Below are 72,089 nucleotides of genomic sequence, written 5' to 3' on the forward strand. Positions count from 1 at the left end.
AGCGATTGTTAGTTTTGAATGCATTAGCACGCTGTAGGGAGAGGGATGAAGAAGTGAGAGAACATGTGTATAGACTTTTTGAGCTCAAAGGTTAATTAGATAATGACTATGCCGAAATGTTTACTGCACCTGGGTACAGGAGTAGAGATATCGGGAGAAATAGGAAGGAAACTGTAAAGCCATATATACAACGACAAATTTCGATGTCGTCAGTACAAAGGGGCGACAAGTTAAAAGTATGTATGCGAGAATCGCTTAGATGGATGTCAGTCAGATCCTAGTATTCCCACAGTGGAGATACACGAGATATTTGATGAATATTCCATGCCTATGAAAGGAAAAGCGCTACAATCGATGGTTGAACATTTATTAGATAAAGATATAAAAAACGATAAGGCCAGCCTTATCTACAGGAGTAGAGATATCGGGAGAAATAGGAAGGAAACTGTAAAGCCATATATACAACGACAAATTTCGATGTCGTCAGTACAAAGGGGCGACAAGTTAAAAGTATGTATGCGAGAATCGCTTAGATGGATGTCAGTCAGATACTAGTATTCCCACAGTGGAGATACACGAGATATTTGATGAATATTCCATGCCTATGAAAGGAAAAGCGCTACAATCGATGGTTGAACATTTATTAGATAAAGATATAAAAAACGATAAGGCCAGCCTTATCTACAGGAGTAGAGATATCGGGAGAAATAGGAAGGAAACTGTAAAGCCATATATACAACGACAAATTTCGATGTCGTCAGTACAAAGGGGCGACAAGTTAAAAGTATGTATGCGAGAATCGCTTAGATGGATGTCAGTCAGATCCTAGTATTCCCACAGTGGAGATACACGAGATATTTGATGAATATTCCATGCCTATGAAAGGAAAAGCGCTACAATCGATGGTTGAACATTTATTAGATAAAGATATAAAAAACGATAAGGCCAGCCCGCCCGAAATAATGGCAGTATATAGAAGAGCACTAGAGCGAGGGACAGGAGAAACAACCCTATCATTGGATCTGGGAATATTGTTACATCTAAGAGAAGGGGGAGGGATGGTAAGTGGGGCATTTCCTATGAGAGAGGTCCCACCTACATTTGTGCCCAAAATGGAGGTTCCCACAGTGGGCGGTGCAGCTGCGCAGGTGACACCAGCCCATTACACCGCCCAATATGTGCATGTCCCCTTTTCCAGACAGGAGGTGAACAACATAAAGCAGACGATTCCTGATATAAGAAAGAATCCTGCAGGGTTTTACAAGGAAGTAGAGTCCTGCCTACAATCATCTGTGCTTACCATGGGTGATATAGACCTAATATTCCCGGTGATCCTGCCAGCAGACATATGGACGAAAATAAGGAAGGTAAATGACACAACGGCCTTTGGCGCCACATGGCCGGACTTGATAATAGAAGATAGAAATAAAGCGGTTGGAGGGACACCAGGAGCGAACCTGGCGGCGTTACCAGCATGTATAGTACAGAAGTTGAAAACAATTGCTCCAGAGAAAAGAATCCAATGGGACAAATTGACTGCATGTGTACAAGGCAAAGATGAGTTGGCTACAGATTATTTTAATAGATTTGAAGAAGTATTCACAGACTTCAGCGGGCAGGATGTGGGTTCAGAAGCAGGAAAGAGGTTATTTGTTGACAAATATGTGAGGGGGTTAAAACTTCCAATTCAGGATCTAATAATGACATCAGAGAGTGCATGGCAAGCAAAAACGTTGGGTGAAGTATTGCATATGGCCCAATATTATGAGCGCAGAGTGACTGCAGGAAAAGAAAAAGAAGAGAGGGATAGGGTAAATCTAAAGACACGAGTATTAATGCAGCAAGTAGTAGGACATAATAGAGGGCGAGGGAATGCACAAGGAAGGAGTAGTTCAAATATGCATGGGGGAACAGTGGGGCCGAATCAGTGTGCATATTGTAAAGAGGAAGGACATTGGCGAGCGCAATGCCCGCATCTACAGAATAGAAATGGGTCTGGTGAGAGGAGACAGCATAGAGGACACCCAGGAGCGAATGGACCAAATAGGAATAGTATGTAGCAGCATCATAATAACGGAGGTAATCAAAACCAAGGCCAAAACCAAAATGCCCCAAATCAGAATCAGGGACAGCAAAATCAACAATATGGAAATCAGAGTGGGGAAAATAGAGGGAAGAGTGGAAATGTTTTTGATACACAGCCAAACATGTATTACAGTAATAGTAGTGATTACACATCGGACGATGTGTTATTTCCCCAATAGGACAGCCCAGGACAGGGGTCGGAACCAGTGTCTGTTCCCGTGAATCAGAGAGGACCCTACGTAGAAATGAGAGTCGGGAATGAGGAGCACCGCTTTCTTGTAGATACAGGAGCACCAAAGTTTTCAATAGACCATCACTTGGTTCCGAATATACCACTGTCAGGGCAAAAGAATATTTCCGTAGGGTTCGTAGGTACACCAGTCATAAACCCAGTGTCCAAACCAGTCCCAGTTACCATAGGACCATTTACCGAACATTGTCCTTTCCTTCTAAAAGAAAATTGTGGAGAAAATTTGTTGGGATTAAATTTGTTGAAAAAACTAGGTTATGTTATACATTGCACGGCAGACGATGTCCCTGTGTCAGAATTCATGTCCGAAGCGTTACCAGGGGAACTAAGTAAAGTACCAACCTGTATATGGGCAATGCATGACAACGATGTGGGATGTTTAAAGATAGAGCCAGTAATAATTATTTTAAAAGAAGGTGTTACCCTACCACGAATACCCCAATACAAAATTTCGGTTGAAGGTGAGAAAGGATTGAAGAGTATTGTGACCGATTTGGTGAAATTAGGGGTAATAGAGGAAATCACAGGCAGTACATGCAACAGCCCGATTCTTCCGGTTTATAAAAAAGGAGGTAATGAGGTACCATACCGTTTCATAATTGATCTATGCGCATTGAATAAGGTAGTAGATCCGCAATTTCCTCTAGTGCCAGACGTCACTACAATATTGACAATGATACCTGTTTCAGCAGAATATTTTAGTGTAATAGATTTGAAAAACGCATTCTTTAGTATTCCAGTGGACAAGGACAGTAGATATTTGTTCGCGTTCACATTATGAGGACGATCATTTACATTTATGCGGATTCGTAAAGATTTGTAAAGAAAGCACTGTATTACTACTGTCACACCTAGCGGCACATGGCCATAAAGCTAGTTTGAAGAAATTTCAGTATAATCGAAAGGAGGTGGCTTATTTGGGCTACCTACTTTCGAAAGGAGGGAGAAGACTAACGCCAGAATGCATAGAAAGTATTTCTTGTATGCCTATTCCAAAGACACAAAAAGGAGTTAGAGCCATAATAGGCATATGGCTTCATATTGCCGACAATGGATTGGTAATTTTGCTTTAATTGTGAAACCATTAGTGAATTTAACTAGAAGAGATGCGGTTATGCCTTTGCAGTGGGATGAGGAATGTCAGAGAGCATTTGATGGATTGAAAATTGCATTATGCTCGCCTCCATTTTTAGGTACGCCGAACTATGAGAAAATGTATAGACTATTTGTGTGTGAAGGTGAAGGATGTGCATTGGTGGTTTTGACACAGGAACAAGGTGGAAGAAATAGGCCGTGCAGCTATTTTTCTTCTGCGCTGGACCCTATAGTGCGCGTACTACCACGATGTTTGCGATCTGTCGCGGCGGCTGCTGCATCAGTGAAACAAACGGAGGGGATGGTATTGGGGCACACTTTAATTCTGATGGTGCCACATGCCATAGACGTTCTATTAAATAGGACACAGACGCAACACCTCACCTCTGCTAGATTGACAAGATATGAGATTATCTTGTTCGCGCCCCATATCAAAATTATGAGGTGTAGCGCTTTGAATCCTGCAGAATTACTGCCACTAACCATAAAAGAAATTGGGAAGAATGAATCACCCCCACACGATTGCTTAATGGTCACTGAGGAAGAAACCAATGGAAGAGTTGATTTAAGTGATATTCCACAGAAAGAGCCAGATGGAGAGTTATTTTGTGACGGCTCATGTTTTAAATTATGCAGTAGCACGACAACTGCAGCATACGCTATCACTACCCTAGAGAGTTTTGTAGAAAGTAAAAGAATCCCCTATAATTCAGCACAAGCCGCGGAAATAATGTCATTAACCAGAGCCTGCGAGATTTCTGAAAATTTGAATGTGAATATATATACTGATAGTCAGTATGCTTTGGAGTGGTTCATAACTTTGGTCGACTCTGGGCTGAGAGAGGGTTTTTGACATCACATGGTCCCAGAATTCAACATGGCCCTTTGATTGTACGATTGCTGTCTGCACTCACGTTTCCAAAGCGCCTAGCAATAGTGAAATGCGAGGCACATAAAAAAGTAACATGCAAAATAGGAGAGGGAAACACGTTTGCAGACAGAATTGCGAAACAAACTGCCACTGATTTGAATACCAAGATGATGACGGTTCAGACAGAGGAAGTACCCTGTATGATAGAAGATGGAGTTGCGACTGTCAAAGAAATGCAGGCCTAGGCTACGGCCGATGAAATACAGGGATGGGCAGAGGGATCTGCTGAGTTGGATTTGGAGGGTTGTTGGGTGGACAAGGGAAGTAGAAACTGGATGTTGCCAAATTCGTAGGTGACTGCAATGTTCACAATGGCCCACAGCCCTACGCGCATCTGTGCCAAGAAAATGATACAGCACCTTTCTACAGTATGGCAGAATGTAAACATAAAAAAGAATGTAGAGAGGTTGGTGCAGAACTGTATCACGTGTTTACAACACAATGTAGGAAAGGGAACAGTGACTCCAGCAGGCAGTTTTGGCCTGCCCTCCATGCCGTTTGAGGTAGTTCATTTTGATTTCATAGAGATGGAGAGGTGCCAAAACTTAAAATACGTCTTGGTGGTAATCTGTGCATTCAGTAAGTGGCTGGAGGCATATCCTTTGAAATATTGCACAGCAATGAGTATGGCAAAAGTAATGTTGAAGGAGTATTTTTCCAGATTTGGCTTGCCCCGGGTCTATGGTCTGATAATGGACCGCATTTTGTGGGTGCAGTGGTATTACAGATATGTACTGGTCTCCAGATTGATAAGAGATTCCATACTTCAAGGCATCCGAGATCTGCCGGTGGAGAGGCACAACAGGATTCTTAAATCAAAGATTAGCAAGATTTGTGCGGGAAGCAAGTTGAGTTGGGTGGATGCATTACCAATAGCACTATTATGCATGCGTACGTCTGTACAGGGTAAAACTGGGCTCTCCCCGTACGAAATCGGAATGGAGAGACCGGCAAATGTTTGGTGCGCACCTCAGCCAAAACGACTTAGTGAGATAGAACATCCTGTGCTTAGTACTTATTGTGACCTTTTAATGCAGAAATTGCATTTGATTCATCAGCAGGTGCAGGAGGCGTTACCAGTAAGGTACACCGGTCCGGGGCACGCGCTGGAGCCAGGAGACTGGGTGCTGCTAAAAAACTTTGAAAGAAAGTCATCATTAGCACCCAGGTGGTGCGGGCCCCATCAAGTACTTTTGGCGACGCAGACGGCAATACGGGTGGATGGATGGAAGTCGTGGATCCATGCCACCCATGCCAAAAAGATTCCAACTGCACTCAGAGTCTTGCCTGACACTGATGACTGGAAAGAGACAGCGGTCCGAGAAACGAAAGAAACTGTTGCTAGTGAGCAGCCACCTAATCTGCCAAAACAAGAAGTGAAACTCGAAACAAAGCCTGAGACAATTGCCAAAAAGGGGGAAGGGCAAAGAGTGCCCCAACGTTGCCCAGCAGAATCGACATCACTGCTGACCGACGTGAAATCTGCCTTGCAGATACCAGCAAAACCAAATCGTATACCCCTTTGGCACCCACCAGCACTTGCCAGCACGCCAAAAAACTGATCTGCATCATTGGCGCGGCGCACACCAGCACCTGCAGTAGCGCCACAGGCTGACTTCAAGCCTGAATCTGAAAGTGCACCGGCACTGTTCACGGATCATACGATACCAGGAGCAAGGCGATACAACCTGCGGCCTCGGAAGACAAAGTGATCCGCATTCTTTGGTGTTTATGTCAACCTCTGGTTCAGCTCATGGACGGAGAAGGAACCAGGGGTGTAGAGGAGAGAAGCGTGAGAATTGTGCAAATCGGACAATTCAAGACTCGCGGCTCCTCAGTGCGATCATAAAAAGTACATGTGTCCGGAACCAGAGCGGACAAGCTGGGCGCACATGGTACTATGGCAAGTGAGATAATTAATTAACATTACATGTGTCCGGAACCAGAGTGGACAAGCTGGGCGCACATGATACTGAGGCGATAACTGATCAAAGGTCCTCTGAACAGTATAAGAAGGGACAAGTGATCTCGCCTAAAAACGAATAATCGAATCCAGGCTAAAAAGGACAGGCAAAACTGAACTGTGAGAATTCCATTGAACTTATAGACATCAGAGCAAGCGCGACGAAGAGAGATATCCACAACGAACTGTGATAAGGAAGGATGACGAGAAACATGCCGGGACCGGTTCCAGCCTCCTCCTGCACCACCACCGCTGAGAATGAGTCAGTTATAAAGACTATGGGCCTCATTACGAGTCAGGCGTTAAGGGTTTTACGGCGCCGTAAACGGCGCCGACCCTTAACGCCTGATTACAAGGTCCCTTTGCGGATGGTGATTTTAACGCCTGCTTTTTGCAGGCGTTACAAACCATGCCGCAAAGGGACCTTGGTGCTAAGTACGGTGCCGCAATTTGCGGCACCGTACTTAGCGCCTTCCCCATTCCCATTATGCCCTATGGGGCAAAAATGGGAATGGGGAAGGGCCATGGCGGAAGGGGGAATTACCACTCCGCCAACCTCGGAATGGGGTGGTAATTCCCCATTCCGCCATGGCGGAGTCGTAGAGTTACCGGCATGGACCATGGTGCTATTAGCACCATGGTCCATCCGCCAGGGTCGTAATGAGGCCCTATAAGTTTAAGAAAAACGCATGGTAAAACAAATTGCATGCTGGCACTAACGATAATAATGTGCTTTATGAGCGTGGTAGCACCAATATCGACAGCCCTAATATTATGGTGGGTAGAAACAATACACCCATTAGAAATGTTTTTACCAATAATTAATATATTCCCCCACGATCTTTGAAGCAATAAAGAAAATGCCCGTTCTAGGTTCTGAACTCTCCACGGGAGAAGGGAGCTGGGGAATAGGATCTTGGTTTTGGGGAATACTACGATCTTGGGGATGGAAGTTGATCTCAATATTAGTAGTGGTGTTCGGAATATTCCTAATGTGCTGTTGTTGTATACATTGTTTACCCATAGTTTGCGCAGAGGTAACTGAGGGATGTACGGAAGGATGCATGCATATGATAACAAAGAAAAAACAACCTCATGATCGAGCTAGCCCAGACCTTAATGAGATGAGAGCAGTGAAAGAGTTGATGGCAATAGATATTGATGAAGACAATGATGTCCACGTTAGCATGCAAGACTCAGACATAAGTACTTCAGATTCATCATCACTAGAGGAGGTTTCAATAAATAGATGAGATGTTTGGCATACGGCCAAAGGAGGGTTCGTCAGTCTAGAAATACGGATACCTCTACTTTGAGACCGCAAACGCATTTTGGTGGCCGTGGACCAACCATCTCATGCACGATACGACAGAATATAGGTTTTCGAGTTTGCCAATGAACGGCCATTTTGATATAGCAAGAATCGCCATTTTGTTTTCTAACCATTGCTCATTGCTTTCTGTTCCTATTGCTTCGCAGTATATTTTCCGCTTACACTGCTCGAGTGTGGAACATTGTTGTCTGTATGTGAAAAGGACAAGGCTGCAGGGCCGTGAGGATAACAAGGGTTTGCTGAAGCACAAACGTAGGCAGCGCCATGAAGAATGCCCGGCTCCCTCCCGAATGTAGCCTTGAAGCAGAGCTGCAGAGCATTTAATCATTTCACAGCTGCCAGCCAGTCTCGTTATATGGTAGAATATGTTAGAATAATACCGCTAAAGGCTTGAATTATACTGTTCTAACGGCCCCCCTTTGCTGAGCCCGCTAGAGCATGTCGGCTCCCAGGACGCGAATAGCAGCTGATAGATAGCAAGGTCCGGAATGCAACTCCCCCCGTATGTAGTTCAACTCCAAGAACAGAAGCGCCGTGTTCTATTCAATAACCAAAAGATACCTTCGCACTCACAAATTGCAAATTGTAACTAGAATAGATGTTTGAAGGTGTCATAGTGGTCGGAGATGTCCATCATCACACCAAGTTCAAAGAAACCCAATAAAGGGGGGGATGTTAAACATGTCATAGCTGATTGTTTGATATGCATTTTGTATATATGAACTGATGTACGTAATTCACTCTCTTGCGTCCCTCGAGGTCTAGAGATACACGTCGCAGGGCGTGAGACCGAGTTGGCCAACTGAGATTTTTGCTTTGTAATAAAACCCTAGATTTGGGAATACAACCTCGTGTCTGGCGTCTCTATCGTGTGTGGTGACCCGCCTTGTTTCCATAGACGTCAGGGTCCCCTAGGGGCCCCTTTCATGGTGGCTTATAAATCAATAGCACACCCATGGAATGACACATTTTAACGGTAGCATACACTCAATTTGCACCAAGGACTGTAGGCCCTGCACACACCTACCAGATAGATATTCGATTGTATGTGTGTGATGTGTGAATGTGATATGCTACGGTGGTTGTGGACAGGGCCTATAGTCTTGGGTGTATGGCCTACGGCCTATGTCCTGCAGCCATGCAACCAAAACTCTATGTCCTGCCCACAACCACCGCACTATATAAAACCCATGGTTCCTTATAACTGCAGTGCTTATAACCTGGTCAGAGCCTAGAGTCTTGGGTGTAAGGCCATAGATTCGAATACGATTCGATGCTTTTATATAAAACCCATGGTGGGTTATAACTCCAGTACTTATAACTTTGCATTATATAAAACCCATGGTGGCTTATAACTCTAGTACTTATAACTTTCTTCTTTCAGTGCTTATAACCTGGCCAGAGCCTAGAGTCTTGGGTGTAAGACCATAGATACGAATATGATGCAATGCTTTTATATAAAACCCATGGTGGCTTATAACTCCAGTACTTATAACTTTGCATTATATAAAACCCATGGTGGCTTATAACTCTAGTACTTATAACTTTCTTCTTGGGTACATGGCCTTGGGCCATGCACCCAAGACTCTAGGTGCTGGCCACAACCACCACAGCATATCACACCCATTGTGGCTTGTAACTTCACTACGTAGGCCTTTGGCCATTCACCCAAGACTCTAGGCACTCCCCACAACCAACTGATTGATGTTTGATACTACGGGTGTATCTATAGCTGTGATATGCTGCAGTGCTTGTGGCCAGGGCCTAGAGTTTTGGGTGTAAGCCATAGATATTTGAATGTATGGGCGTGCAGTATATAAAACCCATGGTGGCTTATAACTCCAGTGCTTATAACTTTGTTCTTGGGTGCATGTCCTTCGGCCGTGCACCCAAGACTCTAGGTGCTGGCCACAACCACCAGAGCATATCAAACCCATTGTGGCTTGTAACTTCACTACATATAAATTTGGTCTTGGGTGCATGGCCTTTGAGCCATGCACCCAAGAATCTAGGTCCTCCCCACAACCACCTGATCGATGTTTGAAACTACAGGTGTATCTATAGCTGTGATATGCTGCAGTGGTTCTGGCCAGAGCCTAGAGTCTTGGGTGTAAGGCCATAGATATTGGAATGTATGGGTGTGCAGTACATAAAACCCATAGTGGCTTATAACTCCAGTGCTTATAATTTTCTTCTTGGGTGCATGGCCTTCGTTTGTAGACCCTACCCACAACCATCTGATGGATAAGCGCTACTACAGGTGTATCCATGGCTGTAATATGTTGCGGTGGTTGTGGCCAGGGCCTAGAGTCTTGGGAGTATGGCGTACGGCCATGCACCCAAGACTCTAGGCCCTGGCCACAAGCACCTCAGTATATTACACCCATGGGCCCATATAAATCATTAGCACATCCATAGAATGAAACATTTTAACTGTAGCATATACTCAGTTTGCACCCAGGACTCTAGGCGCGCGCACACCTACCAGAGCATATCGGACCGATTGAGGATTATAACTTCTCTATGTATAAATTTGATTTAGGGCCTCCCCACAACCACCTGATTGATAAGCAATACTACGGATGTATCTATAGCTGTGATATGCTGCGGTGGTTGTGGCCAGGGCCTAGAGTCTTGGAAGTATGGCCTACAGCCTACGGCTTATGGCCATGCACCCAAGACTCTAGGGCCTGGCCACAACCACTGCAGCATATGACGCCCATGGCGGCGTATAAATCAGGAGCACACCCATAGAAAGAAAAATGTTAACTACGGCATGTACTCATTTTTAGTATTCGCTAACACCACGCCTGTCCTTAGAACAAACAAGTTGCCTGCGCACAGCACGGACAGAAGTACTATCCTTATGAGTCCCCTTTTTTACAGTACTTACAAACATCCCGGACAGGGCGGGCATAGGGAATACATCATTAGCACCTGCCGCCTAAACAAATACAGCATTTCACCCATCTCTCACTCTCTTAGTCCCCATTCTGTCAGACCGGACCCGGGTTTGGAGGCAGCCAAGGCGCTAATAGCACCACGGCTGCCTCCAAACTCGTAATGATCCCCTTTGTCTCTCTCTCTCACTTTTCCCCTCTCTATCGCTCACCCTCTTTCTCTCACACGTTCTCACTCTCAAATAGATAGTTTGTACCTTGTATGCTACAGGGATCAGGGAATTGGCTGATGAGTGAAGGAGACTAAGAGCTAATATATCATGGATACTCAGCTTTCAGTGTTCACTAAAAAGGGCGTATGGCCGGCCCCTCTAGCTTTCCTGAACCAGATAGCGGTTTTTTCCCGTTCATTGTCCTCTTTCTATGTCTGGGATACATTGATCTGAAATGGTGTGTGCCACTTTTAGGGGCTTTAAATGCTTAACACATTTAAGAGGCTATCTGGTCTGCCATGTGCTGCGAAGTGCTGTTTTGTAGCAGACAAGTAAAAGCCGTTTGATATCTCTCAGGCAGCCCGCTTGTCTACTGTTCCAATCCCGCTGACTCTACCTATCCAATAGGGTGGAATTTACATAATCTCTTTAACAGATTCAAGCTCCGCCAAGTGCTTCCATGTCCAGTTTTACAGCAGGTGAGTACAACCTTCAGAAAACTGACATAACCAATCCTGCTAGTCTCCTGTGCTGACGCCCCTGATGCCGCTTTCCACTTGGGTGGAATTTTCATAATCCCCTTGATAGCACAATGTGTAGTGTTGCAGCAGGGGAGTACAAACCTTCAAAAGCCTTTCTCAGCAGCCCCTGCTTGTCTCGAGGGCTGATAACACTGATGTTGCCTATCCACTAGTGAGGAATTTTCATAATCCCATGAACAGCATTAAGGACGAGAAGTGCCTCCAAGTGCAGTTTTGCAGCAGTTGAGTACAAGCATTCAGAAGCCTTCCTCAGCTGGCCCAGCTTGTTTCCTGCACTGATCCTGCTAACTCTGCCTATCCACCTGCAAGGAATTTATATAGTCCTCTTAATAACGCAAAATACCAAAAAGTGCAGCCAAGTGCAGTTTTCCAGCGGTGAAATACAAACCTTCTGAAGCCATACTCAGCACGCCCTGTCTGTCACCTGTGTTGGCACTGCTAATACTGCCTATTCACCTGGGAGAAGTTACATAATACCCTTAGCCGTTTGAAGTATTGGGAGGTTCTGCCAAGTGAAGGTTTGTACCAGGGTAGTACAAGCGTTCAGACGCCTTACTCAACTTTCCCTGCTTGTCTCCTGTGCCAATTCAGCTCACACCATCTATCCAGTTCCGAGGAATTTACAAAATCCCCTTAACACCACAAAGTGCTGCAAAGTGTTGTCACATGCACTTTTACAGGTCTGCAGTAAAGATGACTTGACTCGTCAGTGGCTTGTGCTACAGAGGTGCAGCGGTTCAGCGGGTAAGACACCCTTGTTGACTTTGGAGATCTGTTTAAACCTTGCCAATGGTGAGGATTAAAATGGCCAGAAAACTAGCTTTGCAGTGGCTTTGTCTTGCATCCATTGTGATTAAAGGTCCAGGGGCTTCGATTAATGGGCAAAGTAAAAGGGAGTTGTTCACTCTCCCCATGGAAATCATACAAAAAAGGTACGCTCAGCTAAAGCAATGGGTCCTATATTGAAAGCAAATGTACTTCTTTGAACTGTTCCTACGGAAATTTGAAAATGCGTCCCAACCTTTGAGTCATCTACTCAGACAGCAGTCCCTAAAGTAAATGACAACTGTAAATGTCATAGGAAGAGGCTACTGTAATTAAACCACAGGTCCCTCAAGAGATATATTGGGGGAAATTAGGTTTGCTCCCTTCAACACTCCATATCTTGCTTGACAGCCAGGGGATAAAGGCATAATAACGTAGGAGGCCAGAGTAGTGGAGGGCATTCCATGTTTTATCAGGTTTGCCTAACATGATCTTCATCCTACCCTTCATGCCAGATACTGACCTCCACCCCAAGGGCTGTCTTAATGCCCACCTGAGGGTGTGACAGGTAGTGATGTACCCGACGCCAGGCTCTCAGGAGAGTTGGATCTCTGTGCTTAGTGCAAGAGAAACCATTACCTCTGAACAACTGACAGCCTCGTTATAGGATAGACATATTGTTTTGGGTGTACCACTAGAATATTGAGGCACCAATGCACCAAATTCTATTACACCTGTGTGTATGATAAACATTAGTTATTATAATATCTTCCCTACTCAGTTTTATCAATAAGCCAACACACAATGACAGTGTCAAAATAGTGTATTTTATACTAAAACATAGAAACCCATTTGAGGGCTCTAAATACCTTGTTTAGCTTTTATGTGTGTTCATATACTGCATAAATATATTTGTGATTATTTGAACAGCTCTCAATCAAAGGCAAGACATTTATGCCTGGAACCTTCCTATTGACTTTGCCAGGGTTGACATTCACTCCAATGTACACTTACAAAATGCAAACCATTATGAATCCCTTTCAAATTGCATGGTAGTTTTATATTGTATTCACTGCAATTGATATAAGACATAGCTGACTTAGCCACAAAAGCTTTGTGCGTTTGAAATGCATTTTTATATGCAAAAAACATAAGATAGAAAAACTACAAAAATGGTTCATTTCTATTTTATAATGTTTAGAAATCAGTGTATCAAAGCACTGCTTCTTGTTCTGTCATAATGAGCTCACATACAAACATATCTGTTATCTATTGCTTCATTATGAACATGCAGCATCGAGAGTGCAACATTTCAAAACAAAGTACAGCTATTTGTTAAACACGAGCAGTGTATTTTGAAAGGCCAGGTATTAAAGCTTTAAAAATTGTAAATGTTCAATTTAACTGGTTCTATTAACACCTAAACTATAAAATCTGCCATAGTGAAATGTGAGGTCATGCAAACAGAAAATGCTCACTTAAGTCATTTCAGTGGCAAGACGCTGATGCTAATAAAACGGCACTTCTAATAAGGGTGGTATATGTCCTAATTAGAAGTTGCATGTATAAACAAAGGGCGGACTTCCATGTTAGTTAATGAGAATTTCAAGTGAACTGGTGTAAATGCTTTATTGAGAAAAGGTGATGCAGCTGCAAATTCTTTTCAATGGGAAGCAAAGCTGCTGTTTTGTACTCTTTGTCAAGGAGAGTCACAAAGTGGCTAAAATGGCCAATGCTGGTCTTGCGTCTCTTAGTTAAAAAACAAACGTACATAGTTTTCTCGGTCGAAGGCCAGATTATATGTGCACAGCTGACAATGTAACATTGGTATCAATTCAGTCAGTGCAACTGATTACATGAATGTCACCTATTTTGTAGGGTTGGATTGGCTAGCATGGAAACAGGGTCGGGACACATGCAAGGATCCACTTTTCAGAAGAGGCCAGAGGCTAGATCACTACAGATACATGTGGGGTAATAACTTGGAGGACACAGCTGATTCCACAAAACTTGACTGCCTGGTTAAGAGATCACGCGCACAGTTAATATTTAGTAACTAAGCTATGACTTTAGTTCTAGTCCATGTGCCTAAACATTGGCACTTGATTGACTTAATTCAGATATCTAATGATTGCTTCAATAATTTCGAGGCAAAACTAAATTAGAGAGCTAAACTGCTTTGGAAACAAGAAGAAAACAGCTTTTAGATGCCTTCTCTGTGAGGCAGTAAACTTCTCATGGGGCTGTAACCTGTCAGCTTGACAGTTTTTCTGAATTCTAATGTTTTGATGGTTTCAATATTTTAGGAGCTGAAGTAATCAATGCATTCCATTTTTGTAACATATATTTTTCTTTTCCATAATTAAATAATGTGGGCATAGCATCCAAATCCTGGCAAGGCTCTTAAGCATGCTGCAGCATACCAAACATGCTGCCGTGCTCCCAAAGAGTGGTGGCTTCTTTTTGTAATGGGGTGTAATACGCTTACATGTGCTTGGTGGAGCATGTGAGATCTGCACCAAATACAGCCTGGTGCTTGATTAATCCAGCCATATATGTTTAACTCCTGACACAATATGCAATGTAGGGCAACTATATGGCCTGGGACTCATGAAGGCACCCTCTCTGAACACATATCCTAATAACCATGCACCCTGTCAGGGAATAAAACCAAGAAATAATTTTGCAAGGATAACAAAGTTTATACAATATTGTATGCAAGCAAAGAACTCTGCTGTCCAAGAGCACTCTGCCAAAAATTACACGGGTAGCACACTAAAAAGAGCAAATGCGTCATTGATGACCTCACTACATACAGTCGAAAATCACAATGCTGATTGAAGTGGATATATGGCACTAACTGCTCTATAGAGGGTATACATATATCTATAAGAGCTCACCAATTAAGGGGAAGTCACACTTGTAGTTGGGGAATATATTCACTAATCACTTAGGGTGCAGAGGAGGAATACAGGCTCTGACACAGAGTCTGAGATATACAAAATGCAAAAAATAAGTGTCAAACTCTCAAGACACTCCCGTCCCCTGCACACCATCAAAACTGAGAAAATCAGTCAAAAAGAATTAATGAAAGAAGTCAAAAAGATTTTTTACTTGTGCAAAATTATAATTTAACAAAGAACATTGGTGTATATCATACATAACATTCTTAAAGTGACAAATCAATACAATAAAAAATGGAAGAACAATGGATCCCGTGTAGGTGATGGTGAGATTTGATACAACAGAGTTCCAAGCTCAAACGGTTTCGAGGTGACGACCCCTTCTTCAGGAGCAAACAGTCTGTAAAAGTATATAGAGAGAAAAGCCTATCAGTAACGTGTACATTTCATAATTATCACAAAATAACAATATTTCTCAGAGAGAAGTCTAAGCCCGATACATCATCGAATAAGACTCTAAATAAAGATTGCAAACATCACAAAGTATATATCTACATAGCATATCTCTGTGAGATGTTATAAAGGTCCCAATCCAGCTATGACTCCACATCCCAAAGCCCCCTAAAACAGATGACTTTGATGAACAACAGATTAATTCTCAAAGATGGCCACTGTTTGAATTCTAATGGTTAGGTCTAGCTAGATAAGCAACTATTGAAATAAATTCCTAAATTCTAATCCTGCATGTAGAAGCTATCCATCTATTAGCTGGTGGAGTAGGTACCTCCTCAAGAAGGAGGAAGAGAAAGTTCATAAGGTGGGCTCACACTGTACGGTCCATCACAGGAGGTGCTCCGGTAACTTACGTTCGATTCGTACTCAGCTACGATATTCCTATGAGTGAACGTCAAGCATCAGTCATACAGATGATTAAATTAAGGCATAATACTAGCTTAATAATAGATGTTCCAGTAAAACTCACATAATGGTCAACAGGTTTGGCTGGTTCAAGTCAGAATAATTGAGCGTAGCGTGTGTTGAGAACCAGGCACATGAAGGTGTTGCCGTACGATGGACGTGTAGTTTCAATGTTAAGCGTAAGTCGATGTATTGTATGGAGTGTAAACGGAGAACATAGTTGGATGAGACCCAAAGGTCATAAATCAAGTGGTACATCCCTGTAAGCGGGGCATGTCCGCCGTTATAGTTACTGCAACAGCAGGTTTAAAAATCGACTCCTGACAGATGCAAAATGTGTGCAGATATCATGTCTCTAATGTTCTTTACCTGTGATGCACTTTTACATCCAGTCATTGTGCGGTCATCGGATGGTGCATTAATCCTCTGTGTGTGGAGTACAATGTCGTTATCAGTGATGCAGGGAAAAGTCCCGCCGGTAGTGTCCCGGTAAATTAGCAGGTCACGTGAGTCAGAATATGACCACTTAAATACACACAGTGTGTGTGTGACACTCTATAAACAACAAGAGCACTGTATGGGAGGAATCTGTTCCAAGGGTCACACTGGATAAAAAATGCGTCAAGACCCTCACTCCAGTTAACAATAACTGAAGTCAGAAATTACAAATGTGTTGAAGGTCTAGTGCTAAAAAAAAATTCCCCATAGAAATGTTTCATCTTAAACAACGCGTACCCTTATGTTACAAAGGTAAATAAATGGCGGTGACAAGCGTCCCGTTGTCATAGCAACAAGTGAATTTCAACATGTCCAGCAGTCCTCAAAAGGATGTTGTTAACAACGGCTGATAGATTCAAAGGTGTATATCTGCCTCACACTGGGGTACGACACATGACCGTAGGTGTAAGAGAGGAAAGTCCAGGTACAGTAGTGTACAAACAAAGTGATATAAACACTTTGGATGGAAAAGGAAAACCCAGTTAATTGGTATGCAAATTTCTCAGGAGTGGGTGGTATTTCACCTCACTGCAAATGCAAGTTAGGAAAGTCCTCAGGTGTAAGTGCTTACACCAAGTTGCTCAAAAGCCATACAGGCGGAGAATGTGACTGGGAAATCCTGTCCTCATAGACAGCTAAAGGGGGATAAAATACATTTTTAGATATAGCAGTTCAATGAGAAATCTTCATTGTCTGGGGGACTATTAATGACGAGTTTGTAAACTGGTGCAGAGGTAACTCCTCTTCTTGGATACATCATGTATCCTATTTGGCAATAAGAGCACCAGACCCCAGGAAGACATGGAACTTAACCAGGTATCACCTCTTCTTCTACTAGACCTCTATTTGGCAGACTTGAAGGGAACTCCACATCCCTGCAAATGTTTTCTGCACAACGAGAGTTGGAATCCCCCAAGATGATAACAGTATTGGATTGACCGTTGCCATACCACTTGTCAAGGAGCTCCCCTAGGCCATTTAATACCAAATCAAGGCTCATCCTCGTTGGAGTCCAATAAACAATGACTATTAGGGACGTCCTCTACACAATTCGTTTGTAGCTTAACTGCCAAAAAAACCTCATTACACTTGTCAGTAATATTATGGGAGAACCCCAGTTTAAGATCAGTAGCCACCAAAAGGCAACCACCAGAACGACCTATTCAACCTTTCTTCGCAAACGTACATAGTACATTATATCCATCAAGCGTAGTTGTTAGCATAGTTTTTGGACTAAAATGATGTCGGCATTTCCAAAAACTAGAGTTACACTAGCGGAGCCCTGTTGTACAATCAATACCCCTTATACGGAAGTGGTCTTGTTGCTCCCATACAAGTCCTGCCACAATGGGAGAGGAGAATTTGTCTACTGCTCTTTCAGTTCCTTATTCCACTACGCCAACCCAGTCATGCAAAGAGTTGAGGTATGCAGGACCTATTTAGTATTAGCCGTTCGTTTAGTTGACAAATGTTTTTTCGAATCCAATCACGTTGCCATGGAATTTCTCCTTAAAACTGCCCCCATTAACATTAGAGAGATGATCCAAGGCAGCTTGTCGAATAACCTTGGGGGCGGAATTCGCTTGTCCTGGTTATGATATGTTTTTTAACTGGTTCCTCATGTGACACAAATACTATTTCCTTCTTATTGATGTTTGTATACCTTTGAGGGTTGCCCTATTTGATGCTCTCAATGGTATGATTTTATCCTAGACTCGCTTAGTTTTCGTATATTCCACATGCAGGTACAGCTAGTTTAGCAAATACAGGCAGACAGTTCTGTTTTTTGAAGTATACGTGCTCGTACATTGGTTACACACAAATAAATTGCATCAGTGAGACTTTTATTTTTATCCTTACTGTATTACAGATTGGACCTGAGGAAGGAATCTTTCTGAAACGCTTTGGCCAAAGTGAATGTGCCTGCTTTGTTCCAATTGATTGAGCTTTCTTCTGTCACTGTATATTACATTATTAAAGATGTTTTGAACTACTTAGATATAGCAGTGGTTTGTTTTATTCATCATTCAACTTTATATCAGTTCACTGGTTTCACTACCAAGTTGTTGAGCACACAGTAGCTAAGATAGTTTCTTTGGTCACATACAGGATTTGATTTACCTGACAGTGGCGTGCTCGGTTGTCTGTGATGCTCCTTTAAATTACTTAAATGAGAAAAACATAGGTATGCATTAGTGGTGGCGCTCACTCCTTCCCCACGTATCATATGGAGAGACTGACATCAAATTCACAGGCACTTCCACAACATGCCAGGTATTGCCGTCATATGTCCAGGTCCTCCAGTGGTCGAAGTGTACAAAGAAAAGTAGTGGAACATGTTGCTCTGCCCCGCCCCTTGTTATGCCCCGCCCTTTTACCTGCTCCATTGAAACCCCCAGTCATTCCCACCCCCCTAGTCCCTCAATTCAAACCACCTATCAAGGTCCTTCCAGTCCTTGCTACACCCTAAAAAGCTGTGATTTACAAAACTTCCCCGCAAGACTAAAGAAAACGTAGGCTGAAATAATATGCATGTAAATGACCACCATTAGTGTGTCATTGCCCCCTCAGCAGGCAGCTTTATGTAGCCTTCCCTTCAGCCACCATCACACCTCTTATGGGGCATGACAATAGCCACTGATAAGACCACCCCTCACATTACTTGCAAGCACCTCTGTGCCTAAACAAGCCCCCTGTGCCTACAGCAATCCCCAAATTGCTGTGTGACTGCCTGGAGATAGGCGTCATGCACAAGCAGGCCATTTAAATAAACAAAGCTTGGCAAGCACTTGCGGGATAGCCCAATGTCATTAAACACAGAATTTGTAAACCAGAGCATAGGTTCAAATCCCCAGCAGGCGAACTGTTTCTTTTTTTTTTATAAGTGGCCTTTCCTACCATCCTGAAATGGTACTCCAGGTTACATAAAGTAAGGGAACTATGGCCGATTTCCCAGAGAAGTAAGGGAACGTCGTACCCTATACTCCCTCCCACTTTGACCTCTGAGGTCCTCCGACTAAAAGGCAGGTAGTTCAGTCCTATGCCAAAGGTCTCCCATGATAAATGAGTGATTTCCATGATATAGCTTACTATGAATTGGTACCTGCTGTACAGGGTTTCAATCCAATTAATTATGAAGTAAATGTTTTTCTCACATTTAATTTCAAGCAAATATTATCCCCTCAAAATGTTCAAAATACCTAATTCAATGGCTTTCTATTTCAGATTTGCATCACTGGCAGGAAATTAAGCTGCGCGCTGAGATGGTGGATTTACAACGGGGTGACCATAGAGACGGGAAGGGGCCTCGGTTTGAAGCCTGTAAATGAAGCCGGCGCCCTGGGAGACGCTGCCGCAGAACCGCTGAGGATACACGCTCAGTGCGGGGCCCGCTGACTGGAATCTATCAGAGCTTGCTTCCCGGCCGCCTTCCGAGGAAACAGTCTCATCACTTCTCATTATCTTTACCGCGGCAGCCTTTCATATTGAAATGACTGCTGAAAATCGCATATCCCGTAACCATCGGCAGGGCGCGTTCTGACAACCGCAAGACGGAGACGTCGCTAATCACATTAACAGACAAAGCTGCGCTCAGTTGGGGGTCCACATGCGCCCAGGGGCTAAAGGGACACATGTGAAGTCTGCTTTGTACAAAAAAGGGGGTTTTAGTGTACAGTACATATTCCTCCAAGCCGCCTGCCCACTACAATATATCAATCGCCCATGAGAATTCTCCAGAACAATGCTCCCATCAAAAGGCCGAACACACATATGCAATGATAGGATAAAGGCACGGGTATTTAAATACACGGACGGAGGCTGGACTAAATCATTCGGAAAGATTGGGGTTAAGGTGCCAATTCCTCGGAGTGTTTCATAAAAGTGCTAAAAAAACATACTTATAAGGTACACGTGAGTATGTGGTTTTCATGCTAGTGTGAACGTACTGGTTTCCAATGGAACTGACAGATCTTAACAAGTGAAATCGATTGCAAATGCATACACCATGTATACAAGAAAAGAGACATCTATGCTTGTTTGCAGTACAAAGTGCAGTTCATGAATTGCACTTCGAAGTGCAAGCAACAAAAAATGCATGGAGGCCACTGAACATTGATAGGGGAAATGCTCTCCTGCCAGAGCTCCCATCTGCTCACTTGGTTCCCCTAAAAGCAGTCTCAGTGACGTCTTTATGGGAGGGCAAAAGGGGCACTTGCCCCAGGCCCCCAACTTGAAGGGACGCCCCTCAAGGCAGCCTGATCTGAAGAAGTTAGTTTCCATTGTTCACCAAACATAAAGGGCACACATCAGGATATTGTCTGGCATGCTGCTGGGGCCAAACCTATTGCCTGTCTTTTGTTGACAGTTACATTCGTCTCTGATTAATTCGTCCTGTAATGCTTCTGTGTTCACTGTGGTAGTCATAGTTTGTGCATTCAATGCTGCACAACTCTTGTAGCACTCTGATCTTTCTGTGGGGATCATGGTGATCTGGTGCAATAGCTTAAGTTGAAAAGCTTATTGATACCTTCGATTGCTGGATGGTTCAGAATATAGCTCAGTGTGTTAAGCACTCATTGCAGAGATCTGTGTTCAAATGCAAGATTACAAAACCAAGTCCCAGCAAGCAAATTCAGACATTCCTATGTCTGAGGTTGATAACCGGAATGTATATGTACTTTATTTTGTAGCACATCAGCTGCTATTATCAGCAACGTACCGGCACCAGATAGCGGTTTCTATTAAAACAAACATAGCATCAGTAAGGTGACAGTCTAGAAATTGGTTTCTTCAGATGGATGGTTGTAAAAGCAAGGCAGCCACCACTAATGATGAGCATAAAGTGTTAGGCTGGTGTTGCAATTAGCTAATCAAATTCCGGAACGTAAAAACCAGACGCTCCTACTCATATTCTGGCTTTCCCAGCAGATGATACAGTGATCCTGGACAAATCATATTATATCCCTAACCATACTGCGCTGTGTTCTGTGGAAAGTTTTACCTTCTCAAATGCTGGTGGCATTGTTTAACACATTACCTGATCTTTCTTTTTATGGATTTTTTTAATTGGAAGGGGTTCTAGACAGAAGAAAGTAGACCAGATATCGGAGGCCTCTGGCAAGCATATTTAAGGTCTGCTCATTTGACACAAAACAGTTTGCTTTTTTATACAATTCAAAGGTTTATCTGCACGTTTATAAATAACAATTTCACAAGCCTTTGTTTTGGGCATATTTAAAGAGCTTTAAAATGCAAAAGAGAATACCAGATACAATCATTTAAGATCACATCAGTTAGTATGCTCGTACTTGTATACTTTCCTTGATGATGGAGACAGCAAAGCTAGAAGGAGCCCCATTTTGCCTAATATGCTGCTATAACGTTTGTTTTTAAAAACTGTCATTTTGAGTTAGGTGATCTGTGTACGTTCCAAGTCAGTTTTATAAAATTGGATTCATTTTTTTAAATGATAAGAACTGGAAAATAACTGCAAAATAAAGTTGTAAAGTCCAGACATTGCAGAATGGGTGCAAATCCCAGCATCACTTCTTAACCCATGTGTGATCCCAATCTTATTTAATCCCGTATTGCTTAACCTGTCAAAATTACTACTCCCGAAAACTTTTAAAAGTGTTACCCCAGAGTGATTTCATTCTCAGGGTATGATCTTCAAAAAAGGCTCACTCATGTTTTCACTGGCTATAATCTTTATTGATTTGCATTTTTTTAAAGCGCTCACACAGCCCAGGGGCTTAGAGGCGCTGTTACAGAATTTTTTGTTGTTGTCTTAGTTGCATATTTATAACGCGCTTAAATACCCAGAGGTTTCTAAGCGTGGACCAAGGGATCAAACCTGTGTTGCTTCATGTCGTCTTGCTTCCAAGGTGAGCACGTTGCGACTGAGCTATCCTCTCGGGACAAGATCTCCTGTCTTGCTTAGTCTATAATAATAGTGAGCATTTGTATATTGCACACCACAACCACTTGCCTTGCTTTGCTCTCTAATGGAAACACTACTTGAAAACCATGTCCCTTTTCTAATCCAGCCTTTCTGGATATGGACCCATTCCTGGAGTTTCCAATCATCGCCCACTATCTATTCGATGGTATATGCAGCTTTCTCCGTACTTCCAAGCAGTCTCCTGTGTCCATGCTTGTGCACTTTTGCTTTCTTTGAACCAGAAAATCTGGGTCCTCTGTCTATTCTGGGTTATGTGCACCTTTTTCATACGATCACTGTCCGTCATTTATACTATGGCCGGTGTACTTTCCTCATGGCTGCTATTGATGAAAAGAGGTTGTGCCTACACTAGAAAACAAGTACCCTTGTCGTGGACTGCTAATGTTGCCCTTGACATGCTACTTGTTTATCATTCTTATTACAGTAATAATGAATAGGATAAAGGGACTGAAAGGGAGTAGCCATGCTTATTTTGATCGATGCGAGCCAGCATATCAAGCTATGTATGGGTGGTGATCGTAACGGGAGGGTCATGCAACCAGATATTCAGATCCCTCAATCCCTTTGATTCAGTGGAGGGGGCCCCAAGGGTGTCCATGCCCCAGGTGCTAAAAGTGTTTAAGATTGCCCTGTGCAACTCATCTTATTACGGGAACACAGAAATTTGATCGAATTACCCCAGCCTACATGAACTACTTTGGCTTTCACTCCAAGCCAGGATACTGTTCAAGACTGAATGTATCATCTACAAAGCAGTCACGAGTAGCACACCAGCGTACCTGGCGGCTAAGCTCCACATATTTGGTAGCACACGCTCCCCATGCAGCAAATCGACCAACCAGCTTGAATCACAACTCGTCCATAAAGTGAGGACCCGCTAACAATCATTCTCTTGTCATGCATCCCACCCTCTGAAACTCGATCCTGTGTCGGCTCGGAATGCCCCCACAATTCTCCAATTTCGCTAATCTCTCAAAACATGGCTCTTTCAAAAACAACTGACCAAGGACTAATTCCAATGGATGCACATACGGACGCACATACCTCACAGTACTGCGCTACTGGTAAAAGATGCCAACCCAAATGTTAGCTAACCACACTCTGTACAGTGGCCCGCTGCTCTCGAGCTAGGTCAGCGCCTTAAACAATAAAATTCTAATTAAAATAAAATGTGCAAAAAAAGTACCCCCTTAGTGCCATCTCTAGAAATCATTGCTGCAGGAGGCGGCCAGACAAGAGGGCGCAACCATAGGTAGGACGGCCACTGACAATAAAGAGCTGAAGCCAAGAGGCAGAGAATATCATCTTATTTGCATACATTTTTTATAGGTGTGGCACTCAAAAGTAAAAAAATAAATAAGTTAACTATTCAACATGGCGACTTTCATGTTGCACAAGGGGCATTGGCATGAACGAGTTGACTGACAGTTCAGTTTGCTGTGTGCACTATGGGTAATTTTTTGTTTGGGCGATTTATAAGTCTATTGCATTAAAGTACAGATAGGGAGAAATGGCATATGAGGAGGGACACACAGCTTGTAGGTGTTGTTTGGTTATTTGCCAACCCATTCACTGGCCATGGGCATGCTAATCCCTATGGCGATTCTTACTCAGTGCCTGCCCTCTAAACCCAAAAACTCCTCCTCATGGGAACTGTTTGAGCTCGCTTTAATGAAGCCTTACCATCAACATTTGCACTACAAGTGCCAGCCAGTGTTTTTTCAAAGCAGATCTTCTGAGAGTTAATGACTTAATTGGAGTTGCAAACCCGCTACTGGTGTAATACACAGTTCTTAACCAGATCTCACACTCTCCCTTTCCTTCATTGAAGTCCTGTTAAAAACAAGTATTGGCAAAGCCAACAGTTTTCTTCTGTGCATAAGTATTATGCATTTGCCAGGCACTCCCATTAGATGCAAATAACAGGGGGTGAGGGGTCCTGGGAGTCTCTCTGACAGACATAAGTCCTGGTTACGAGAGACTTACCCAGAGTCTTTAGCTCACTATCTTTCACAGAGAAGAAATATCCCAAACATATCAGTCTTTGTCCTGCCCTGGGGCAGTCCAGCACCATAATGCTAGGCAATTCTCCTTTGAACAAGAGTACCAACAGCAACCTCAGACATGTGTTTCAGTCTGGTTGGACCTCATCAGTAGGGTGGAGCTGTGCCGCTCTAAGAATAATGAGCAAGGGGTCCACGTCTGGATTCCCCTAGTAACTTAGGGTGTGACACAAAGTTACTTAACATATGCAAATAACAGGGGCGGGGGGTCCTGGGAGTCTCTCTGCCATACATTAGTACTGGTTACGAGAGCCTTACCCAGAGTCTTTAACTCACTATCTTTCACAGAGGAGAAATATCCCAAACATATCAGTCTTTGTCCTGCCCTGGGGCAGTCCAGCACTGAAATGCTAGGCAATTCTCCTCTGAACAAGAGTACCAACAGCAACCTCAGACATGTGTTTCGGTCTGGTTGGACCTCATCAGTAGGGTGGAGCTGTGCCGCTCTAAGAATAATGAGCAAGGGGTCCACGTCTGGATTCCCCTAGTAACTTAGGGTGTGACACAAAGTTACTTAGCATATGCAAATAACAGGGGCGGGGGGTCCTGGGAGTCTCTCTGCCATACATTAGTACTGGTTACGAGAGCCTTACCCAGAGTCTTTAACTCACTATCTTTCACAGAGGAGAAATATCCCAAACATATCAGTCTTTGTCCTGCCCTGGGGCAATCCAGCACCGAAATGCTAGGCAATTCTCCTCTGAACAAGAGTACCAACAGCAACCCCAGACACATGTTTAAGTTTGGTTGGACCTCATCAGTAAGGTGGAGCTGTGCCTCTCTAAGAATAGTGAGCAAGGGGTCCACGTCTGGATTCCCCTAGTAACTTAGAGTGAGACCCAAAGTTACTTAAAATATGCAAATAACAAGGGGGGGTCCTGGGAGTCTCTCTGCCAGACATTAGTCCTGGTTACGAGAGCCTTACCCACAGTCTTTAGCTCAATATCTTTCACATAGGAGATAATATCCCAAACATTTCAGTCTTTGTCCTGCCCTGGGCCAGTCCCATTAGATGCCCAGGTCCTTGCACCACTTTGGATCAATGGCCAGTTAATACCACTCTGGCTGTGCCTGGCAAGTGCCATTCCCATGCCTACCCAAAAGCCCAAAACTTTGGCATTGCCAATGCTTCTTTCAAGATGTAGTTGAACATACTTAAGCCAAAGGAAACAGAGAGGAATAATGTTTTGCAGGAACATTTGGATGTACACAAATGTAGCCCATTGAGGATGGCGACGCAGGTCCAAGACTAGGCACATATGCGATAGGGGATTTGTTTCCAGACAGGTAGCAGGGTGCACAGCTTTACTTACAGGGAGCATACATTATTAAGAGTCAAAAAACATGTTTAGTGCAGAATGAGGTCCAGAGATTAACATTTTCATGAGACTTTTCTGAGAAAACACAATTTCACTAAGCAACACTATGACAATTCTATCTGGGACACAAATGTGGGGGAAGGCACCCATTTTACCGTACAGCAGGCTGTAGGTCATCTAAGATACACATCTCAGTACACCTCAACAAAGTACATAGGCTGGAAATATTTAAAGCCAAGTGCTAGGGGGGGACAGGGGTGTTTGTCCCCCCCCAACTTTTACTGCCCACCATTTTTTCCCCATTCATTTGGCTTGGGCACTTTTTCTTCAGATGCCATGTTGCCCCCAACCTTTTCAGCAAAGTTTCTCCACTGCGTGCAGGCCCACTTGCCCAACAACATGCTTGTATTTCTTTAGGAGAGTCACAGAGGCAGTCCTTGGGGAAGGTGCTTCACAAATGATGTGCATTACTTTGAGTTGCGTGAACTGGTGGTGAAAGAGACATGGTAAACCCAATAACTCTAGGGAAGATGGAAAGAACCTTGTGCTCTTGGATGAGCTAATAGAGGTAGAGCTAGAGTGCTCTTCTCCCGGTCGCCATCTCTCGAAGTATGTGGGAAATAATATGCTCGTTGGGCCAATCGATTTGACCGAGGTTGAGCAGGACCAATCTGCACCATGCATAAAGGCGCCGACTCGCATTCAGCACATTTCTGAAATGAGCCCAGAGATACACATATTGTACACCCTGGTTTCAATGTTGTTCTAAATTAAAATATGAACTTCTCGATTTTCTACCAATGCAGGAGAAAAAAGCTGCAACCTAATTTACAAGAAAAAAATCAAAGAACATTAAATGAACTTCCTCCAATAATAATCGAGGTTCAAGGAAATTTCTATGGAAAATTCATCTTCTAGAGAAATGTAAACTTCAGCTGATGGAAACAGCAAAGAAATAAAATAATAAAAAAGGCCCCAATTACGACTGATGATGACCTCTCCATGAATGTTGTAGACTTACAAGATGAGAGGGTACCCCTGGACAATGCAATTGAGAGTGTCCAATCACAAAGCTGTTCTTGAAGATCCATTTTCAACCTATTCCTATGAGGATCTTCAAGAGGACGGCGTGAAGGATATAACAACGATGGAGAATCATAAAAGCCTTGTTCCATCTCCTTTGGAATGTTACAGCCAATTTAAGATGCTGCAACAAAAAAGACTGGTGAACAGGCTCCAAGTGCAGTGCTTCAGAAATCTTCTGGGGCCTCTCTGAAATATCAGCTATAGGCCACATCCTTCTGTCTAGTTGTGGAAAGAGTTTTAACATCCACAGTACATGTGATCTTGAATAGTGTTGGGTGACAACAACCCAGCAGATTACCTGTCACGCCAACCGACAGGCATGCCTATCTACAGAGAAGGTGATACAAAATATATTAACTATGTGGCCTCCAATGCACTCCCACCAACAATTTCACTCGAGATGTTGCAACTGCATCCTCTGCAGACCCGTCTAATGGAAAAAAGTGGAAGGACTATCGACGTGCTGTTTTAAACAACCAAGGGGTGTGCAGAGAGGAGATGGACAGGCTTGCAAGGATACACACATAACTGGCTGTGAAAGACCATGCAGTTCTACTGAGAGGATGTTGGAGAGTCATTCCCGTGACGCTCAGGGAAAAGGTGATCAAGACGGCACATGAGGGACACAGAGGTGCCGACAACACGAAACGACAGCTGCAGTGTCACGTGCGGTTTCCTTTCTTAGACTCGATGGTTGATGGGTGAAGAACTGTCTAGCATGTCAATGCACGGTGAAGGCAGAGCCCCCAGTCCCACTCCAGCCAACGCACATCCCAGACAAGCCATGGGATAGAGTAGTGGTTGACTTTTATGGACCCATAGAATCTGGAGGGTACCTAATCCTGTTCATTGACAAGTGTTCAAGGTTCCCTATTGTCAAAAAGTTGTCGACCACTGCATTTGCCCATGTAGCGGCGACATTCAACAAAGTATTGAGCGAATGGGGTATCCCCAGGATGATTAAATCTGACAATGGACCCCCATTCCATGGTCACGAGTTTGCGTCCTTCGCGAAACATATGGGGTTCACCCATCAAAAGATTACCCCTAGGTGGCTACAAGCTAATGGAATGGCCAAATGGTTTATGGCCTCCATTAAGAAGACAATGCAGAGAGCTCCCATCAAGGGCGCTGATCCCCATCAATCGCTATGCAGACTACTCCGAGATTACCGAACACCCCCCACAAATCCACCAACAAGGCACCCGACAAATTAATGATGCCATCCGCGGTGCACACCTGTATCATGAGACATCCAACGACCCAGCAGGAGGGAGTTCCCGACATCATAAGAAGGGACACTGAGAAGAAAGAGCATGCGTAAGCGGACATAGACTTGAGAAGGGCAATGCTCAATGACTTCCAAGTGGGCGATGAAATTTTCGTACAGCAGGCAACCACCAAAAGACTGACACCCGATTTGCACAGAAGCCACTCAATGTTGTAGCCATCAAAGGCACCATGGTGACGGCCGAGAATGTAGACAGGGAAATCACAAGGAACAGTTCCCAATTTAAGCATTTAATTAAGAGAGAAGATGAAAGGCCTCCACCTCCTGATCCTGATCCGGAACCACGAAATCCCAGACATGACTTGTGGGTTCCCACAGGAGAAACCCACCACCGGGTGGTGGAACCACCGGAAGCAACAAGACCACCCATGGGCAGTGAGCGGAGTGAAAGGTCCCATTGCACCATCAGAAGACCACCTCACCTAGTTGAAGAGTGCTGAGGTGGATGTCAGGACATTTGTCTGGGGGTGATGTTACTAGACTCTGTCCCCTTAAGAGACAGAGAGGGAGATCACGTGGGGGATGACGAGGCATAGAGGAGGAGCGAGGGGCGAGAATGTTAATACGTAGTTATACATTGAATAAAGCAGACGTTCTAGTCCACTCCGGTGTTGAGACCTTATTCCATTAGGCCATCCGGCCTAACAAATCGGTTGAACGTTTTAGCCTTATTCAGAACTATCCCGTCTTTAAGATCATTGGTGTCAGGTCATATCGGTCAAGTGGAGATTTGTGAGGATTCGAGAAGGGATATGCAATTTTGCACGCGAGAACCAGGTTTATTTGAGAAACTCTTTTGTCTGTGGCACCTAAACAGAAAAAGGAAATTCTCCTGTCTCCTGACAGCAAGCTCACACCCATAAGCAGTGTAATACAGTGCTCATGAGCTACATACAGAAATTCCTCTAAAGATTTCTTATAACATTGAATGTATGCTTGTGCGAAAGGTGTCTTATGAGGGGCAGTACACCAAGAACAAGTTTGACCACCTGCAATGTTGGCCTTGGATGGCTAAAGCCCTTCAATCTACATATACGGAAGACCCAATACATTATCAGTGTCTTTAAACTGAGGCTCTTAAAATGATTACCTTGGAATGCCAGGGGCTTCATGCACTTATTTCAATGTGGTAGTAGCTGGTGAGCAAACTATGATATTTTCCTATTACAGGAGACATGGATAAGAAACAAGCCCCTGTGAGACAGCTTTTCTTTATTTGTAAATGAGTCAAGAAAAGGTGAGAAAGGCTTTCCATTTAGTGGATTATTACTTGGTATGAGAACTGGGTTGGAGATTGAAGCATGTCATTGGTCTGATTTGATTCCTTTTTTTCAAGTAGTGGAACTTGGATGGGATGGCACTGTTTTTTGTTTTTCCAGATCAGAATTTGACTTTGTTAATTAACATTTCTTGCAACCCAGAAGAAATCACGCAGTCTAAACTATTTCTGACAATATCAGAGATTCTTTCCACTTGGAAATCCGTCATTTTAACAGTTGAGATCTTAACTGTTATTGTTTGGATGTCAATACACATTTTCCGTGTAAAGTGACACTGGATGGCCTTTTTAGAGGTGTGTATTGGGTAGGATTAATGTCTGCATGGGGTCTACAAAAAGTGAATGGAAATGACGTGGGGGACATTCTAGCGCTCTGTACGCGGTTCTGTGGCAGTTCCTCATTTGTCTTACGTTACATATATGGATCCCCATTATTTTAACAATTGTACATATTTTTCTGTTTTAAGAAGTGATAAAAGTGACCACACCCCTTGGAACCTTGAATGGACTTTAGAGGTGCAACTTGTCCATCTGAACTAAAGGTTAACTCAGGCAGAAATAGATTGAAATTGAATATGGGCACTACAACGAAATGTAACACCTTTTTCAACAACATTGTGGTCATTATTCAACTCAGGATTTAGAACAATTATTTTCACTTTCCAAATATGCGGGTGTGTAATTTGACTGTTGTAATTATCTTTCTCTGCCCTCTAGGCCAGTGACAACTTACAAACATGCTTTAGTTTCATCATCATCATTAAATTTATTCGGAAAATAAATATCCATTAAAGTACAATTTTCACAATACAAAACATTAAAAGCAAAATTTGCATTAATACCCACATCATTCTTAATGTCATAAAATCATTGTACACAAAGTATATATACAATTATAAAACCAATGTAGACTTGTGTAAATCCAATCCTTATTATCACACACACATCCGTACCCATCCTAATTCTCTGACAAACTAGTGACTTTTCTAACCTCTAGCATTCTCTTGTTAAATACAGATCTTAAGAAATTTGAAACAGCTAACACAGATACAGGCTGGGTGCAGCATTTCAGGGCTCGGATAGCTGACGGGATTGAGAAGTGGTCTAGGTGGCTTCAAACCAGGGTGAGTCAACACACCCTTGCCCGGCAATGAGCCCGGCAGAAAAAGAAAAGAGGCGCCTCATCCTCACGCCCCTTGCCACAAAGAGGGCATAGGGTTTAGGAACAGGACCCATTCTTCCACTTGACAGACTCGTGGGCCAACGGGATTGTGCCTAATCAAAACTTTGCAAACCAGCTTCTTAATTTCACTGGCATTTGGAGATACATATATACCTCCAACCCCCGGATGTCCTTAAGCTGCAAATAAGCCCTAGCTTATTTCCTCGTTGGGCAAGTATCGATCATCATACTCCATGCTCACTCTCTAAATGTATTCTTAACAACCACTTTGTAGCCTCTGCCCAACCTTGTGGGATCACTCCATAGATCCCCCTGCCCAAACGTTAAAAAGCTTGGTTCTTACATTCCTAAACCAAGAAAGTTTCCTACCACCTGGTAATGATAGCAGCTCCTCCAAACCTTCCCTAAACAAAACAAAAGCTTTATTGTTCCAGACCTGCAGCCAGTATAACACCGGCTGCATCATAATAGCATATCGGATCTCAATGTCACCAAATTTTCATGCTATTGGAGTGGATGATGCATTAGGGGGTAAACCAAGTAATGATTTCAAAAATCTATTTTCAGCTATCTGAATGGGGGTATAATCATTTGCACCCCATAGTTCAGCTCCATAGGTTGCCCCCTTGATTGTCTGTCCCCGGTAGATCTTAAGAGCACAGAAAGAACCTCGCCATCAAGTATTGTTACTAAATTCCTAATGAAGCCACACTGACGCAAGTGCGATAACGAACACTTTACTATTTGGTCCTACATTTTAATTTGTTTGAGAAAATCAACCCCAAATACACATAGAAAATCCACAGACTCCAGAGGCTAGCCATTTAATTGAAAGTTCACCCATACTCAGGCCTTTTTTCCAGTGCCCGGACACTGCATCGTTTTAGTTTTAGAAAAGTTGATTCTAAGGCCTTTTGTGGTACATAACATACAAAAAGTATCCAATTGGCTCTGCAGGCCAACCAGGGTTTTTCACAGCAATACTGCGTCATACGCAAACAACAATAGGCTATATTTTCTGTTACCCAAAGTTGGGGCGTCCCTTGCAGCTTCTAAAAATGCACGGCCTACGCTATTAATATATAATAAGAATAACAAAGGCGCCACGATGCACCCCTGCCGAACCCCAACATCAATGGATACTGGATGGGTTAACTTGTCAGACGGCCCCCAACATATCCATGCTGAGTTGTCAGAATATAAAGATATAATTCCATTACCCTAAGATGAGCGGATGCCTAGTTCCTCTAGAACGGACCACAAAGAATCCTTCAGCACTGTATCAAAGGCTGATTGTAGACCAACAAATGCCAAATGCAAGCATTGTGAATGGAGAAGCACGTATTTCCGGCATAAGAGGTTAAGCCTCATAGCCTGGTCTAACGTGGAGATACACGCTCTAAATCCTGCTTGCACATTGGAAAAAATTCCTACACTGGCAACCCAATCCTCAAAGCGGTGAAAAAGTACCCTGGAATAAAGTTTTGCCAATGAATCAATCAACGAAATCGACCTATAATTACACTGCAAATCCTGATCATCTTTCTTATATAGTGGGGTGAGGGGGAGGTTGCTAACTGCTGGCGGGTGGGGGAGGTTGCTAGAAAAAACACCATTGAATCATTTAGTTAAAAAAGGTACCCATAACATAGGTTCACTTTTAAAAAGATCAATGGGAATGCAGTCCGGTCCAGGGGCCTTTCCCTTTTTAGCTTCAGACAGCGCCTGGCCTACTTCTAGGACTGTAATCGGATTAACCCTACCCTCATTGGGGGGAGGAAAGGATACCAATGCCTGTCCCGTCTTCTCCCCACTGGCACGCACAGACTGCCCTGCAGCATTTAAGGCAGTAAAATGATCATGCCAGGCATCCAAGGAGATATTGCTTACCATACCTGGATGCTCCGGTTTAAGATTTGTCTTCTCCAAATGCTGATTCCATTGTCACTGCCGAGCAAGTTCTCAGATGGATATTAAACAATCTAACAAGACTCTCCAAACATTTATCCATACGTCCAGCATCAGCCCTCATTGGTTCACTCAATTCTCGCATGGCTGCTGTCTGGTCAAAATGTCTCTGATCCAAGCACACCAATAACGATGAAAAGCGGGGAAAATGGCATAAAAAAGTCTTCAAAACTTGAGGAAACGCGACCAGTGCCGCCATTGCTGCCTGTGCCAGCCCCTGTGTCTGCCTCTCCCTCAGCACTTGGTGCAGAAAACTGAGTGGCAGCGAAACAACTCACAACTCGGTCCAACATAAATGAACACTCCCCAGCAACAGAGCTGCCCCTCTCCTCCTACTGCAGGGATTGCTGTGAAGGGCCTGGTCTGCATTGGCACCAGAACCGACTAGATACCAGAGAGGACAATGGTCCTTGAGGGTCCAAACAGTCCACAATTCCATAATCCTCTGGATCCTCTGAACCCACAAGCTCCCCACTCCTCACTGGTCTAGACGACGTAAAAAATAAAAACATAACCTAGAAATGAGTCTGCTATGGTTTGGCACTTATATAGCATGAATCTACAGAACAGGGTTAGCCAAGCAATCCTGGTTTCGAGTAAGTGATGGCTCCACACCCTTAAACCCCTCACCAGTATTTTCGCATGCCACAGCTTTTTGTATTATTTAAACAGCATAGTCTTCAGCTTTTTCCTTAACTGCAGTATTTATTCATGCTGTTATGTTATGTTATTTTATGTTATAAATATTTGTAGAGTGCACCGTACATCCTGAGGCATCTTGGCGCTAATCACAAACAGGAGAGTAGCAAGAGGAGACAATTAAAACAAATATGTTTTCAAGGAGCGCCTGAATAGCAAATGATTCTGAGTGACAAGCAGCACCCGAGGGAGTGAATTCCAGAGTTGGGCAGCGGACACAGAGAATGACCGACCACCAATACGTGCATATTTGAAATAAGGGACCAGCAACAGGCGAGTATCGGCTGACCGAAGGGCCTGAGACGGAACATAAGGGTAAAATTTCGACTGTAAATATTCCACCCCCATGCCATAACAAGCACGATGCACCAAGCAAATAGCTTTAAAATGAATGTGTTTGGCTCCAGGTAGCCAATGCAGGCAGCAAAGCACAGGGGAGATATGTGCACCCTTGGGTGTGAAAGTGGCTGCTCTGGCTGCTGAATTATGAAGAACCTGCAGCAGCTGGATCAAATAGGCAGGTTGTGACAAAAATAAAGAGTTACAGTAATCTAAAGAAGACAGACCGAAGCGGATACCATAGGTGCCCACAGTTGCAGGGTTAGAAAAGGAAGAGTCTAATGTAGAATTTTCCACTGAAAATGGCCCTTGTGGCATATAACACTGACCTGAGTCTTCACAGAGAGAGACGCCAATATTTTGACCCCCAGATCCTTTACCAGCTGTGCAGGAAGAGAACATGAACCAAGGGAAGGGGGCCAAAAAAGAGGAGTCCAAAGTGCAGTAGCAGAAGAAGGGCCCACCACTAACACCTCCGTTTTCTTGCCATTGAGTTTAAGGCAGTTATGACACATCCATTCCCCCACAGCTTCTAAGCTGTCCCTAGACTTAGCCACAGCTTCAGGAAGTGAGAGATCAAGGCAAACTATAATGTGGGTATCATCTGCATAGGAATAACTAAGGAATCCATTGGAGAGGATACGCTTAGTCAATGGCTGAATGTAAGTGCTAAACAGCATAGGTGAAATTGCAGAGCCTTGGAGGACACCACAAGTGAGATCAGTACGATTGAAACAAAAAGGTGGGAGAGAAATTGATTAAGAGCGATCAGAAAGAAATTAACAGATTGAAGACAGAATGGACCCTGGGAGGTCGGCCCCCGCAAGGCGATCGAGCAAGACAGCATGATCGATTGTATCAAAGGCGATGAAGAGCTCAAGCAAAATTCAGGCTCCCATGCCGCACTGATCATGCCGCTGCGCTAGATCGTCCACCACGGAGACCAGAACACTCTCGGTGCCACGTCCAGGATGAAAACCAGACTGTAAAGGATCAAAGAAGGAAAAGTTCTCCAAGAAAGAAATTAAAAGAGGACAGACTAAAGATTCCAAAGTTTTCTATCAGGAAAGGGAGAAGTGAAATCAGCAGAAAATTGGCCGGAAAACAGAAGGGTCTAATGAGGGTTTCTTCAGAAGGGGAAAAACCAGAGCATGTTTGAGAGTCACAGGAATATGTCCGATGAGAAAAGTATAATTAACTGCCTGCACAATCTGAGGGGCAATTGAAGGCATTGCTTCCTTTAACACAAACAAGGGAATGGGGTCAGTGGAAGAGGCCGATTTTAGTCTGGCTGTGGCCCTTAGAATGCTGTGCAGATGTGGGTTGGGATAATGTTCTATAGTGCTGGTGATCAGAAGGAGAAGGTCTGCCACTCATATTTGTCTTCTGTGCATTTTCCAGCTAGCATGGCAGTGTTTGATTTGTTGGTCTGTAGTGTTCTTTCCACAAAGTGGGCAATGGGTGTTCAAACCTTTAGATGCAGGAGATGATCTTGTCTGTGACAAAATGGAGTAGTGCTGAGAAGAGGCGTTAAGACCAGAGAGGAGTATGTTTAAATCACCCTTTTGCTATAGAACCAGGGACTATACTGCCATCCTCAAGTCAGGGTCTGGCAGGAAGGCCTTCATATTTCAAAATAATGATAAGTGATTTCAGATTGTCTGTGCTTATTGGTGATGAGAAGTTTAAAGAGAGGTCACAGTTAATAATGAAGCCTAATGATCTGCTGCCTAGGGATCACTTTGGCATAGACGCATGGCGGCTTATATGGCTAGCTATCGATGGATGAGTATTTAACTAGTTTAATTCCTGAGGAGCAGAAGCTCATTTGTTATATGGTTGAGCTTAAGATATAAGCCTGCCATCCAGGAATGGGTGGCCAGACAATGGGCCTCATTACAAGTCCAGCGCTGCTACCGACGGGTTGCCACCGGACTCTAACACTGTTTCTGCCATCTGAGATCCCAGTGCCACCGGGACATTACAAGTCCCGGCAGCCGGGATAGCAGGCAGTGGAAAATGTTAGTCCCTATTCCCGTGGAGTCCACTAGGACTCCATGGGAATGTTGACTCAGAAGCACTGGCACTGTTAGTAAGGAAGCTGATGCTTCCATGACAACTGTGCCTACCTGGGCCATTGCTCTCGGCCGGTCAGACCTGCCACGCGCAATGGCGCTGGCAGGCACAGTTGTAGTGTGCCAGTCTGGAAAGGGTTCTGGTATGTTGCTACTGGCACCCTTATACACAATTCTACAACCAGGAAAAGTGCAGAAACAACCAAGAGGGGATAACACACACACCTTAAACTTGATTCTGATGGCAAAGGAAGGGTCTTTCAGTACCCCAGAATAGATGCCGAAACTACTTTGATGCCAGAGAGTGCATTATGGGAGATGTAGTTTGTCCTGCCTCATAACCAGCATCACCATCTCACAAAGGCTCAAAGTGCATATCCTGGTTCCAACACATGATCTAGAGCAGCACCATGCAGTGTGTCAAATGTAGCGCTCAAAGTTGCATTATTTTGCTTCAGGACTTCCATTAGAACAGCACAATGAGTTGTGAGGGTAGTAGAGGTGAGAAGTACATATCCTTTTAGTTCTAGTTATAGGTCATGCACTAGACAAGGCCAGAAAATTGGGGGGATGCAATGTTTTCAATATGAGGATGCCTCGTATCATAGAGTGTTGTTTAGGCTTGCTTGGAGAAATTACCATGACTGTCCAATCTCAAAATATCAAACTATTCCACCCTCTGTTGGCAAAAGACACATAACATATTACACATGCCTACTTTACCCAGGATTCACTCTGCCTTATTCAAAATACTAAACATCATTAACTACATTTCCATAATGCACCATACCCAAAAAGGAGTGTGAACCACAGATGAAACAGAAAACTCTGCAGAGTTTCCATTCTTATTCATAAACCTACTCATCATAACTCTCATTGGTTGAGGGCTGTGGTTGGGTTTAGGGAAGAGAGATGGAATGGCCCCAGAGTAGTTGACTAATCCACAGGAGTCAGGAGGCCAGCCTCTGGAGAGGTCAATGAGTGTTTCCTTCTTTCCACTATCCCACCTAGTCACGGGTACTCTTCCATAGAAGAAGACCCACTCAACAACCAATGCAAGGTTGTACAGATTCCACTGGTATCAGGCTTTGACTGAATTTTAGCACGTCAGAGCGCTTTTCTCAAAGATTTTCTCATTTTTGTTTTTTTCTGTACAATAGCTTCAGCTGACTCCAGCGAGACCCAAAACTGGGACTCCCTTTCCGATAGGGAATATATTTATGGTGGGGACTGTGGTGGAAAAAGAACATGCACGATTCCGTTGGATTGGTGAACAATTTATTAGTAAAAAGCATTAACAAAACAGAATCAATGGCAGCACAATACTTTGGCGAAAGTAAACCCCTCACACCCCCGCCCCCTCTTTTCACTGTTTTCTTCTACCCAATTAAACACATGCATTTCATTTCAATGGAAGGGGTGGTCCCAACAGGGTGATCTCACCTTGAAACATTGCTGCTAATAGAGATCAAAGCCTCATAATACAGGCCTTTGATGCCAGCTGCATTCATTAATGCTAGTTAGTGTTATCAGGGAGTACAGCAAATCATAATATATTTAGTCAAGGGGTATATACTCCTTAAAGATTCACACACGCTTAGAGGCAAGCAAGAACACTTTCGTCTAATAGTGCAATTTTTCCAGAATAAAATGGAGCCTAAAACACGCTTAAATATGCCAAAAGGGAAGCACGTCAGAAGTGAGAGATTTGAAGGAAAGCATTCCCACACGCTAGGCGAGGGCCTTCATTTCAAGGACATGCACAGAACAATCTACAGCATCGCCTTGCACTAGCAAGAAACAGTTGTTTAAACATCGCAGTTTGCAGTACCTACTCAGAATTTTAATGCAGTAACATGCAAGGGGAGTACACACAATGCTCAATTCCCAGACTTTCCCCCACAGTCCCCTCCTACGAGACCTTCACTCCAGTCTCATTACAAACATCTCTAAGGGAACAAACATCACATTCCAGCATATCATACAAATATTATCTTCCGTAACATGACAGTAAAGCACTTGAGCAGTTTGCAAAACATCAGAACAGGTATTTCAAACCATTGACAAACAGGACAGTCTTAGAATTATAGCTAAGGCCATTAACAGGATCTGACCAAAAGACGCACCCAGGGGTTACAACTGGCCTCAATCCAAAACGCAAAGGTCCAGGAAGCCTCTGGGTTAGAAGGAAGGAGTCTCACAGTGTGACGAATGTGGGTGATGATATCAGTAATATTACTTGAGTAATTTGGTATGAAAGTACAGCACTTGCTTTTCACAAATGTGCAGACACCTCGTGGGGTAGCCAAAACAATATCTACAGCCATGCGGTTCTTGAGTACCATAGGTCAGATGTCTACTTGTTTGTGGGACAACAAGGTCAAGGAGGATGCAGTGGCGTTTGTAATATCCTCCAAGGGCTGCTTTCAAATATCCCACCCGCAACAAAGCTTTCTCAGGCAGTGCTTCTCCTAGGGTAGGGCTGAGTGCAAAAGGTGGGGGTATGATGCATTGTGGGCACAATATGCCCTTTTTAACATCTCCCTCCCCAGTTGATGGGTAACCAGGGGAAGGCTTTGCCCCCAGAGATTAAGTAAGTTCCGGAATATGTAACGTACCCGGACTGGGAGAATGAAAAATTCAGACCAAATGCGAAAGTAACATTATTAATCACTACACCAGAATTAGTGGACAGATAATACTGGCATTTGCCTGTTCCCATGTAAAAAAGAACCTTGGTTAGTATAACATATAAGACCAACTGCTGGGAGGAAAGGTGAAGTGCTGCTGGTTTGATGTGTACTTGGTCTGGGGAGGGGAAATTTGCAGGACGAGTAAACCCTAAGTGGGAATAAGCCTCCCTACAAGGTCCTGGGCCCTGCGTCTGGGTAACCAACTTGAGATCCAAACAGACTTCCCTCCACTGGAAGGGAATGGGTGCAATAGGGAACCTGGATGATAAATCGTGTGGCAGATGGGCACAAACCCAACTATTGGTCAAATTAAAGATACAGACATACTGCCAAGAGAGGTGTAAGGAAGTATTTTGACTGTGAACCAATGGATGAGCAAAGGGACCATCACTGTCATGGCAAGTGGTGCGGAAAGTGTCTGTGACAGTGAAACAACAATGACAGAAATATAGCTTGACATTATGCACACCAGGTCCACTCCTCGAAACTCGAAGTCCTGAAATCGAGTCATACCCTCGCGACAGCAGTTCATGGCTTGCAGGCAAGGTTCACTTTAGTTCCTCAAAGCGGATAGAATGCAGGACACAGGCAAAGAAAATCTGCTAAATCAAACTTCCAGCTCAAGGTTTTCAGGTCAGTGCAATATAAGGCATATCAATGTCCCAAAGTTCCTCCAAGAATCAGGTACTGGACAACACAATCTAATGCTCACAGTTTATGATCGAGAGTTCTGCCTAAGAGTTCAAACTACAAGTATCAATGGTACCGGAGCCAAATAAATATAAGCATCATTGTAACAAAAAGCATGGGTAACAAATGCTAACAGCAGTGGCCATAACCTGCTGATGCTGGTGAATCAGCAGCAGTGGCATCTACTCTTTGCCAGTGCACCACCAACTCAGGAGGATTCATCATTGTTGAGAGGTCAGATCCAAAGGCAAATAACTTGGACAGTTGCCCCCTGTTCAAAAGTATTGGCTCTCTGGTATCTTTCCAAGGGATCACAGAATGTACCTCTTGCCAGTTGCTAAGTGAAGCCCAAAGGGGTCAGACTCTGAAGATGATACGCCAACAGTGGGGCCTGAATCACGGTTGTTTACTCCAGAACTTCAACAACCTGATGAAGGAGCCTTAACAGTAGCTCCTGCAGAGACCTCACTTTGTGGAAGAGAGTCAGAAGCTGCAGATCCTGATTCAGCATGTGAATGTACTGACTGATCGGGGGTTGTGCCCTCTCCTTCTGATATTGGTTGCTCTATTTCCAGAACCCTGAAAGAGTCTGACATTGGAAAACAATCGGAGACATCACTGGTGGTGGTGGTGTCGGTGCTCATGTTGAAACTGGAGCCAACCCAAGCAAGACCAATGGACACAGATGTAATGTAGCCAACTGGGGCGATGACTTTGGACCAATGAGCCACATGGATCTGGGCTGGGATACTGACAACCTTGATGGGGAAATTAGTAATGAGCAGAACCTCGAAGGGACCATGCAACCTCGGCTGGAGCGCAGACTTCCACTGATGGACCTTCACCAGGACCCTGTGTCCTGGTTGTAGAGTGTTGCAAGGTTCAATAGCCGGCTCAGGCAGAGCTTCAAGGGCCTGGACATGAAGAGTTTGAAGAGTTTTAGTCAACCTGCAACAATTTGTGTTATCAAGGTGTCATCCTCTAATGATAGGCTTTGAATATGTGGAACTTCCGGGGGTGAAGGTCCCATTCTCATGGTGCGACCAGTGAGGATTTCATGAGCAGTTTGTGGTTATGCTAGGGGTTATTATGCATGACAAACAAGACCAGGGGCAAGTCAAGGCCCATTTGAACCCTGTCTCTTTGCACAATTTGGATAGTCTCAACTTGAGGTCACTGTTCCAATGTTCTACATTTACGCATGAGTGCAGGTCTTAAGCACAATGGAACTGTGCAGTTATTCCTAGTGCTTTGCAGACTTCTCTAATAACCTGACCAATAAAGTGGGTACCTCAGTTGCTGCCTATGCTAAGGGGCATTGTTCCCTCTAAGTTGTGCGCATGTGTGCTTGCCCAGCTTCCTTCTGGGTGCCGCTCAGAAGATTTTTAGCAGCGCACACAGACAATTCTCACCTATTCAAAAATATTTAATAAAGCACAAGCCACAGCAATTAATTGAAATTTGATTTCTCTTAAAATAAGCAACTAGTCTTGATATTCTGCTAATTTGCATTACACTAATATGCATGGGTGACCGTAAACACCTAAAATCCCTAACAGCAAAATACACACATGTGGTTAAAAACTAATATAAAAAACTGGCTCCATGAACAGAAGAATCCAACCATGATAGGCCTGCACACATTAACCAAATAATTTCCCTACCCTACCCATGACTCCTAAGCTTGATTCTACCACACTTTGACCTTATAACTGTAACCTCTGCCCCAGAACACATTAAGATAGTACCGGACAACCTTGACTCCAACACTCTTGGCTTTGCGAAAGGTTAGCAGACGTGTACCGACATCCACTTGTTTTATGTTTGCTGTAATATGAATAATATGAATAACGTTCACGTGCCAGAATTCCTGTTACTCATTGTGCCTCACCAAAAGCGTCACCCACACAATACAATTGAAATATCGGATACTGACTGTAAGTAAGCAGGCTACCTGGATGTGTAACCTTATCCCATACTTCCTCTTCTTTGTACATATGTCATGCAAGTGCTTTGAAGAGGCCCCCCTGCAAGTTAACACATTATAAAACTCAAATATTATTTTGCCCTATAAGGATTTTGAGAAGACAAATGTGATATTCTGTATCTTCTACTTTAGCATTACTAACATTACCCCATAAGTGGAGAGCAACATTGCAATATCATTTACTTTAACTACAAGTGATAATGGATATGGACTACAACTGGGATTACTCGTCCATAGTATCAGGGTACCGGATATTCAGACAAGGGAATGCTTTTCACACAATCTGCCTCGTTTCCAAGTGTTCAGAGTTCCTTTGGGCATAGACCGTCACACATTATATGGTAACTCGCTGCTATGCAAAAACTGTTTCACTGAGCACTGTGTAATCCTAGACAATGATGTAAGGGTGGGTTATGTTGCAAACAATCTTGTATGCACTGCAAAAGAATTGCGTACATGCAGAATCATGACATTCTTAAAATGCACATAATGCATTAAATATGCCTTGCTTGCAAAGTATTGTGGGTCTGCAAATATCCCAGTGAGTGTTTACTGCTATAATCCCTCACTTTTTACAGTGCTCTATCAACTAGTATTGGAGGCTAGCACAGGGTGCCAGGGAAGGGTATGGGTGGAAGAGCACAGGTCATCACTTCTTGCGGGTGATGAACAAAGCAGCAAATTTCAAAAACCAAGTCATTTTTTTCGACAGTACACTGAAGGATATGTGTTGCTTGTTTGCTAAAGGATCATAAATTTTAGTGCCCGTCTAAACAACAGCAACTTATTTTTATTTATATGATCAGCTGCTGAGGGCTTTTCAATATAACCATTTGCTCTGTATCGTCTGTAGCATCTCCCTGCATTTTATTTAACTTACAAAGAATTACAGAAGATGGATCAATAGTTACAGAAGAAGGGACTCAATGTGTTGTATGTCTTCAGATTTGATGTCATTAACTTAAAAGGCATACGTATGTGATTTTCTTATACAGGGATCCATAATAAACCTCTATAAAGCTCTTCTTTAATTTGTCTAGGCGCTGGTGGAGAAGGGTGGGCAAAACTATAGACTAGATTATGTTCCCTGTCATTTCACGTTCTATGTCAGGGTAACAAGCAAGGCTCTAATCAGATGTTGCTCCCTACTTGGAGTCAAATGATTTTTATGGGAGTAAAAAAGTTATTAACTTTGCCAATAGGAATACTTCCCCTTAAAATTCCTGTTGAGATCAGGTATTAATATTATTAGAGTTCCTTTCTATGCCATTGCTCTACTGGTCACTAATTCGAAAAAAATATCAGTGGGGCTTTGTGGGTTGAAGCAACAAAATGTACATTGTTTCTCGTTTTTGTTGGGCACATTTTTATTTTTAGGGAGTAAAAATTGATGGTGTATATGTCTCTTAGCTATAAGGCTGGTGTGAACACTACTAAAGGACAACGCAATGTGGATAGTAAGCAGAGGCACAGGAATATTTGATCGCCATATTGTGAGGTGCAGTTATTCTGATGCAATTATCCTTACACAAATTATGTTCTACTGCCACTTGAATTACTTCATTAGAGTCGCACTTGAACTCCTATGAGTATGTTTTTTGACACATTGCTTTTAATTGCCATTAATCCATTGGCAAATGTTGTATTCTGTATGAATTTCTTGACAGCCACATCAGTTTATGACAAGACATATTTGTGTTTTGTAGTACACATGAGTGATTTTCCAGTGGCATAAAAAGTTTGCAAGATTCTGTGGCAGATTTTGAAGTCTTGGACTGGTTAATGAGTTTTATGTTTAATCACATATGACATGTTCTATTTTAGCCTATGTGTTTTGTAAGATTTGTCAAAAATTGCATTGGCTGGGAAGAGGAAATTCCTTTCCAAACTCTCTTCTGCAATGGTAGTTCACTAAATACGCATGCTCGCAAAGTGGCTTACCTCATTAGTTGCGCACATGGAAAATAATGTGCGCACAACAGCAAATCAGTTCTGCACATAGAGAAACATAATTAGAGGGAACATTGCTAAGGGGCAATCCAAATTGAGGTATAAACCCAGCTACCAATTTCATCGTAACAGCATCTGCTTTTCTACAGAGATAGGCCTTCACCCACCCAGGAAACACGTCTGCGCTGTAGCATCTTGAAGCGTCCTTTGTGCTAGATGGAATTACAATGATTGTCACAAACCAACTAACTGGACATACTCAAGGAATATGGCAAAGTACTACTTTATTCTCAGTTTAATAAAGCAGGGCAAACTGACAGACATTGGACTGATGCTTGCACACTCACACTCATGTTTCTAATACCTCAATAATACCTCAATAGCCATCATCTGTGACATCATTCTATTTGGCAAAATACAAAACCTATGGAAGGGATTGGTGAAGGGAACATCTCTACTTATAGAGCATATAAGAATTAGTGCTTCATTGGCCACCCCTTGTCTGTAGGGCATGCCTTTGATTACCTCTAAATTCAGGCAGTATTGATTATAGTGGACAAGTATGACAGTGGATTAGCTCCTGAAACATTGTGTGTTAGGTTGCCCCCCCCCAACCCCACTGATTGGTTGGCATACTATCCCAACCTTGGACCTTTGACTCCATAGCAGCACGTACGTGAAACATAGGTGTTTAAATCCCATCAGACTGCTCTCCATTTTCCCAATTAGTCCCTGATCAATCATGGGTAGGCCACAAGCCAAAGTCTTCTGTTTGTAGTTGACCTTGTTGCTGCCCACTGTCTTGCAACATTCCAGGGAGTGTGAGCATACAACTATCTTAACTTGAGGTTCTAATGAATAGTCTTTGTTTTCGATTTCTGAGTCAAATGTGAAAAGACCACAAATGTGTCCATTTCAGCCTTCCATTTACTGCAATTTGATTTAATTATGCAGGGTGTTGTTGCTCTTCTTGGCCTCTAGAGACTTGCTCACTCTATCTCATATGAACTTTGTATACTTTTAATTGAACAACAGTTTGGCTCCCACAGATTTTTTCATCTTCCTTCATCTCTGAAGAATGTCCCACATTTCAAAGTGTATCCATGTTCTACATTTGTGTTCTGCGCTTATCCCTCAAAATAGCATCTTCACTCTGGGCCAACCTCGACTCATCATCGGGTCTGCTCACAGTGCTGTTTTTCCATGTATCCTGCGTCTAGCACCCTCAGCCTGTTTCTGAGGTAGCTTGGTTAATTCAACCTGAACCATCATCCATTTACATGATATGACCATCCTTGCCACATTATATATTCCTCTATAGCAAGCTTCTATGTGTTATCTTTCTACCCTGCGTTGCTGCGTATTTACAGTTATTGGGCAGTAAGTTACTTCATCTTCTTTTAGATCCATGATTACTTTAGCTTTAGGTTCATCTTAGTCTTACTGCTTCAGTTACATCATTACTCAATATTTTATATCTACTTTGTGACATCACTTTTTCCTCATCAGTATTTCACTTTAACATCCTTCCATGATTTCCATTGATACATTCTGAAACCCTGGCATGCGACATCCTTCAATGCGACTTCCTTCCACACTTTTAGTGTGATGGTACATTTGGTATGGCTGTCTGAGTGCATAACGTCCCTCATACACTCAATGTGGTATAAGAACGATGCAGGGGGTCCCATTTATGGGACTATTCCAATATGAGGGTGGTGAGGGGGCGGAAACTGGCATGAGAGCGCCAACCTGCTGCTCTACATTGCCCCCTCTGGTCGAATATTTGACCAAACTCTCTTTTCCATGATCTTTGTCTCCTCTTCATCATTTGTCAGCATCTTATCTTCATTCTATTTCTTTTTTGGGATCCAAATCTTTGTCACCCCCTGGCCTGCATTCTTTATATGTCCATCCGCACCCCAGTTCCAGATGGTAAACAGAATATCCAATGTCTTACACATCGGTTCTGATCCTGTAGTGAGAGTTGGTTCCTGGGGGAGTAAGGGCACTGTTATTTGTATTCTCATGGGTACTGGCTTTCTTTTGCATCTGCTCACCTGTTGCATTGTTGATATAAATCATTATTGACAGCCGGTCAAGTGGCACAGCGAGTAGAGCGTTTGCTTTGACATTCGTGCAGAGCCTGCAAACGCGGGTTTGAATCCGGGCGGGGCCAAACTCAGCCTTTCATCCTTCCGAGGTCGATAAATGAGCACCACACACCGTGGATAATAATAAGCAGCACTCAGATACCTGAGGGTTCGTAGCGCTATATAAATGCCAAATTATTATTATTATCTTCTGCCCAAAAGCTTTCTTGACTGTCTTCTGGCACTGTCCCAAGATGATCCTTATAAGACCAATTCCTATCAATATCAAAACTAGTCATGCTCCAAGTAATTTGAAGGCATTTGTCAGCAAAGTTGACAATCCATGAAAACATCTCCTGCTGTCTCTTCAACTTCCTCATCCATCTTTGTATGTAGAACCGTCAATATAGTTATTAGTTACCTCAGGGTTCCATTATATTCATCATGGGATGGTATAAATGTACAGCACGAAGGCCCGATCTTGGTGCACATGCCTTCTTCCATTGCTGTAATCAAGCACAGGACATTCCTGATCTGGAGAGTCATCAGCCTTATGGCTCTCAATTCTTCTTTAATTGTATTAAATCCTTTTTTTTTGCATTAATCATCTGTAACTGTCACGCTGCTTCTGTTGCGCTTGTGGAAAGCATGGAGGCTGCGACTGTCATGACCCTCGCCCAAAACCCCACTGGCAAACCCATTGACCAGGTGGAGTCAAGACTCGGGCCTCTAGAACCTGGCATCCTTTTCCAAAACCCTCTTGGGGCCACTCCTGGCACCTGTGGCGCCAGGCTCATACACCATGAAAAACATGTGCTTTGGAACTACTTAATGTGTTATCAGCCAACATGGAGGCTTCCACATAGCTTGGTTCTAAAGAACCAAGCTATGCTGTCTAGTGTTTTGGGTGTGGCAGCTTAGGGACTACTTTACCTGGACTATTCTGTTGGGGCATTTAAACCACACCCGAGCAAGACAACACGCTTTGCGTTACTTTGCAGCTTGCAACATGACGCTCACCGTGTCCAGCTATTCCCTCGAACCTCGGAGAAGCAGAATAATAAAAAAAATAATAATAATTTGACACTTATATAGCGCTACGAACACTCAGGTATCTGAGCGCTGCTTATTATTACCCAGAGCGTGTGGTGCTCAATTATCGACCTCGGAAGGATGAAAGACTGAGTTTGGCCCCGCCGGGATTCGAACCTGCATTAGCAGGCTCTGCACGGATGTCAAAGCGAGCGCTCTACTCGCTGTGCCGCTTGACCGGCTGAGAAAGGAGACAAAAGGAACATCATTAGCAGCAGAATCTTACCTGCAGTCTTCATCTTTAGCCACTCGCAGCTAGTGAGAACAGCTTCCTCGAATCTGCACGCCTCCCGGACAGAACGACCTGAAAGACAAAGATAGAGGCAACATTAAAGAAAGCAGTAGAGACATTTGCAAGTTACGAACTGCTCAAAAGGCTTACCTGGCTGGTCGCCTCTCGGCTGGCACCACTGCGGACATTCCACTCATGCTGAAGAACACCGTGACCTACAAGGAAGGAAAACACAGATTAGCAAAGGCAAGACTTCGCAGCGCGGCGCATAGCGCTTACTTACCGCATCATAGCGCTCTTAATACGCCATCATTTACCACCGGGGCTCAACCAAGCCAGTTCGCCGCACTGAAGCTCTGCATACCTAAGGGAGAAAAAAGAGACATTTTTAAACAAAGAAAGGCATGCAGGATAACAATAGCAACAAAACTAAAGAACAGCAATAAGACCTACCTGAACAATATCAAACGGGCTGGCGTCAGTGAAGTAACTGGACCGCACATGCCCATGAAAGACAACACGTCCCTGCAAAGAAGGCAGGACGGAGAGCACGCCTAACTCTACCACAAGGCAGAACCTTCCCCACTGACCACATCTGGGCTAAGCTGAGAAGCATACCTGCGAGTAACCCGGCTCAGTGGCGTCCCTGTGGATACAAGGTGAACGTAACAGAACGCAAAGCCTACCATAACACATCCACCTGGGCGCCATGGAGACATCAGAAATGGACCAATTGGCCCAATTACTTGGAGAGCTTCGTGCTGAGGTTCATTCTGCCTGACAAGAGACTAATGCCCTCCGGAGAGACCTAATAGTGACCAAAGAACGCACTGAAGAGATTAGCAGGCAATACTTGCAATCACAGGCAGGACAGATGCCTCTACCTGGAAGCAATCCAACGATGCAAACCCTGCCATACCACCCACTCCGATACAGATCACGTTACCTGGAACAGTTCCCCTGGCACCACCAGAAAGGTTTTTAGGCGACCCATGGAAGTATGCGGCATCCATCAATCAGTGTCGCCTTCATTTTCTTTGTAGGCCTGGAGCATTTCCAAACAACCAAGCTCGGGTAGCTTTTGTTTTATCAAACCTGAGTGGTAGTGCAGCAGATTGGTCGGTGCCATTGGTAACCCATGACGATCACGATATTAAATGACTTTGGGGGGTTCCAGAGAGAAATGGAAAAACGTTTTTCTTGTCATACCCAGGAACAAGCAGTAAACAATGAACTCTTGTCCCTCCGACAGGGGAATCAGGACTTGTTAACATACATTGCTACCTTCAACAGACTGGTTGCCGAAGCTAGGTGGCCAGAAAACAAAAGAACCACGTTATTCCATCGAGGCTTACGAGGCGAATTAAAGGACGTCTTAGCCCATGTGGTTGATCCACCCAGAGACTGTGCAGAAATCTGGTCGTGCAGCTAGACCACCGGTTGCAGGACCAAAAGGCAGACCGGTCTAAGATGGACCCTCGGACCTGTTAGTGACTCCAATCTAGCAATCCAACTAAGTCAATGCCTGGTCGGGGATGCCCAATAGAAGCCCTTATTTATATATTTTTATGACAAGTTCATAAATCTGTATGATGTACCCATATATAACGCCCCTCTCTTTGAATTCCCCTGACCTCACTGAGCCAAGAAGTAGGTTTGTTTTGCAAATTAAAAGATTTATTTGAAAATTAAACAATACATATATATCACACTTTTATAAATAAATTAATATTTGATAGCACACTTATGAATACGACAATGATCAACAATGGATAATATTACACTAGCACACTTCTTTAATTACTTAGGAGTTGGTATAGAAAGGATAAGGTAGCAGAGAATACTTTTATGGTTTCAAGGAAAAGCAATGATGGAAAGAATGCAGCACAGAAATAAACTGATATGGATTCAACAAGAGATAATATGATCACTTTGTCTTTTGAGAATTCACTCCCCCCCTAGGCAACATAAGGAGATGGAAGGGGAGCACACAGTTTTCAGGAATACAATCAAATTGCAATACAAATTCCAGTTCCCCCCTAGCAAGCTTAGAGCAACTGGTATGCTTTTAAACAGGGAAAAATACTTTTAAATGGGATTTGCAATGAAGTGAAAAATATGCTAAAAATGATTTTTATTCCCAATAGGAGATTCAGGGTAGGTGATAGCTACTTAAGATTGGTTCAGGCCAACACTAGCAATTATTCAGGAATGATTATCAGATTGAAAACGAATTTCAGCAGTTGCAAGCAAAAGACAGCTATTTTTGACAGGTGGAGAAACTGAGTCAAATTGCAATTCGCGGCACTTTTTCTGAGTGCGTCGATCGCGATTACAGAAAAACTATAAGGATGTGCGGTTCAAAAGATACAGACGATTTAATGGAGGTAGATTCTCAAAAATAAAGTAAGGTTCAAATGACAAATGACACTTTCACAGGTTTGAAATCACAGAATGGACACACAATTTCTATGATGCAGTTCTAGGTAGGTGGAAATGGTTTGAATTAGATTATTTTAAACTAAGAGATTGGTTCTGCACAGTTCTGGCTGGATACTCACACTATAAATTTGAAATAGGCCGTCAAGATCTGGTCAACAGGTTTAGACTGGACTTCTGGCGGGTGGTTCTGAAGTCACATCTATCTGGGTCAGCTCTGCTCTGCTGGTCTGAATCTCTGGTTCTGGCAAAAGTTCTTGGCACTGCACAGCGGTCTGGTCTGGTCTGGTCTGCAGTTCTGGATACAGCACTGCTCTCTGGGTCTGGTTCTGGCGAAAGTTCTTGGTAAAGAAGCAGAAACAGCACAGCCCAGCTGTTTTATTCTGATGTGCCCCTTGGAAGTCTGGGGTAAAATTAGTTTGCAAGATTGTAAGGCCAGCTGAGAATACTTTTAGCTTGCAGTAGGCCTTCTGCTTCAAAGTTCTGGAATCTGGAGTCTAAGTTCTGGATATGGTCCTTCTGGATATTGTCTGGTCTGGCAAAGTGCTTCGCAAGAAAGTGGAAAGAGCAGTCCCTACCTGGGTCTCAGTGGTTCTTTTTTATGTCTTTTGAAAGTGGGTGGGAAGGCTGACTTTCGTTGCCCAACCCCCTAAGGATCCTGATAGTTTAGAGGATTTTCTGTCCTTTAACTGGATAACTGAGTTGTGAGTCAGAGTGATGCTACCCTTTTACAATCTATTGAGGGAACGCTCCTTTGCTTTTACTTAGAACCCAATTTTTCATAATCAAACATGTTTCCCAGATACACAAGTGGTTCATAATACATGTACACATCACAGATGAATTTAAGACAGTTCTCTGTTCAAGCCCCATGTTCCTGCAAGCTTGGGTTCAGAAACGACAACATTTTGCAATTTTAGTGGGTTTTGCCATGGTCGGTTCGGCATCAAATTTTACACTGACCTGCAACCCCTCCCTGAGCACATTACAATAAGTTTTCAATTCTCTAGTGTAAGCACAGTGTCTTTAGTATTAATAAATCGCGGGGTTCGGTCTCAGAACATCGTACATAGTCCTAACACCTCTTAAAATGTGCAGAGAAAAATCACAGGAATAATGATATTATTTATATACTTTTGACAATTTTATACTATGAATTATCCATCTTTTTAAAATTATGCTCTGGCCTAGATGGGTGTGTTTAGGTCCCAAAGCACCTGTGGGAATTCCTTGTTCGACCCCGCCTCCATGCTCAGCTGGCTCACAGAGGCAGTGCCCCTCCCAGTTAGCAATTGCTTTGAGCCAAGGGAAGTTCATTGTTCTGTTTCCCTCCTAATTTACATGTCAAGGCGATATCCTGTGCTGTTGGTGGTAAGAGCAGGTGTGAATGCTTCCCATGGACAGAGGCCTCTTAAACTTTTAATTAAATCAGACTGCCTTCTGGTATAGGGCCTGGGAAGAGTATGTTTAAGAATTGTCATTGAACAGCAAGCCTTTGAAGACCCAGCTAACTCAGGTTCCTTTTCAGCTCCTGAAATACAGGTCTCCTGTCAGAGTTCAGACCGCTAGCGCCGGTACTGAACCCATTTTTGGGAGCTGTCTTGAAATAATACATTTCAAAAAGGGGATTTTACTTGTTAGCATATGATCCTTGCTAATATTGTATTGATGTGGATTCTGCAGTAGAGTAATGTAGAACACCCCACCAGAAGTTGGATATTTTTGTTTGGTGGTTTCATGCCCATGATTTTAGCGATTTTTGACATTAATTAAAACGGATTTTGAACAGCACCATATTCCTTTGCACTGATTTCGCTCTGTGCGCAGCCAAAATGATAGGGTCTGGCAATGGTCTCCTGTATTATCTATCTTGCAATGTTTGAAATAGGCATTTTGAGCTTGCATTCAGAGAAACAAAGGTGATTTCAAAGCGCTTTTTGAGCTAACAGGCACTGCTGTTTCTCCTTTGACGTCACGTTTCACTCATGGCGCTTTTGGACCATCACGCTCGCACTGGTGGGTGGCAGGTCAGGCGACCATTTTGGTGTGCGCAAAAACTGCGTGGTTTTCCTGGATTCTGGCACAAATGTGGGCTTATCGGCAATCTTGGATTTTCTAAGCCCACAGCACCAAATGTTGCAGCATAATAACTCGAACGTGGGTCAATACACCTGACAAGCCCCCCCGGCTGACCACACTTTGATTTCGACTCGAGGGGGAGTCGGGTGCAAAGGATGTTTTGATCCATGCGCTGGGATGTCCGCATCATCTTCTTCCGATTCCGCAGATGGCACAGTTCAGCATCTTTTCCTCCATCAGGGTGGATCGGTCGGTTCTCCTCGCCGGTCCTGATGGGAGTTTCGGGTGGTACCTCGGGCCCCTTGGATCTTTTCTCCCGGTCCCCGGGTCATCCTCCTTGGTCAGTCTCCATGGTTTATCTCTCCTAGGATAACAAAGCAAAGTGGCAGAAACATATTCGTAGATATTTCCCCACCACTATTAATGGTGGGGCGAACATATACGTTTTATACATCAGGAGACATTTGCATTCAAGAATCATAGAATTTTATAGGCTATATGTGGAATATTTGGCCTGTTTGGCCTGATTCCTTTGGAAATTGTAATGATAGACCCGGTCTCCAATATTGTATTCTTTCCTAGTAGTCTTCAAATCATAATGAGTCGTCATGCTATCGGCTGATCTTTCTAGGTTTCGCTGAGCATAGGTAAAAGCATGTTGAAGGTGTTTCCTTAAATTTTCAACAACTCATGAGTTGTGGAGGCATTGATCAATGTCTGCTCTTGGGTCCTGTAAAGCAAATGCTGGGGAAGCACCATCCTGCGTCCAGTCATCAGCTCAAACGGTGACATTTTAGTTGCAGATGAAGGGGTAGATCTGATGGCCATTAGGACAAGAGATAATCAGATATCCCAACTTGGCCCAGAATCTGCCACAAACTTTTTTAAGATGCTCACAATGGTTTGGTTGTAACGTTCTACTGCCCCAGAAGAAGCTGGTCGGTAAGCAATGTGTAGCTTCCTTTTAACCCCCAGTATCTCCCACATCTTTGTCATTACTTCGCTGGAGAAATGGCTACCTCTGTCTGACTCAATCCTTTGGGGTAGACCAAAACGGGAAAAGATGTGGTTGATCATCAGGGCAGCTGCTGTTTCTGCCTTGCAGTTTGGGGCCGGGAGACATTCCACCCATTTAGTAAATAAACATGTCACCATCAACATGTACTTATTCCCCCTAGAGGACCGAATCACGGGCCCTATGTAGTCGACTTGCAAATCTGACCATGGCAGTGTCATCCCCCTCTTTTGGAGAGGCGCACAGTGTGTGAGTGATGTTGGCTGAAATTGTGCACACACAAGACACCCCTTCAAGTATTGGTCGAGGTCCTGCCCCATGTGTGGCCAGTATGCAACCTCTCTTAAGATCTCAAGTGTTGTATGAAACACCCTATGACCGGCTGTGGAAGCATGATGGGCGTGACTTAACATCAGGCTTCGGAATGAGGTAGGAACCATCCACTCATCATGGCCAGCTTGGGATTTCCTTACGAACTACCCGTCTTGGATTCGGAACATTTTTGGACATTTCATCAACACTCTAAGGTCCTCTTTCCCAATGTAATTGGTATCCGTCAGGGGAAAGTTCTGAGGGTCCTCAATGTGTTGGTGAAACTTACCAATTATTGGATCCCCTTCTGAGCCGTAATCAAATCAGCATCTGGGGTCTCCTTACTCCATTGTGCAGTTGGAAAATCATTGTGGGCATTTGTCTGGGACCTAGTGATAGCAGTGACCTGGATTTCCCCCAACAGGGACTCGATCTCTATTAGATCCCCTTGGATGGCCCCGGTTATGGCCAGCTGATCAGCTAAGTCATTTCCAGTTTTGTCTGGTCCCTCTACTTTGGAATGACCCTTGATCTTCTTCCAGTAGATGGTCATCCCATTCACGGTGACCAGATCATCAATGTTTTGAATTAACTTCCCATGTTTCAAGGGTTTGTTATTAGCACATAACATGCCTCTGGTTTTCCAATTAACCAGGTGCTCCACTAACCTGTTCCGTACATAGTCTGAATCTGTGATTATGACCAGTTTGTGGAGTTGATGTTGGACAGCAGTGAGGATGGCTTAATGCACAGCCATCAACTCTGCCACCTGACTACTTCGGGGACCAATTTTGTACCCAGCGGAGGGTTCTGGGGACTCATTCACTCATGCATTCCAGCCGCCAGCCACAAGTTATTTTTCCCCGTTGTTGTCAACATGGTAAGAGCATCCATCCACATAGACAGTGGGCATTACCTCACACTTGTCTTTTTCAAAGACTTTGTGTGGGGAAGGTATGCCTCCATGTTGTCCTTTATTTTTAGACTTTCGTCCTCGAGACAGTTTTCTATGGCACAATCATGCAAGTCAGCCAGACCTTGCGCGAGGGGACTCTTCTTGTTTTGGCCATATCTGACCTCCACAGGAAAGTCTTGCATTGACAGAATCCAGGAAGTAATTTGGGAATTACTCACATTTCCGGCCCAAATTCTGTTGCTTAGGGGATATTGCAGAGGCTGGTGTGGAGTCTCCACTATGATGTGTTGCACCTGGATAAACGGGCGGTAATTCTTCAATGCCCACACCATTGCCAGGAGTGCCTTCTCACAATCATTGAATTTTTCCTCCACAGAGGATAAAGTTTTGCTCGCATAGGAGATTACCTTATTGACCTTGTCATGCTTTTGATATAATACTGCAGTCAAGCATGTATTAGAGAACCCTGTCTCCAAGAAAAACTCCTTGTTTCTGACAGGGTAAGCTAGGCAGGGCGCTTGTGAGAGGCTTCTTTTGAGCTGTCTACTGCCTTGGATTGTTCTGGACCCTTGAGATGAATCAGGGGTCTGGTGATCTCTGCGTAGCCCTCAATTAACTTTCTTCTGTAATTAGTCAGTCCAAGGAGGCTCCTTAGTTCCTGCAGAGTTGTGGGATCTTTCATTTTCTGGAGTGCTTCCACTTTCTTTTCCTGGGGACAGAGACCCTGAGGAGTAATCTCATGCTCCAAGAAATTAACACGGGTTCTACACCACTGTGCTTTCTGAAAGGAAAGTTTTACTCGGGCGGCCCTCAACTGTGTCAGAACATAATGGATCTCCGCTATGTGTTCCTCCACAGATGAACTTTTGATGAGGACATCATCTACATAAGCCAGATTACGCCTCGCACCCAGGTCGAGCATGGCCTTATGTAGGAAAATGTTGAATTCATTGCCGGAGTTGAGGTATCCGAAGGGAGTCCGGGTCCATGTGTATTGCTGGCCCCAAAGGTAAAAGCAAGCTTGCATTGGTCCTCCCTACTGACAGGCACAGTCCAGTATCCATTGGTCAGGTCTATTGCAGTGAATACCTGTGACCCCTGGATCTGGGCCAGCCCTTGGTCAATGTAGGGAAGAGGCCATCGGGAAGTATGGACCCGTTTGTTGAGCTCCCTAAGGTCGACGCAGAGTCTCCACTGGCCGTTTGGCTTCAATATTCCCAGCACCGGATTATTGAAGGGGCTGTGTACTGGACGGATTATTCCCCGGGACTCAAGGTTCTTAATTATTTCAGTAAGGGACTCCATGGATGCAAGAGGCAAGCGATATTGTTTCACAAACACTGGAGTCATGCTAGAGTCCGTGGGAATTATTGTTGGTTGGATGTCGGTGCGACCACAGTCATATAAGTCCACCGCAAAGAGATCTTGGAAATACAAGAAAACCTGTTTCAACTTTTGCTTCTGTTCCAGAGTCACACAGGCATCAGCTAGGTTGACTCTCTCTTCCACCATCTGCTTGAAGCCTGGAAAGACTTCTGGTTTTGCTATCTCAGCAGCCTCCTCCAGCTGGGTGGAGAAGTCCCTGGTCAGGGTGCTGATTTGGACTGGAGGCTTCAGGTGGGAAAGGCAGCCCTCATGGACCTGGAAAATCACCTCATCCCTTCTGAAGTCACATCTTCTTTACCATAAGGGCAGGAAGTGTACACCAGGAATTCCCCCCATGCCGGGTAAAGGGCCTGTCTGGTGTTGTATTGTCATCACTGTCACTGTCAAAACAGTTCTTGGGGATTGGTCCTAACAGTTCATTTCCTAAATCAATGGAAAAATGTCGGCCATCAACTGCCATTCCAATAATGGTGCCTGCGGCTAGAGTAATACTCTTTAAGCCGCTGTTATCCACCTCTATTGGAATGGTGTCATGTCCTATGTTGACTAATGGTGTTGGGTTTACCCCCAACCCTTGCTGTTGGAGAGAAGCATTTAGATGAATCTAAGCATCAGGGTATTTCAATTTTTGTCCTCTTTTAACTTTCACTTCCAGGGAGAATTGTCGGGTCCTTTCTGGGATGGTGACTTACTCTTTAATCTGAATTTCAACTGCATAAGGTAGCAATTGAGCTGACCTAAATGCTTTTTCTGGATCATCAAAGCCCATGGGATTATCCGCTAATCGGGACCAAGCTTTGAAGTTTATTAGGTCCAAACTAATGGCAAAGTGATTGAGAATGTCACTGCCTAAGTAAAAGGCGGCAGTGACACCTCGAACGACCCAACAATTATGGACTATGCTCTTGTTGCCAATGAAGATTTTGAGCATACACCTGCTTGGCAGGAGATGTTTGGAATTGGGTGTTTCCAGATCCATTTCCCATTTGTCTATCAGTTTGAATGTGGGAATGGATGGATCTTTTGGGAGTTGGTGGAACATGGCTTCGCTGATGAAGCTCTTACCGTTGTTCACACACACTCGGGCGAGAACAGAGTCCTTCCCATCATTTAACTGAACGGGGATGAACAACTGCTCTCCAATTTGCTGAATATCAGCCAGGCTCTGAGCTGATTTCACATCTTTCTGCACTATTGGAGTGGGAATGTCTGATTGTGGATTAGTAAAGAATTTCAGAGTGTTTCCTTCCAGTGTGGAATACCACCTTAAACTGGAAGGAAGGTTGATTTGCAGAAATAGAGAGGACCCCCCATCACCAGTCTGTTGTCCGACTGCTATTACTGTCACGTCTGGAATTTGGTTGTTCTGGAAGTGAAATTCTACTTGGTCAGATTTTTGTGCAACCATATGGCATATCCAGTTTAAACTAACATGGTTGACACTCCGTTTTAATTTTATTGGTCGGCTAGTCTGGGTCCAGAGGACCTTGTTTACGCAATCTATTAGGGGTGACAACCTTCTCAGGAGGTCATTCCCTAGTAAACAAGGGGTTCCCTCTGGAGTCACTACTATGACCGGGTGTTTCACCTTGTGTCACCCAATTTTAATTTCTAAATCTGCAGTCCCCTCGACGGGAATTTCCTTCCCGTCAAAGTTCTGAAGTTGTCCAGGAAGAGAGGTGAGAGGAATATGGTAATTCTCCCCCTTCCTGCATTTAGTTCATCAAAGGCCCTTTTGGACAAAAGGGTAGCTTGGGATCCACTGTCCACCAGTGCCAACATTGTACCCTGCCCCTGTACTTGTACCGGGACATAGTATCTTCCCTCCTTCTCCTCAAGGGGGCACAGATAATGCACATTTTTGCACAACTGGTGGGCTAATTCTTTTGTTTTGGACATTGCGAGAGAAGAGATCTGGGCAGAATTCTGTGGAGAGTCATGGGAATCTGCAAAAAAAAGTTGGCAACTGGAAATCAGAGCTGTTGTGGGTTCCCCTGGTTCCAGTTCTGGGCCGCCCCCCCACCCCCTTTTTGGAGGCAGTCTCCAGTATAGGTTTGAACCAGGGGATTTTGATGCTGTTGGTTCTGGGATGAGATGATGGGCGGTGCTAGCTCAGTCCCCACATCTACCCAGTCTGGATTTGGATCACTTGGGACCCATTTTTCTTTGGGAGGAGTTCCCTCATCTCTGAAGGAGAAGATCCTTTTCCCAGGATCCTCTGAGAATCCCTCTCCCTCAAATTGGAAGATCTGTACCTCCTCCACAAAATGGGTCTGTTTGGGTCCTTTGTTTCTCCTACCTCCTCTCTGCCCCTTGGGTGGCAGACTTTCAGGGGTAGGAGATTTTGTTTCCGGTTCCTGGGTTTCCAGGGGCTGTTTACAAGTGGGGAAGGAAGCTTCCTCCAAGGCTTTACACCCCCCTTCCCCTTGTGCCTCCTCCCTGGGAACTGGTGGGTTATCGGGGTGGTGCCCCCATCATTCTTCTGGAGCACCAGGCCCAGAGTATGGGGCATTCTGCGCCAGCATTCTCATCTGAGGGTTTTGTTGAGCCCTCAGCATGTGACACAGATCCTGTGCCATATTTTGGACCTGGCGCTCTAACTGTGAAACCCGCTCAGGCTGATACGGGGTTCTGTTTTCTCGCCTGGGCTGTTCCCGGGAAGGGTAGCTATCCCTTCTCTGGTAGTAGCCCGGGTTGGGGAGATTTGGGTACCCCTCCACCCTTGGTCTCCCCTCTCCCGGATTAGGTGGTCTGGGCTCAGGGAAGTGGGGAAAGAAGGATGGATGATTTTGGGGTTGGAAACCTTGTGGGTACCTGGGGAAAAAGTTCTGCCCAGGGTTTAGTGAATTTCTGCCCTCCTGTGGGAAGTTAGGAGGAAAGTTCCCTGGGTTAGGTACTTGGCTGGATCCCCCCCCTTGGGCCGGAGGAGTCCACACATAACCCAGGATGGGTCGGTTTCCCTTGTAGCGGGGACTTACATAATCAGGGGAGTGAGGGATCCCATTTGTGGGACTACCTCCTTGACTCCCTGTCTGTGACTGGCCCGAGGGCCTTCTGGGCTTAGAATTATTCTGTGCAGGCAAGTTTTTAGGCCCCCCATCTCCAAATCTAAAATATGGGAACCTTTACCTCTGCCACCTTAGAAGCAGCAGGGGTGCTGGTTGATTTGGGACTTTTCTGGGCGTTATTTTTATTTTCTATGGGCTTCTGCACCTCATAGATCCGGATAGCCTGTTCAATGACCCAGTCTAGTGACCTTTTCTCATGATAATTTCTCAGTAGCTGGCTCATGATGTATTTGGGCAAGGCATGGAAAAAAGTGTTAACAAATTCTTTGCTGTCCGTGCGCACCCTTCTGGTAGTCTGCGCAAAGGCACGCTTTAATTCCTGCACAAATTCTTGTGGGACCTGATCCTCCCCACATTGCAAATTGTAGGCTGCCTTGCAAGCCTCTTGGGGATTTCTGTGCACAGAATTTTATTTCAAGATGGCCGCCCTATATGTGGACCATCCTGAATGGTTTTGGTCCTCCAGCCCTGCAAAGAAACTGGAGTATTCTGGGGCGAATGTCCATTTTACATACTGAATGCAGCTACTGCTGTCTTTCAAATGGAAAGTCTCCATCATTTGCTCGTAAAGCTCCAGGTGTTTCCAAACAGAATACTTGGCGTTCTTGTGATAAGGGGTGATGACACTCCTTATTGCCTTAATCTGTTTTAAGGGGTCCTTAAGCAAGGCCCTTTTTGCCTTATTGGCCTTTTTGGTTCGGGCAACCCTGGTCCTTTCATCCTCTGACTCAGAAGCACTGCTCCCAGAGGTGCCCGTCTGATCTTCCAGGTTTTCCCAGATTCTGTGAGCCTGGGAATGGCTGGCAGAATGTGGGGACCTGGTCTCCTGTGTCCTGTGACGCTCAGAGGAGTCTTCAGATTCCTCCTTGCTGCCAGGATTTGATGAGTACCCCCCCCACTGACCTAACTGGGCAGCGGTTTTCAGGATGCCCTTAATGGGCCTACTCTCCTGGGGTTCCCCACTAAATTGCACTGTACTTAGGTGCCCATACCCGGATGCCTGCCCATCCATTCCTGGGTGGTACTGGCCGATGAGCCCCATACTTTTGGCTGGATAGTAATCAGCCATCCCTGTGGCCCTGTGCTCATGTGCGCCAGGGGACATGGGGGTGGCAGAGTCCAGGGACTGGGAGAGATGAAGGCCTCTGGTACTAGGGTTCCTGAGGTTATGCTCAGGTGTTTCCCTTTCCCAGCGAACCTCATCTCTATCAGCCCCTGCTCCCTGTTGCCATGCAAGAGCCTGTGCTTTCAGTTCCTCGGTCAAGGCCTTACTAGACTCTATCAGTCTCGCCTGCATGGCTACCTGTTGCTGGAGCCTATCATTGTGCTGGCAGAGAGCCTCATTCTCTCTCTGTGCTTCCTGGTTTGTCTTGGAGTACTGGGCCAGTCTTTGCTGCAGGAGGGTTACCTCCTGAGTCCCATCCCTACTGGCCTGCTCCTTACTTGCCAGAGCATCTTCCACCCTCCTGGTGAGCTCCAACAAGTTTTGATGCTCTTTTTGGAGGTCACCCAGTCCCTGGAGGGCCATGTGATTTTCTTCCATTTTTCTTTTTCTTTTTAAGTGGCAGACTTCCTGGCCTAAGGTGTCCCTTTCCTGACTAAGAGCCTGCCTCTGTGCCACCAGGTCGTCCCTCTGCCTTTGAAGGGCACCAGCTTTCTGGCGTTCTTCCTCAAATTCTGTCTGGGTATCCAGGTCTTTCAGAATCAGTTTGTTGCTCTCTGTCCTCTCCCTATCTAGGTGGCTTTGCAGGGTGACTACCTGCTCTGCGCATGCCTTATTGAAGTCCAGTTGTTGCTCCAGATTTTTCTGGCTCTGCAGTAGGGAGTCCAAACCTTCTTGGTACTCCTTCTGCAAGGCCAGAAATCTGGTATCCTGGTCAGACGTTTCCTGTTGAAGGATACCCATATCCTCTTTGATTTTAATGAGATACTGTCTACTCTCATTTTCTGACTACTGGCTCCTGTGCAGACTCTGCTCAGAAGAGACCAGGTCAGATTGGACCTTCTCTAATGCCATCTGTTGCCTATTTGCCAGATCTTGGCCTTCAGCACATTTGTCCTGTATGGCTCCTATATATAAATATAAATATGCCGCTATCCTGACAATCTTGTCGTGCACATCTTTGGCTTTAGGGGCCATATATAGTTCACTCAGGGCCACATGTAATGGACCCTGATCCCTCCATATGTCTGACCCTGTTGCAGTGATCTGGGGTGCGATTGCCTGCAACCACAACGTCTGGTCCTGTTCCGTCCATTCGCCTCTCACAAATAGCTTATGTAAGAGGTGCTCTCTGGCTATTTTGATATCTACCAAGGGCATCATTCTGGAAATTGATTTCCTTCCTGACTTACAGAAGTTAATATTTTATTTTGCAAAACAGACCGTCTCCATAGTGCGTCCTTCTTTTGAGGGGTTCTTTTACAGTATAACACAACGTGGTGATCCAACAGGATTTATGTATCCTGTCAGTTAGCACACTGTATTAAGCTGCATAAGTGGTAGATCTAATCCAGACATCCCGGCTCGAGCATCCACTCTGTTAGTGACTCCAATCTAGCAATCCAACGAAGTCAATGCCTGGTTGGGGATGCCCAATAGAAGCCCTTATTTATATATTTTTATGACAAGTTCATAAATCTGGATGATGAAGCCTTATATAACGCCCCTCTCTTTGATTCCCCCTGACCTCACTGAGCCAAGAAGTAGGTTTGTTTTGCAAATTAAAAGATTTATTTGAAAATTAAACAATATATATATATCACACTTTTATGAATAAATTAATATTTGATAGCACACTTATGAATATGGCAGTGATCAGCAATGGATGATATTACACTAGCACACTTCTTTAATTACTTAGGAGTTGGTATAGAAAGGATAAGGTAGCAGAGAATACGTTTATGGTTTCAAGGAAAAGCAATGATGGAAAGAATGCAGCACAGAAATAAACTGATATGGATTCAACAAGAGATAATATGATCACTTTTTCTTTTGACAATTCACTCCCCCTCTAGGCAATATAAGGAGATGGAAGGGGAGCACACAGTTTTCAGCAATACAATCAAATTGCAATACAAATTCCAGTTCCCTCCTAGCAAGCTTAGAGCAACCGGTATGCTTTGAAACAGGCAAAAATACTTTTAAATGTGATTTGTAATGAAGTGAAAAATATGCTAAAAATGATTTTAATTCCCTATAGGAGATTCAGGGTAGGTGATAGCTACTGAAGATTGGTTCAGGTCAACACTAGCAATTATTCAGGAATGATTATCAGATTGAAAACGAATTTCAGCAGTTGCAAGCAAAAGACAGCTTTTTTTTTGCAATTGGAGAAATTGAGTCAAATTGCAATTCGCGGCCCTTTTTCTGAGAGCGTCGATCGCGATTACGGAAAAACTTTAAGGAGTTGGAATGTTGTTCTGGGTTTGCTGGAAAGCTCAGGATCTTAGCTGTAAAATGAAAGTTAGATCTGCTTCTAGGATGTGCGGTCCAAAAGATATGTACGATTTAATGATGGTAGATTCTCAGAAATAAAGTAAGGTTCAAATGACAAATGACACTTTCACATGTTTGAAATCACAGAATGGACACAAGATTTCTATGATGCAGTTCTAGGTAGGTGGAAATGGTTTGAATTAGATTATTTTAAACTAAGAGCTTGGTTCTGCACAGTTCTGGCTGGATACTCACACTATTCATTTGAAATAGGCCGTCAAGATCTGGTCAACAGGTTTAGACTGGACTTCCGGCAGGTGGTTCTGAAGTGACAGCTATCTGGGTCAGCTCTGCTTTGCTGGTCTGGATCTCTGGTTCTGGCAAAAGTGTTTGGCACTGCACAGCGGTCTGGTCTGGTCTGCGGTTCTGGATACAGCACTGCTCGCTGGGTCTGGTTCTGGCGAAAGTTCTTGGCAAAGAAGCAGAAACAGCACAGCCCAGCTATTTTATTCTGATGTGCCCCTTGGAAGTCTGGGGTAAAATCAGTTTGCAAGATTGTAAGGCCAGCTGAGAATACTTTTAGCTTGCAGTAGGCCTTCTGCTTCAAAGTCCTGGAATCTGGAGTCTAAGTTCTGGATATGGTCCTTCTGGATATTGTCTGGTCCGGCAAAGTGCTTCGCAAGAAAATGGAAAGAGCAGTCCCTTCCTGGGTCTCAGTGGTTCTTTATATGTCTTTTGAAAGTGGGTGGGAAGGCTGACTTCCTATGCCCAACCCCCTAAGGATCCTGATAGGTTAGAGGATTTTCTGTCCTTTAACTGGATAACTGAGTTGTGAGTCAGATTGATGCTACCCTTTAACAATCTATTGAAGAAACACCCTTTTGCTTTTACTTAGAACCCAATTTTTCATAATCAAACATGTTTCCCAGATACACAAGTGGTTCATAATACATGTACACATCACAGATGAATTTAAGACAGTTCTCTGTTCAAGCCCCATGTTCCTGCGAGCTTGGGTTCAGAAACGACAACATTTTGTGCTTTTAGTGGGTTTTGCCATGGTCGGTTCGGCATCAAATTTTACACTGACCTGCAAATCCTCCCTGAGCACATTACAATAAGTTTTCAATTCTCTAGTGTAAGCACAGTGTCTGTAGAATTAATAAATTGCGGGGTTCGGTCTCAGAACATCGTACAGAGTCCTAACACCTCTTAAAATGTGCACAGAAAAATCACAGGAATAATGATATTATTTATATACTTTTGACAATTTTATACTATGAATTATCCATCTTTTTAAAATTATGCTCTGGCCCAGATGGGTGTGTTTAGGTCCCAAAGCACCTGGGGGAATTCCTTGTTCGTCCCCGCTTCCAAGCTCAGCTGGCTCACAGAGGCAGTGCCCCTCTCAGTTCCTTCCAAGAGGAAGCCATTTACGACCCCCTGATTTAGCAATTGCTTTGAGCCAATGGAATTTCATTGTTCTGTTTCCCTCCTAATTTACATGTCAAGGCGATATCCTGTGCTATTGGTGGTAAGAGCAGGTGTGAATGCTTCCTCCCATGGACAGAGGCCTCTTGAACTTTTAATTAAATCAGACTGCCTGCTGGTATAGGGTCTGGGAAGAGTAGATGTTACGAATTCTCATTGACCAGCAAGCCTTTGAAGTCCCAGCTAACTCAGGTTCCTTTTCAACTCCTGAAATACAGGTCTCCTGTCAGAGTTTAGATCGCTAGCGCCGGTCAGTGTCAAGCACCGGTACTGCACCCATTTTTGGGAGTTGTCTTGAATTAATTCATTTCAAAAAGGGGATTTTACTTGATAGCATATGATCCTTGCTAACATTGTATTGATGTGGATTCTGCAGTAGAGTAATGTAGAACACCCCACCAGAAGTTGGATATTTTTGTTTGGTGGGTTCATGCCCATGATTTTAGCAATGTTTGACATTAATTAAAACGGATTTTGAACAGCACCATATTCCTTTGCACTGATTGCATTCTGTGTGCAGCCAAAGGATAGGGTCTGGCAATGGTTTCCTGTATTATCTATCTTGCAATGTTTGAAATAGGCATTTTGAGCTTGCATTCAGAGAAACAAAGGTGATTTCAAAGCGCTTTTTTGAGCTAACAGGCACTGCTGTTTCTCCTTTGGCGTCACGTTTCACTCATGGCGCTTCTGGCCCATCACGCTCGCGCTGCTGGGTGGCAGGTCAGGCGACCATTTTGGTGTGCGCAAAAACTGTGTGGTTTTCCTGGATTCTGGCACAAATGTGGGCTTATCGGCTATCTTGGATTTTCTAAGCCCACATCACCAAATGTTGCAGCATAATAACTCGAACGTCGGTCAATACACCTGACAGACCATGTATGTTCGACCAAGGGAAAACACATCCTTTTTACCTGAAAATGCTGTAGAACCCATGCAGATTGGTGGGATACGGCCTCATTAAAAAAAACAAGAGCAGGACAAAAGAGGACAACAACAGCTTTGTTTGTATTGTGGGAAACTAGGACATTTCCTGAAGGACTGTCCAGTGAAACACCCAAGAAGAACAGTCGCGGCCACAGAGAAGGATGAAGCTAAGGAATAGGACAACTACCAAGCTCGACAAACGTAGAGGTCAGTTTGTCGAGTGAGAAGAATTAATCACCACCAATCGTCAAGAATGCATGCCGTTGAAGCATACATCGATAGCGGAGTAGTTCGAAATGATATTGATCAAGAACTGGCAGCAGAGATGGGACTTCCTTTGTGTTCTAAGCCAACTATGGACAAAGTAACCACCGTGGATGGGACAGAAATCGCTTCCGGACCAGTAACCCAGTGCACAGCCAGGGTAACCTTGCTGTGCCAGGACGGACATCGGGAGTCTATTTCATTTGATCTCATCAAGGCACCTCATTTCAGGCTAATACTAGGGATGCCATGGTTGGTTGCTCACAACCCTTTGATATACTGGCGGGCACGAAAATTAACCCGACGTCTGTATCCCCATGACTCCCTGGAGCGACAGTATCAACTCTGGGAGAATCTAATATCTTGCCCAGTGAATACAATGATTTCCAGGATGTTTTTCGAAAGGACCAAGCCAATACATTGCTGCCGCACAGGTCCTATGACTGTCAGATCGACCTTGTTCCTGGTGCACAAATCCCTTGTGGCAGGATCTACGCTCTCACAGAACCAGAAAACCTTCATTTGAAATCCTATTTAGACCAGTACCTTGCAAACGGATTTATCCGTCCTTCGAAGTCCCCCGCAGCCAGTCCTTTGTTCTTCGTACCGAAAAAGGAAGGAGACTTGAGAACCTGTATTGACTACTGTGCATTGAACCAGATCACCGTGAAGAACCGCTACCCCTTGCCACTTATTCCTGAGATGCTAGACCAAGTTAAAGATCCCCAGATTTATACCAAATTGGACCTTAGAGGAGCGTACCACCTGGTCCAAGTCAGAAAAGGAGATGAATGGAAAACCACCTTCCGTACTAAGTATGGCTTGTTTGAATATCAAGTCATGCCCTTCAGGTTTTGCAACGCTCCTGCAGCATTCCAATATTTCATTAATGACGTCTTAAGGGAGTTAAATGATGTGTGCGCCTTAGTGTACATAGACGACATCTTAGTATACTCAGCCTCGAAACAAGATCATGTCAGGCACCTTCGTTCAGTCCTTACCAAGCTCCGTAAACATTACTTGTTTGTAAAGCTTGAAAAATGCTTTTTTCACGTCACCGAAGTAGAGTTTCTTGGTTTTATCCTTACTCCAGGAGGCATCAGAATGGACGTGCACAAGGTAGATGCCATTCTGAAATTGCCTTCACCGACGTCTCTGAAAGGGGTACAAAGCATGCTGGGCTTTGCAAACTTCTACCGCCGGTTCATCCCAGACTTCTCTCAGGTTGTGCCCCAATCACAGTACTATTACGAAAAAACAATAAAAAGTTTACTTGAACCAATGAAGCAAAGAAGCCTTTCAGGAACTTAAACGAAGTTTTACCTCCGCTCCAATCCTGCAACATCCTCGTCCAGACCTCCCTTATGTCGTTGAAATTGATGCGTCCAGTCTCGCAATGGGGGCTGTCCTTTCACAGAGAGACCCGGAAACTGGCCAGCTACATCCTGTGGCCTTCTGGTCGAAAAAGTTCTCACCTCCAGAGATTAATTATGCCATCATGGACAAGGAACTCCTGGCTATCAAATCTGCCTTTAAAGCCTGGAGGCACTACCTTCTGGGGGCCAGACATACCATTACAGTCATCACAGACCACCGAAACCTGCAATATCTCAAAACAGCCAAGGCCCTGTCCTTGCGCCAATTACGGTGGGCCATTTTCTTCACTGAATATGATTATGTAATCACATTTCGACCAGGAGTCAGAAATGTAAAGGCGGATGCCTTATCTCGCATGGGCATATATGAAATAGTAAATACAACCCCAGACCCAGTACCTATTATACCTGAAGACAAACTCTTGGGTATCACGGCAGCTTTAACACAAGCAGAACTACGGAAAGAAATCCAACGGACAATGAGTCCTGATGCCTTCCTTGCATGGCAAACTCAAGGAGAACAATATACCATCAAGGATCAACTACCCTTTTTTAGGGATCGCCTATATGTACCCAAGATGGAATTACAACAGCATATTATTTCAAACTATCACAATTCACTGATCGAAGGGCATCCTGGGATCGCCAAAACCCTAGCTTAGATGAAAGAGAACTTTTGGTGGCCTACCTGGCGTAAGGACATTATTCAGTATATTCAGTCCTGCGGTGTCTGCGCACAAAATAAATCTCAGAAACAAAAACCATCTGTTCTCCTACAACCATTGGACATTCCTCCAGTTCCATGGCACACTCTTTCCCTTGACTTCATCACTGATCTACCTCCAAGCCAAGGGTTAAACACCATCCTTGTAGTTGTGGACTTATTCTCGAAGATGGCCCATTTTAATCCTCTCAAAGGCCTCCCAGACGCAGCCACTTTATCAAAAGTGTTCCTGGAGGGTGTGGTTAAGCTACATAGCTTCCCTTCGATTCTGGTCTCTGATCGAGGCAGCCAGTTTGTTTGAAACGTCTGCAAAGAATGTTGTGCAATGGTGCAGATCGACGTTCGGCTATCTACCAGTCACCATCCCCAAACGGACGGCCAAACCGAGAGAACCAATCAGACACTCAAGCAACACCACGAACAAAGGAATTGGAAAGACCTACTATGGATAGACGAATATGCATATAACAATTCTTTGCATTCAAGCACGGGACAAACGCCCTTCTATACCCTTTATGGCAGACATCCACGTACCTGTGAACTAGACCTTCCATCCAGCTTGGCCATGCCAGCGGTAAAGACTCTACACACAACCATTACTCAGGCTTTCAAAAGGGCAAAGGAACACCTTATTCATGCCAAAGAAAAACAAAAAAGATTCGCCGACCAACACTGGAAAAAGGCCCCTGATTATCAAGTAGGAGACAAAGTTTGGTTAGCCGCTAAATTCGTACCCATCAAGGGAACCTAGACCTTTAATCCCAGATTTTAGAACCCTATACCATTAAGGCATTTATCAACCCAGTAGCCATGAAACTGGACTTACCACCTAATCTACAAATCCACCCAGCATTTCATGTGTCCCTCCTGAAACCAATGCAACCCGGCACACGGATTGGGACACCACCTAAGCCCATACTTGTTGACGGAGAACAAGAATTCGAAGTCAAAGATATCTTGGACTCTAAATACTCTAGGACTAAGCTATATTATCTCGTTGATTGGAAAGGATTTGGACCACAAGATGGATCCTGGGAGCCCAGTGAGAATATCCACGCACCACGTCTAATCAGAAAATTCCATCGGAACTTCCCAACCAAACCTGGGCCAGACAGAAGGAACACCATGGCAGGGGCCTTAGGGGGGATTGCTGTCATGACCCTCGCCCAAAACTCCCTCTGGCAAACCCATTGCCCAGGTGGAGTCAGGACTCGGGCCTCTAGAACCTGGCATCCTTTTCCAAAACCCTCTTGGGGCCACTCCTGGCCCCTGTGGTGCCAGGCTCATGCACCATTAAAAACATGTGCTTGGGAACTACTTAATGTGTTATCAGCCCACATGGAGGCTTCCACATAGCTTAGTTCCAAAGAACCATGCTGTGCGGTCTAGTGTTTTGGGTGTGGCAGCCTAGGGATTACTTTACCTGGACTATTTTGTTGGGGCTATTTAAACCAGACCCGAGCAAGACAACACGCCTCGCATTACTTTGCAGCTTGCCACGTGATGCTCACCGTGTCCAGCTATTCCCTCGAACCTCGGAGAAGCAGAACCTGCAAGGAGACAAAAGGAACATCATTAGCAGCAGCATCTTACCTACAGTCTTCATCTTTAGCCACTCGCAGCTACTGAGAACAGCTTCCTCGAATCTGCACGCCTCCCGGACAGAACGACCGGAAAGAGGAAGATAAAGGCAACATTAAAGAAAGCAGTAGAGACATTTGCAAGTTACGAACTGCTCAAAAGGTTTACCTGGCTGGTCGCCTCTCGGTTGGCACCACTCCGGACATTCCACTCACGCTGAAGAACACCGTGACCTACAAGGAAGGAAAACACAGGTTAGCAAAGGCAAGACTTTGCAACGCCGCGCATAGCGCTTACTTACTGCATCATAGCGCTCTTAATACGCCATCATTTACCAGCGGGGCTCAACCAAGCCAGTTCGCCGCACTGATGCTTTGCATACCTAAGGGAGAAAAAAGAGACATTTTTAAACAAAGAAAGGCATGCAGGATAGCAACAAAACTAAAGAACAGCAATAAGACCTACCTGAACAATATCAAACGGGCCGGCGCCAGTGAAGTAACTGGACCGCACACGCCCATGAAAGACAACGCGCCCCTGCAAAGAAGGCAGGACGGAGAGCACGCCTAACTCTACCACAAGGCAGAACCTTCCCCGCAGACCACATCTGGGTTAAGCTGAGAAGCAGACCAGCGAGTAACCCGGCTCGGTGGCGTCCCTGTGGATACAAGGTGAGCGTAACAGAACGCGAAGCCTACCATAACAAATCTACCTGGGCGCCATGGAGACATCAGAAATGGACCAATTGGCCCAATTACTTGGAGAGCTTCGTGCTGATGTTCATTCTGCCTGACAAGAGACTAATGCCCTCCGGAGAGACCTAATAGTGACCAAAGAACGCACTGAAGAGATTAGCAAGCAATACTTGCAATCACAGGCAGGACAGATGCCTCTACCTGGAAGCAATCCAACGATGCAAAACCCAGCCATACCACCCACTCCGGTACAGATCACGTTACCTGGAACAGTTCCCCTGGCACCACCAGAAAGGTTTTCAGGCGACCCATGGAAGTATGCGGCATCCATCAATCAGTGTCGCCTTCATTTTCTTTGTAGGCCTGGAGCATTTCCAAACAACCAAGCTCGGGTAGCTTTTGTTTTATCAAACCTGAGTGGTAGTGCAGCAGATTGGTCGGTGCCATTGGTAACCCATGACGATCACGATATTAAATGACTTTGGGGGGTTCCAGAGAGAAATGGAAAAAAAGTTTTGCTTGTCATACCCAGGAACAAGCAGTAAACAATGAACTCTTGTCCCTCCGACAGGGGAATCAGGACTTGTTAACATACATTGCTATCTTCAACAGAACGGTTGCCGAAGCTAGGTGGCCAGAAAACAAAAGAACCACGTTATTCCATCGAGGCTTACGAGGCGAATTAAAGGACGTCTTAGCCCAGGTGGTTGATCCACCCAGAGACTGTGCAGAATTCATAAATCTGGTTGTGCAGCTAGACCACCGGTTGCAGGACCGAAAGGCAGACCGGTCTAAGATCGATTCTCGGACCGTGTATGTTCGACCAAGGGAAAACACACCCCTTGTACCTGAAAATGCTGTAGAACCTATGCAGATTGGAGGGATACGGCCTCAGTAACAAAACAAGAGCAGGACAAAAGAAGACAACAACAGCTTTGTTTGTTTTGTGGGAAACCAGGACATTTCCTGAAGGACTGTCCAGTAAAACCCACAAGAAGAACAGTCGGGGTCACAGAGAAGGATGAAGATAAGGAATCGGAAAACTACCAAGATCGACAAACGTAGAGGTCAGTTTGGTGAGTGAGAAGAAAGAGTTGCTGACCTCGCACTTTGCAATACCAGTGATCTTAATTAACCTCCAACAATCATCAAGAATGCATGCCGTTGAAGCATACATCGATAGTGGAGCAGTTGGAAATTATATTGATCAAGAACTGGCAGCAGAGATGGGGCTTCCTTTGTGTTCTAAGCCAACTATGGACAAGGTAACCACCGTGGATGGGACAGAAATCGCTTCCGGACCAGTAACCCAGTGCACAGCCAGGGTAACCTTGCTGTGCCAGGACAGACATCGGGAGTCTATTTCATTTGATCTCATCAAGGCACCTCAGTTCATGCTAATACTAGGGATGCCATGGCTGGTTGCTCACAACCCTGTGATAGACTGGCGGGCACGAAAATTAACGTTCCCCGGTGACTGCTCCCCTGCCTGCTATTACCAAGAGGAGAAACCCAATGTCTGTATCCCCATGACTCCTGGAGCGACAGTATCAACCCTGGGAGAAACTAATACCTTGCCCAGTGAATACCATGATTTCCAGGATGTTTTCCGAAAGGACCAAGCCAATACATTGCCGCCGCCAAGGCCCTATGACTGCCAGATCGACCTTGCTCCTGGTGCACAAATCCCTTGTGGCAGAATCTATGCTCTCACAGAACCAGAAAACCTTCACTTGAAATCCTATTTAGACCAGTACCTTGCAAACGGATTCATCCATCCTTTGAAGTTCCCTGCAGCCATTCCTTTGTTCTTCGTACCGAAAAAGGAAGGAGACTTGAGAACCTGTATTGACTACCGTGAATTGAACTTGATCACCGTGAAGAACGGCTACCCCTTGCCACTTATCCCTGAGATGCTAGACCAAGTTAAAGATGCCCAGATTTATACCAAATTGGACCTTCGAGGAGCGTACCACCTCGTCCGAGTCAGAAAAGGAGAGAAATGGAAAACCGCCTTCCGTACTAAGTATGGCTTGTTTGAATATCAAGTCATCCCCTTTGGGTTATGCAATGCTCCTGCAGCATTCCAATATTTCATGAATGACGTCTTAAGGGAGTTAATTGATGTGTGCGCCTTAGTGTACATAGACGACATCTTAGTATACTCAGCCTTGAAACAAGATCATGTCAGGCACGTTCGTTCAGTCCTCACCAAGCTCCGTCAACATTGCTGGTTTGCAAAGCTTGAAAAATGCTTTTTTCACATCACCGAAGTAGAGTTTCTTGGTTTTATCCTTACTCCAGGAGGCATCAGAATGGACGTGCACCAGGTAGATGCCATTCTGAAATGGCCTTCACTGACGTCTCTGAAAGGGGTACAAAGCATGCTGGGCTTTGCGAACTTCTACCGCCGGTTCATCCCAGACTTCTCTCAGGTTGTGCACCCAATCACAGTACTATTACGAAAAAACAATAAAAAGTTTACTTGGACCGAAGAAGCAGAAGAAGCCTTTCAGGAACTTAAACAAAGATTTACCTCCGCTCCAATCCTGCGACATCCTCGTCCAGACCTCCCTTATGTCGTTGAAACTGATGCGTCCAGTCTCGCAATGGGGGCTGTCCTTTCACAGAGAGACCCGGAAACCAGCCAGCTACATCCTGTGGCCTTCTGGTCGAAAAAGTTCTCACCTCCAGAGATTAATTATGCCATCATGGACAGGGAACTCCTGGCTATCAAATCTGCCTTTAAAGCCTGGAGGCACTACCTTCTGGGGGCCAGACATACCATTACAGTCATCACAGACCACCGAAACCTGCAATATCTCAAAACAGCTAAGGCCCAGTCCTTGCGCCAATTACTGTGGGCCCTTTTCTTCGCCGAATATGATTATGTAATCACATTTCGACCAGGAGTCAGAAACGGAAAGGCAGATGCCTTATCTCGCATCGGCATAGATGAAATAATATATACAACCCCAGACCCAGTACCTATTATACCTGAAGACAAACTCTTGGGTATCACAACAGCCTTAACACAAGCAGAACTACGGAAAGAAATCCAACGGACAATGAGTCCTGATGCCTTCCTCGCATGGCAAACTCAAGGAGAACAATATACCATCAAGGATCATCTACCCTTTTTTAGAGATCGCCTATCTGTACCCAAGAAGGAATTACAACAGCATATTATTTCAAACTATCATGATTCACTGATTGAAGGGCATCCTGGGATCGCCAAAACCCTAGTTTAGGTGAAAGAGAACTTTTGGTGGCCTACCTGGCATAAGGACATCATTCAGTATATTCAGTCCTGCGGTGTCTGCGCACAAAATAAATCTCAGAAACAAAAACCATCTGGTCTCCTACAACCATTGGACATTCCTCCAGTTCAATGGCACACTCTTTCCCTTGACTTCATCACTGATCTACCTCCAAGCCAAGGGTTAAACACCATCATTGTAGTTGTGGATTTATTCTGGAAGATGGCCCATTTTATTCCTCTCAAAGGCCTCCCAGACGTAGCCACTTTAGCAAAAGTGTTCCTGGAGGGCGTGGTTAAGCTACATGGCTTCCCTTCGGTTCTGGTCTCGGATCGAGGCAGCCAGTTTGTTTCAAACTTCTGGAAAAAATGTTGTGCAATGGCGCAGATCGACGTTCGGCTATCTACCAGTCACCATCCCCAAACGGACAGCCAAACCGAGAGAACCAATCAGATACTCAAGCAATATTTACAGTGCATGCTGCACCACGAACAAAGGAATTGGAAAGACCTACTATGGATAGACGAATATGCATATAACAATTCTTTGCATTCAAGCACGGGACAAAGGCCCTTCTATACCCTTTATGGCAGACATCCACGTACCTCTGAACTAGACCTTCCAGCCAGCTTGGAAATGCAAGCGGTAAAGACTCTACACACAACCATTACTCAGGCTTTCAAAAGGGCAAAGGAACACCTGATTCATGCCAAAGAAAAACAAA

This window comes from Ambystoma mexicanum, chromosome 3q, assembly GCF_040938575.1.
Source record: "Ambystoma mexicanum isolate Mex_15411 chromosome 3q, UKY_AmexF1_1, whole genome shotgun sequence".
In the NCBI taxonomy this organism is placed as follows: Eukaryota; Metazoa; Chordata; class Amphibia; order Caudata; family Ambystomatidae; genus Ambystoma; species Ambystoma mexicanum.